A 72089-nucleotide genomic window follows, 5' to 3' on the forward strand; every position below is an offset into this window, starting at 1 on the left:
AGTGCACATCAAATTAATTCTTCTGATTCTCTTCCCTCACCATCTGGTCTGATGGTGATGATAAATCCAGCTGGAGTTTGTCAATGGTTCTTTTTTTCCATTTAATAACAACACAACTCAGTGGCAGCCACAAGTATAAACAGTGAGCAGCAGTGACTTCTCTCACTCGGTCCTCACTGCAACCACCAGGGGGCAGCACAACATCCCTTATGACTTACCTGTGTCTTCTATATGTAAGAGAGTAATATTAATGTATCTCTCTGAAACTGATTCATCATTTGAGAAAGTTGTTTTCTTTTTATTTTAAACGTTGGCATGATACAAACAGAATGATTAATCAACTAATCAAAAAAGGAATCAAAAGATTAAATAATGATATAATTTGCAATTGATAACACTAAGTTTTCTCATGTTCATCATCTAGTTGTAACTTTTCATTATCATGCAATTAAAGAATCTAGTAAAAACCGACTCACAGTGACCAGGAAACTAAACCCAACAATGTGCAGTGCTGTTCAACTCACTCAAAAGGCACATTTATGCAACATGTCCGCTGTGTCACATTGACATCATGGGTCCTCGAAAAACAGAATTGTGTGAAATACGTTGCTCCTGCACAAGAACTTGATCTGTTCACCAGTGTCAGGAAACTGATTTCAACCTCCTTTATTAATGTGTCATAGAGCAAAATCTCATAACACCAGTTAAGAAGATAATTGTACAACAGGTCTGCAGTCATTGTTGGACTAGTCATCTCGATACAGACACAAAGTAAATAAGAACTGCTAATACTAAAATACCTGCACACCAGACTCTGTGCCCTCCCTCTAACTACATTCCCTAAATGCAGGTTTTTGTATTAATTCAACATTGGAACTTCATTATCTCCTTACTTGATTTGTCAATATTTCAGTCTCAATACATTTTAGCTATTGTTTGTGTCAACTTTTGGACTATTCATGTTTATACACACAATGATGTTGATTGAGAATAGTTAATTCTATGTTAAAGTTATATAAAACTCTGTCACTTGCCTTCTGCAGAAGAGACACTTGAATTCCCCAGCATGGGATCGAAACTAGCACCATGGGACTCCCCCCTCCTCTGCAACAGTGGAGGAAATAAACTGAGTACATGTACTCAAGTACTATACTAAGGTACAATTTGTGGTACTACTTTGCTGCGGTTTATTCCAATTTCATGCTACTTTATACATCCACTCCACTGCATTTAATAGGGAGTCAATTTGTGCCACAGTTACTTTGCAGATTCATATTTTACATATAAAACATTGAATAAGATTATATGAGAAATTATTTCTTTCAATGTTTTTTTCTCCTCAGTGATGGTTGTTGGTTTTTAACTCTTCAAACACTTGATCAACAGCAAAATTTTTGCAAATCTGACGACGATCGATTATGTGTTTAACCTCCTCACTGTGCCCACACAATGCACTATATCAACATATACAGACTACTATATATTGCTAAAGATGAAATTAATCATTGATATTGCTTTATTGTATATATATATAAAATTAAAGAGGCCATTCTGATCAACAAGTGTGAAGAGTGAACATCAGTAACACAAAGGGGTATTGAGTTGACTCTTTCTATTCAGATGTCAACCTTGATTGAAACAACAGTAAATGAAATAGAGTGTGTTTGGTGCACAGTGAATGACCGTTAGTTTCCAGTGGGAGTTATAGGTGTGTGACCACAGACTGAACATAAGTGTGTTTCCTGCACTTTGACATTTGGCCCCACGCAGTAGCCTTCGCACGCTCCGCAGCGGACCAATCACGGCGCAGCTTGTCCCGAGCAGCGTCCCGTTGCCAGGCAGTTGTCCGGGAAGCTGAGTCCGTCCTGTCCCGCAGTGAAGGTGAGTTCTGACACATCCATCATTCAATCCTTATTCAAGACTCCATCATGACACATCCACTCGCTGTGGGCGACATCTTTAATCTGTGTTATGTTGCATGTTCGATTCCAGCGTGTTGTGACACTGCAGAGAAATAACAGCTGCGATAGAGGAGTTTATTTACGTGCAGGGTTTGGGGGGGGGTGTCTTAAAAGTGAAGTGAAGTGAAGTTAAGTTGAACAAGAAGCGTGTCACATGTGGATCCAGATGTTAGAGGCCAGCAGTGGGCTGCAGTTACGGTAATCCACCCCCTGGCGACCGCGCGGACACGCCCATTACCGCGTGTCTGTCCAATCCCGTCGCAGAACTCCGCCGACCTCATTGGCATAGCACCAATCAGCGGGCGCACGCAGACGAGCTGCTGGGTGTCATTGTCCCGCAGCGTTCTAATGTGAACTTTCCAGGTTTATCTGTCAGTCGCAGCGCAGAGGAGAAGATCGTCAAGTGTGTCGAGCGGAGGAGATAACGACAGGCGAACAAGAAGCCGCTGACTGAGCTCTGAGCTGGAGTTTATGTACAAAATGACATTTGAGGAGCTAAACGGAGATTATTCTCAAGAAAGGTAAATATATGGATTATGATTCATCTGATCGTCGACGCGTGTACTTGTTCTTGTGCAGCGAACGCGACATAGACTCGTGCATGATAGAGGTGATGACGTGTTTTCTGGTGTAAAAACCCACTCGCAGCTGAATGTGCACGTGTTAGCTTAAAGTTTGACCAGGCTAGCCCCCCTGTGATACCCGGGTTAGCTAACACGCAGCGCTGCTGCCGAAGCGAACAAAAAGTGTCAGAAAACAACATGGCAGCTTCTTCCAGGAATATTTCCACTTTCACTCAGCTGTCAACGCGAGTTTAACCCAAAACGCTAAATGTCAGGTGGTTGTTTTCACGTGGTGAAGCTCGGACACATCTGGCAGCTGTGGCCGAACTGACAGAACCGACGCCGGGTGGTTATTAGCTAAGAGTCCGGCTAACGTCATTAGCCCCGGTAAACGGACGCCGGGAAGTTATTTTGGCAGTTCACGGTGTTAACCTTTGTCCGTGTCTGTGTCGCAGGATGGATTCAGTAGCGAAGGCTTTGGAAGAAGTCCTCAGCTCTGCTCTGCCACAGGGCTGCATCACAGTCGGTGTGTACGAGGCTGCCAAGTCTCTCAACGTGTAAGTACTTCAAGCTAACTTCACAGTTACTAATGACACATGCACTGTAAAATATACTTGTAACTATGGGCATGTTCAGAGGTTTCTATAAACAGAATAATACTGTCTGTTTTATTTACTCATGCACGATATGTTTAGTTAAGTGTAGGCTTGTAGTTAATAAGTTACAATCGTTGAGTATTTGCACAGCCTCCAGAAAAACACACTTTCACCTATGCACAATATGTTTGGTTTAAGTAAACACATCTCACTACTCACTGACCATTCTCTTGCCCTGTATGTGTGCTTTGACGCGACTGGATCCATAAAGTATCGTATCTATTTTTCCTTCCCTCCTCAGAGACCCTGACAATGTGGTTTTGTGCATCCTGGCCACCGATGACGAGGACGTGAAAGATGTGGCGCTGCAGATCCACTTCACCCTCATCCAGGCTTTCTGCTGCGAGAATGACATCAACATCCTCAGAGTCAACAACACCGGGCGCCTGGCAGAGATCCTGGGTGGAGGAGCTGGTGGGAAACAGGCCGGAGGGGAACCCATGGACCTCCACTGTGTCCTGGTCACTGTAAGTGTCTTTTTCATTGCGATATAGTTTGAGTAGCTTCAGGACATGTTGTGATTTTGAACATAATGACGAGGTTTGTGCAAGTGAGTGAAACTCTTAATTAAAGGGTGGACTAGTCAGTACTTGTGTATTTCGTAAACATGAGCATGACTCCTCCCTCTTATGACTCCTGAGGACTTCAGTAGGAGGAATTACCTTGTTTGTGCACACAGAGAGGGACTATTGGGAAATCAGTGCAGTGCAAACCATACAAATACATTAAAATACATTTATTATTATTTTCAGAGCCCACACTCGACGTCGTGGAAGGACCCCGCTTTGAGCAAGGTGAACCGCTTCTGCAGAGAGAGCCGCTGCATGGACCAGTGGGTACCAATCATCAACCTGCCTGAGCGATGAACCATCGGCTGCACAAACCTGTGAAAGGACATGTACTTCACCAGCACAGGGGAAAATGGTGTGAACCCTGATGGACATCGTGCCACCCAGAGATCAAATTCCAAAGCACTGCTGATGGGAAAAGAAACATTTTGGAGGAAATCAAAGATCCTGCTGTCTACATGGGATGTATTTAAAAGAAGAAGAAAAAGAGGGCCGCTGGATGGATTTCCACTTTGGACAGGACTGTTTGAAGTTCCGTCTGTCAGCCTTTGAGGTGACGAGATAAATAAAAAAAGAAAGCCTGTGTGCTTTTTAATGTGAAGCTGGACACTGTGCAGAAGGAGTATACCATGTATTTGTTTGGTAAAGCCTCTGTTACCAGTCAGAGAAGTGAGGAGAAACTAGAACACGGAGCTGTTGAGTGGACCAAGGCCTCAGCCTCTCTCTGCAGAAACAAAGCACTTGTTGAAACACTGGACCTTTTTTGCAATTTCACTTATTTGATTTAAATTGTTAATGTTGATGTTGCTATTGTCATAATTTAAAAAGGGAAGGGCTACACATCCAGTGAAGACACTCTGTGTATTTGGTGTTTCTGATGCCAGCTGTTTTTTTGCCAAAAGTAAAATAGTTCTTTTGTTACAATTCTAAGTTATTTCTAATGATATTTAAGTGTATTTATGTTTCATTTTTTTACATAAACTATTTGCAAGAATCTGAATACAACATATACACATATGTATTGCTGTCAATAAAAAGTATTTTTGGAGCCAGACCTACTTGTGTTTTCTTGTTTTTTTCCAATTCTGGAAATTTTAGCAGAGCAGAGCTGCATTCTGACCTTCAGCAGTTGTAAAAGAGGAGTCACGTGCAGATCACAGGGGTCATGTTGGCCTCTGTGGCCTCGGTGCCATCTCTGAGCTGAAGAGAACAATAATCCTCACCCCGCATGAGCTTCTGCCTCGGTCAGCAGGAACAGGTTCATTCATCCACACAGGTTCCCTTTTCACCAATTCTCAGTGATTTGCTGGAGAGTTTAGTGTGCATTTTCACCAGCTGACTTCCTGGGGGGAAAAAAGCATGTGACAATTGGACGCATGCTGCAGAGTTAAATACGGAATGTGAAATTTGATTAACTAAATTTCACATATTGTAATACAAAGAAAATTCATATTAGAAGAGTTTAGTTTGTTAAATTCAGTGTGTGAGGTTACATGAGCTGTTTCTATGCTAGTTGTTGCTAACGCCCTCTGCACTCTGTTCCCAGTCCACATGACTGGAACAACTTTTAAATAATGAAGGCATTGGCATGCAATGCAATCTTGTGCAAGACGGTTAGCCCCCCCCCCTCCTCCTCTTCCAACTGTGTCTCACACACAGGTGATCTCTGCGGAGTGGAATGTCAGTGATGTCACCGGGTAGATGCAAGGCACGAAATCCCCTCGGAAAGTGCAGCGTCATGGTCACGGGTAGAGAGGAGGCAAAGGCTGACCTCGGGTTGTGCAACCCAGATCAGATTCTCATGTGAGACAGACCATGTGACTATATTTCATATTGCTCAATCTAATGATCCATTCATTCAAAGATAAAAACTTTTTTGCAGTTATTTATTTATTTCTAACTTGCCCTTATTGTCCTTTGGTTTCTGGGAAATCATCTGGAAAGTTTTCCCAGTACATGTTTTTTTCATCCGGTGCTGAACCAGAAGCTCAAAAACTGTTTTCTTGAAAATCAAGACAAGCAGGTATTAAAATGGTTGGATGGATGAGACTGAAAGTGCCATTACACCTACTTTTACTTCTGTCAACATGTTTGCTTTCACATAACACACAGGCAGAACTAATTCATGTGTGTAAATCCAGAGCTTAAAGGACATACAGTAAATAAATAAACACCAATACATAATGGCATGATTGAAACACATTCAAACCCTCATTCATTACCCGAGTCTGCTAAGGTTTCACTGTGCACTGTGTGAAAGGTTGTCAAACTTGTGACTGTTATGTATGACTCCATAGTGTTGTAATGTGGCATTGTTGTGATCGGAGGGAAAAGGTTATTTTAAGATTGGCGCCGGGCTGATGTAAGCGTTGTGAAGCCACTTTGACCTTCCAGCAAAGAGTCTGAGGTCTGTGTGACACCATCAACGTGCCGGCTGGTTGTAGTGTAGGTCAAAGGTGGTGAGCAGTGTTTAGGGAGAAGAATTCCATGATCTGATAAGTCACAATGCACTTTATATTGTCATATACAGTTCAAACTGGGAACACGTTGCTTAACATTTAAGAGAGAAAAATAATGTATGCAGCTTCGTATCATACTGTCATTGTGCCTCAGATTAAGAGCATACAGAGCTCAGTGCATTGTGGGAGGGAGAAGGTAAATATCAGGTTAAGATAACACTGTTGAAGAATTATGAAAAATCAAGCATGAAATACATTCTCACACGCAGCTCACACCGACACAGTCCAACACAATGGTGCTGCAATAAATCCCTCATGAGGATTACAGATATACAGTCTATTTTAAGGTGGAATTTCCTGTTAGGTTTGCAGATAATAGCTGAAAGAGGACAAAGGCATTCAGGTCCTTAACTGAAGTAATAGTACTTACTTCAAAATACTTGGTATATGCCCAAGTATTACCTTCCTTGTGCAGCAATCAGTGTTGGAGGAAGTACTTAAAAGTAAAAGTACAAATTAATATACAAAATGTACTCAAGTAAAAGTACCACATTAACTTTACTATTTTAGCAAAAGTAAGTACTTGCTTTTAAATATACATAAAGTATTAAAAGTGAAAGTAATTGCTGAGAGGAGCCTATGAGTTTAGTACAGTAAATGTACTCTGTCCAGTGTCAAAGTAGGATTTCAAAGGCTCTCTGATTTTACAACTTTATTATTCTTACTAGTGCAAGAAGTGGTGACTTCATATTAAGTTCAGAAATGCATTTGCATATCTCTATCCTGAATATGTCTCATCAGCAGGACAGACATAGAATCTTAAAATCTGTCGTGGAGTAAAAAGTGTAATATTTCTAACTTAAACCGGTTTGAACAGAAGTGTAAAGAAGCATCAATCAGAATGTGCCTGATAAGCAAGTTGCATAAATGTGTAACTGTCCCATCGTCTTATGTCTGTAAGATATAAATAAAATGTGACACTGCATTGGCTGCAAATGTGACTACAGCGTGAAAATAGGAAGATATATTTCTGTAAGCTGCTGGGTCTACTGGAGCAACAGAGGTGCCACTGCTGCCCAGCTCCATCCGCCCAAACCCACAACCCACAATCCTCACCCGCTGGTCCTCCCTCCCCTTCCTCTCCCCCACATCAGCACATTCCTACGCACTGACACTGTAACTGCCAGGACAGATTGTCATGGTGAGGCACATGGTCAGCGACCTGGGCTGGTTGGACTGCCAGCCACTGGACATATGCCCCCCCCCTGTGATTCTCACATTGCTGCACAATGACAAACTGGGATTAACTGCAGAGGCTGTCCCCTGGGGAGTGGGGGCTCCAGGGGCATTCATGCCTACAGGGAATGTCCAGACTGTCTGCATCATATTCACACAGAACAAGAATACCTCCGGGGGTGTAAGCAATTCTTTCAAATGAAGTTGACAGAAAGTTAGCGCACCTGGTTTTATCTGCAGGGACATGTGATCCTTCCTCAATAAGAGCTCCAGCTGTGACACAAGCACAAGAGAAAAGTCAAGTCTATTTGTATTTTGGTAAATGTGAACAATAAATAATGGCCATTATTCGTCTATTTTAAGTGTCAGAAGTGTCTCATCTCATTGTGTATTTCTGCAGTTATTACAATAGGTGATAATTAGTGTTATTCCTGTGTGAATTCCCACTGTGATCAGCAGCAGCTGCACAGAAACAAGGTCAGAGTGAGAGGAGCGGCCACACACAGAGAGGGAAAACAGACTCTCAGGCTGAGCAGACGTTTTACCAAAATAGTTAGTCTTCTCTCGAAGAGCGGAGATCAGGTTTTGGTGCTTTCTATATTTAGCTCTCTTGTGTTCTCTCTAACTGTGAGAGGCCTAACCTCCCTCCTCTCCCGGGCGTGATAAAAATAAACTACTAATGAGAGGAAATGGTACCAGATACACTGTGAGCAGATCTCTCTGGCCCAGCTCCCTCTGAACACACGAATGTGTCAATGTCAGGACTGGTTGAAGGTGGTATCGAGACAAAAGTCAACACAAGTACAAATCTTCTGACTGTGCAGCACAACACATCTTTATTGAGAGATTAGTACAGTACTGTACTTTAGGAATGCTTCACTTTAACAATCTTAGATGAGTATTCATACAAAGGTTGATGTATTAATAAAGACATTTATGAAAATGCAGATTTAATCAGGTTTCAATAGTTCGATAAGGCCGTTACAGGGTGAGACATGACACAGCAGTGGTGATTTTTTTTTAGGTGTACAAGCTTTATTGCAATAAAAAGAACCGACTGTTAGAGATGAGATCACAAAAAACGCAATTGGATTATAACACTAGATTTTACTGATGTGAAGACCTGAGGGTGGAGAAGGCAACAATACCAAACCTGCTGAAAAGTGTAGACAGAAAGAGATGGCACAACACATCACTTTTAACTCCCAGGTTAAACACATCTTTTTAATTTCAAAGAAAATATTCCCATTAAGATTGTCCTTCATGACACAAGGCAAATGTAAGTAAGGCTTTAGAGTGTAAGGACATTGGAATTCAGAATATCCAGAATATTCCACTTTAGGACATGTCAGGCTGAAGATTTAAGACCCACAGCAACACAAATGTTACGGTTCAAAACAAAAAGAGAAATAAAACTTTGAGACAGTGGTTTAATCAATAAAAGACACGACCACGGACGGCAATACTTGCACCAAGAACACAACAATGTGCACATTCGATAAGTCACTTGTTTTAATGAGGAATTACGTGTAACACATCAGCTTTCTAAAAATATCGTACCACAGACAGTTATCAGAGGGAACTGATAAAATATTCAGACACACAATAAAATTTTATCAAATGCAGAATCATTGGTTTGGCTTGGCCCCAAGATCTTCATTACACAGAGAGACATGAAATTAAATGTAAGCACCACATTAATATGATGAAGCATTTTCACTAAAGCTTCATTCACTCTGTATGTTGTGTAGCAAAAGCATCACAGCACTCGGGTCATTTTATCCTGATGGCTTGAATCTGAATCTATTAGAGTATTAGAGTCATGTGAAAGAAAAAAGTTTCAGAGATTTCCAGAATAAAGTCATAATTAAGAAGAAACTCAAAATTTTAAGAGAAAAAAGATGTAAAATTATGAGAATAAAGAAAAACCTTTTTCAGGCATAACCAGAAAAGAAAACCTTCCCTCAAGTCTGTGTGGTTCCTTCTTCGAAATACACTTATATTGCATTATTTGTGAAACCTATATATAAGTATAACTTATAACAAGATACTCCACATCTCCCTCAAACATGAAACGCTGCCTAAAAACTTATTCTAGAAAAATTACAACTTAATTCTAGTAAAAGTCAGATTCTTCAACATGACGCTTATACACTTTCAGAGAACATAGGGATTAAAGATAATAAGGGACCCGGTGCTTGATTGGATCAGCTGAAGACAACACTGTATCATGGTGACCATATTGCAAATAACAGACAGGAAGCTGGTGAAATAAGTGATGGGTGGCAGAATACTTTGATTTACTGTAGTTTGAATTTACTGCCCTAATCAAAGATACATAATGGTAACATTTGAGTAGAAGACCAATGTAAACCTTGTATTCAAATCTGTAACATACTGTTGGGAGAAATGATTATCCATCTTGGAATAAACTTCTCAAGGACGGGAGGGAAACATTGACTGTATGAAATCAGAAAGGCAACAACAGCTACATGCTAGTACAGATGAGACTGTGTGTGCGACAGATGATGGACAAAATCCACCACTGAGGAAAGTCAGAGCTGTTCACGTATTCAGAAAACAGCATCTGCAGTCGATGATTATGTACCTGATGCCATCACAACTCATGCAGCCAAAGACTCATCGGTGGTCAGAGCTCGAGCTGTGCCGTGGTCAATCGTTTCAGTGAATAATACCAATATGTGGCCAACAGTGCAGCCACAGAACACCTCATTATTTAAGACCTTTGAGAAAATCCCTCACACCTCCCAACACAAAGACATACAGCAACATTAATGAGCAAAAATAAACACATAAGAGGCTAAGTGGCATCCACTACAATATAGTGCAGGGTTTTTTGTCCTTGAAGGGATTGTCTGAGGCAAGGATGCCCATGAGGAGAGGGTCGTTCCTCGCATGGTCGCTGCAGTAGTTCATGAGGTCTGCAGAGGCCTTGGAAACCTACAGAAACAACACAGAGGAGCACAAGAGGGTGGGTGCCAGGTTGTGATCTCGTGCCTCCAGTTTTAATGCACAAATCCTCCAATCCAGAGGTTAATAGAACTGGTGTGTGTAACTTTTTAAGAATTAGACAATTATAAACAGGGTTTTCAAAGTTTCAGACATTGGCACTTCCCATGAATGTAAGAGCAGCCATCACTGGATAACTATGACACTAAAGAAAACTTAAAAATGTGATGATCCTCAGGCAGGTTCTGGAGATGTAAGGAGCTTCTTTGATTTATGAGCAGGTTTCTTGATATCTATATTTAGTAGATGTGAGTTGTAATGTTATCACTAAAAATCCTGCACCACACTGAATCTAGAAATGAGTGTATGCTCTGATTTGTTAGGATTCCAAAAATGAGAGTGAATTATCATACGACTGATCTAAAGTATGTTCAGAAAAGGAAAAAACAGTCAGACGTAATCTGTCTCACTCTTATAACAAAATCATTTTTCTCAGAGACACAAAGCTCTGAGTGCAAAAGCAAATATGATTGAATTTTTTCAATTGAACAGGTTAAATCCTAAATGGCAAATGGGAGGGAATTTATATCAAGCTTTTCTATTCTTATAAAACCACTCAAAGCACTTAACAGTACAAGTCACACACACATTCATACTCTGCTTCTATAGGCAGCACTTTTTCTATCCTAAAACGTTCACACACTGTCCAGTAGTTCTGCCCAAAGACACTACGGCATGAGGACATGCAGAGCCATCAATCCAACCACCAACTATCCAGTTGGTGGACGGCCCGCTCTACCTTCTGAGCACAGTTTTTAAGTTCCCAGCAAACGGATACATTTATAATATATAGATAGGGATGTAATAAAAATATTGGGTGAAATGGAAACAGGAGTGAATTTCTGGTTCTGGTGGAAGAGGCTCATCAGAGAAAAGATACTATAAAGTGTTTTTTGTACCAAAATAACAATAAAGATTATTGATAGTTGTTGCACTGTACCTTTATCCTCTCAATGCTTGCCTCTATTCTCAGCTGCTGCACCATCCGCCGGGCATTGGCGATGTTATTGGCACTGTGAGGCTTTGAAGACATCCTGGGTTAAAGAACACTGAAAGAAAAACAACAGAAAGAAGTGTGAACGACACGGAAGAGAATGAGATGTCAATATTCAGCACAATCTGCACATCGAGCAAAAATGGAATCAGACGTACATAAATGAAAAATTATAAAATTTTTGTTTTCTGGAGCACAGATAGAAAATGGTTGTGAAGCTGCTGAAATCAGGCGTTTAATATGTTTTTAACAGTAAAGAACTGGAATGGCACTCAATAGGGTGCATACCTCTGCCAAGGCCCAACAGTCCCCTGAAATGTAATCAAGCTGCAAAAAATTTCACACACTCAGAAATATCAGTTCCCCAAATATGTCTGATTTTTCTATTTACTATACTTTTTATCTATGAATTATTCCAAGGAAAAATAGCCTTGTGACATTTAAGATGTGAAAAAACTGGATCCGCCTTCTGATCCAGATCTGCGTCAATATTTACTAGGTTCCTCCCTGACTTAAACCACATCCTTCCACCAAGTTTCGTGGTAATCTGTTCAGTTGTTTTGGTGTAATCTTTCTTACAAAAAAACGAAACAACTAAAAACACACAGGGAGGAAACAGCAAGTTATTCAAACAGGGAAAGCACCTCAACACTGTCCCTGCAGCAGGAGAGACGTTTGTTTCAGATTACAGGAGGAGCTTGACTAGATGGCAGAGTAGTTTTGTGCAAGAACCATCTTGAATCAGATGAAAACCAGCTGGTTGAATAAACAGAGAACACAGGCCATGACGGAAGAGTGTGAATGATTAAACTACAGTTACATGAGGTGGATGCGTTATAAACAATAGAGATGTTGGTTTAACAAGAGTCAACAACAAACCCTCACTACTTCCTCTTCTGCAGCATTGTTGTTACCAGTAGTGACGTCAGCTCCAGGGAAACACAAAGCTGAGGGATCATGCAATTTCTTTTTTTTTAACTGTTAAAAAAAGGGGACACAATTATAAACCGCCTGGAGCAGTGCATTATCCATGACAATGACTGACAACCTGTGTATGTTGCTGGTGTCTGATCCAACGCAACAGAGGGTTGTGATTCAACTTCCTGCTAATCATTTACAGAGTGCAGGGAACAAGCCCTGACACATCCTCCTGTACATGTGTAGATCCGACTCCAGCCATTCTCCCTCATGCTCTTGCTTCCCTTTATTGGCATTTGTCGGTTTCTCATACAAAACACATATTTCCTTTTCTGCAATAAACCACACACACGTTTTTTTGTAATACAACTTTTCTCAGCAGGGAACAGGAAACGTCAGGCTTCAGTTTCTCAGAAGTTTATTGTGAAATCAATGACAAAAGCTGCTGCAGGAGCTGGGGTTGAATTTATAAATGAAAATCAGTGGTTTTCTGTTGCATGCCGTGTTTTTATTTTGCACATTGTTCAAATTGTTCCATATATGGTTGCTCCAAATACATCTTTCAGGTTGGTGCACATAATTCAGTCACGGTGCCTAACATGCATGAACTTAGAACAGCCCTAAGCCATTTTTAAAAAGGTTGGATATATGTTTATTTTGTTCCACCCTGTCTGCACCCCCTTCACCCTGCAGGATGTCATCCCTCAAGACAGCGTCTGATGCTGCAGCTGGATCGTCCGGCTCTTCTTTTGTCTCAGGAACAAACAGTAATGGAGACAAACACACGGAAACGGGAAGGATAAGGAAAATCTCAATTTTCAGACCACTGCCTGGGAGTGGCTGATTGGAGAGAATGTCTCAAGATCTAAAAGATAAGTAATTGCTGTAAAGGAAACAGCCAGAGATGACTCAAAGAGCTAAACTGTTATTGATAATGTGCAAGTGAAACATGAAAGGGCATGAATTACAATGCAAAGTAAACTATCATCTCATGCAAACATTCTCCCAGCTTAGTCATAAAGTTGAGGCCCCACAGGTGAAAGAAATAAAGTCCTTTCATCTGAACGTGATGAGTGATTGTATTCATTCCTATAGTCTGGACTCTGGAAGGGTCTTTTCAAAGAAAGAAAGAAAGTAGGAGAGCCTGCTTAGAAGCAGCTGTTGTTTAAATGCTGCAGAGTCATTGTCAATTAGAAATGAGATCACATATAGGTGTGAATCTGTGAATCTGATTCTTGAGATGTTTTTTGCAACCATAAAAATGTCCATTCTGGAAGTAAAAGTAGTCCACAGGAGCCGGGACTCAAAAGATATATTTATGACGTTATTACCTAGCGTATTTATTTCAGTGATAAGGAGAGGCATGTGCAACAGTAATGAACTTAATGACTTTCGTGGCTGACTGTCTTGTTTTTCTTTTGTTTGCGAAAGTCATTAGCTGCTACCAGGTAAAAACGTAGGGCTCCTGGCATTACCAGCTGAGCTAGATGATGAAGTTTATAATTTGTGTGACATGCAAACACAGCACAAAAGCTGCTGATCCAGTGCAACAGTGAATTAAAAGATAATATGAGAAATGCACGGCAGGGCTGCAGCAGAGAGGAACCTCAAGCATGACTTTGAATACACTGGATGCCCTGTTGTGTTAAAGTGGAAGGTTATAAAGCACTACACTACATCCTGCAAAGTTAGGGTCACATGATGGGGGAGTCGAGCTAGCGCCCTCACTACTGAGCTTGAATGCGGACTGTGATGAAGCATAAAACTATGTTGTTATTATAACATTTTAAAATGGGCATATTTCCGGAGAGATTGATAATCAAAAAGGAAGTTTGTTGTATTTTTATTGTTGGGACTTTGAGCGTTTTTTTCTTCTTCACTATCTGATATATCTGCAGATTAACGATTTTGCTCAGCGACAGATTCACTCACTAAAGCCGTTTTCAGACAACTCTGGAATTTGTCTTTCCTATATGGAGAACGCAGCAGGAGATTGAGCGGGTCTGATGCTTTCGCAACAACAGGAACATTTCCAGAACATTCAGGCGAGGGGTGGCGAGGGAGGATGAGCATTCAGTAAGAAAGAAATGACGTATAAATTCCACTGCATCGACAGCACATGGACACCAGCCTTAATCACCAAAATGAAAGTCTCAACCGGTCTCAAATCTCATTGTCATTAGAAGTTGACATCTTCATCTGCGTCTACTTTCTACGTGTATGCCGCCTCTTTTCCATTCTTCATCCTTCATCTTTTAGTTTTAAAAATGTCATTAATACGCCGACACGCTCACTGTGAATTTTCCGGACTTTTTCCGACTGTATTCTCATATGGGCTCACTCAATATTTTACAAGGATATTTACTAGGATATTTTACTGAAGAAACTGACCTGTACATTTGTGTTCTCATGTACAGGCCCTCCAGAAACTTTTCAGGAAAATGTCCAGACTTCAGTAGATGTCTGAAAACAGTTTAATAAGATTTCCTTTTTTCGGTGAATTACACACAAGTCATTGTACAGAGGATTTTGAAGAATAGTTCTATTATGTATTTATACAGATTGACAAACTAGCAAAGGAAATGAGAAATAGCTTTCTGATAGCTGTGTCCGTCTGATTTGAGCATGAGATGCAAGTGGGAAAAACTCTCCACCACAGCTGTAATTTAAGATGGAGTAAAGCCAGAATGGATAGTTTACTACTCTGTGGCGCCAAAATATCAGTTGAACCAGCATGTGAAGTGGGAGAAACGGGTAGGTCTTAAATCACGCTGGCTCTCACAAGTGATTTTTACAGGCAAACTATCCCAACTGAGTCACCTCAGTCAAACTGTGAAGCCCCTGTGAAGTGATGCCAGCAACTACCAGCACCACCGGTCTGACTGAAACTCTATGGGGAGGGGCACCAGAGTGTGTGTGTGTGTGTGTGTGTGTGTGTGTGTGTGTGTGTGTGTGTGTGTGTGTGTGTGTGTGTGGCATTAAACACCACCATGTACATTTAGGAGCCGTGCAAAAAAATAGTTACCTCCAAGGATCAGAAAAAAGACCACCCCATCACAATACACACACATATACAGCAGCCAGGAGGACCACCTACTGCACAGAGCACCGAGGCCCCACTGCTCTGCTGTACCTTACACACACAAACCCCCCCGCACATATGCCATTCATTAGCAGTGTGTTCAAAGTGCCAAGAACAGGGAGCCATTATGAGGCAGTGCCATTAACACCAACACTCAGAGATGAAAAACACACGCTATGTGTGTGTGTGTACTTCTATCGTTGTGAGGACTAGTTTGAGTTAAAGAGATGCCTAGTTTAGGGTTAGTATGAGGGTTAGGGTTAACATTTAGTTGTGATGGTTAAGGTTAGAGTAAGGGGCCAGATAAAGCATTATGTTGATATGTCGAGTCTCCTCACAAAGATAAAAGTACAAGTGTGTGTGTATCCACTGCTGCTGTACTGCAGTTCCAACCCCAAAAAACCTTTTAAAATTTGCTGCTGACGAATTAATGACATCCATTAAAAAGCAACAAGAAGAGTCAGTCCTGTCAACTGTACAGTATGTGTGGTCCCTCCACTGAGCATCTGAGGCCTTTCAGACTGCGGCAGCTTTTGTAATAAAGTAGCCTCACTGGAAATAAACTGCTTTAGGGCTTAAACATCGCCTGCTGCACTTAAGACGTGACTGACACAAGGTGATGAGAGGCAGGCTATAGGATCATACTCTATCCACATTCAAACCCTTCCATTTAGTTCACCCCAAGATGACAGATTAGTTATTTTCTCCAAGACCATGCAACCTTGTAAGGACTATAAATCCCAGCAAGTTCGCACCCTTAGTACAATTTTAGGGGAAAAACAATAATGGACACAGATAATTTTTTCTGTAGCCTCATTGATGTCAATAACTAGGAGTTATGCAGGAACACGGGTTAGACATATAAAAGGAAAAGCCGACAACAACACTATTTAAATTTGTACAAGAATAAAACAAACAGCCACATCAATGAAGTGCAATTAACAAGTAGGAATGAAGAGGTGCATGCAGACAGGCTGCATATTTCCCACTCCTCAGCAAGGTAATGAACTTCTGTGTCTCGTGTGGAAAACTACCTGCACCATGTGCAGCATGAAATCAGACAGTGGAGTAATTATCATTTACTGACTTTAGAACTATAGGAGTATGTTTAGTTGCATTGTAAACAATCTGGATGAAACACCTGGAGTCTTTGCTGTTGTATTCACGGTTGATGTAGTCCGTGAGTTGACATTGACTCAAGGCTGCTCGTTATGCATATTCTGCAGATATAAACAATCATGCATGAAAACTTCAGGTTCTTATCAGCTAAAAGTTGACATTCTATCGCCTGTAACACTTCTGGTGATCATGTTAGAAAGGCCCTGATATATCTACTGGCTGGCGTCTGTCTGACTTTATACACCAGCTGACAAATGCAGAATAGTGAGTTGTGGAAAGGCGATATTTGGTGTCTAGACAGACGTATGTTGCTTTGAACAAAGGAGAGTTCAAAGACGTGGGCCCCAGCCACAAGCTAGTATATTAGTTGTTCTCCCTTGTGTACCCACACCCACACACACACACACAAATCTGTCATGTCTCATGTACTCCCCTCCCCCTGCACACACACACACAAACACACACAGACACTCTCTCTACAAGCAGGAGTTTCCCAGTCCGCAGGCGAAGCTAAAAGTAGCCGTCTCATACTATCTTGCTCCCAGTCAGCACTTTCCCAGCTGAATGAAAAAACCGTCTCTGGCTACACCTAAAACACGACCCGCACTTCAGTTGCTCCACACGACTTCCCAGTCCCGTCATCTGCTTACTTATAAACACCGGCTCATTCTCACTTGGTCACTCAGCTTATCAAACTCGATAATACTCATCAGTCATCAGTTCTGCTGCTGAGTAAAGTGGGATAGTGTTTATGAGCCACAGGGAGACGCTCTGGCTGGTTGGGTTTTTAGGTCTGTGAGAGAGAAAGGGTGAGGCAGGGAGGAGATGGTGGGGTGTGTGCTCGCACTGGTTCATACTGTGAGAACCATCACAACTTTCCCACCAGAAAAAAAAGAAAGGAGCTGCTGTTAGGCCCCGGTTTCTTTGGCAGCTGATGTCATAGAGTTTATACAGCAGATATCATGATGATTTTATTCATCAAGATTAACAGAAAACCACACAGACTGGAGGACAAAGCCTGCTCCCACAATCTCTGGGAAATATCACTAACTCACACGTATGCATTTCTGGCTACAACTAAAATACTGCTCCTTCACTTTGAATAGGGTGATGTCTTGTGTTGCTTAACTGCATTTTGGTTCCACTGCATCGTGTTGCTTGTGGAACTGTAGAAACTGAGAAGAGTTTAGTTTTTCATGAAACAGTTCTAAACAAAAACTCAAATGCAGGCGCTCTAGGCCCTTTCAGATAAGATGTGACAGCGGTACCGCTGCACTCTGAAACCCATTCTTCCAATGGTGTGCAGTGCCCTGTGGTTTTTCGCTGCACTCAACTAAGTATAAGCATAGCCGGTCCAGCATTTAGGCAGGTCAGGTTAGGGTTGACCATTTATGGGTCTTCTCAGTTTGGACACAAATTTTTGGACCAGCAAAGAATTGAGTCCAAACCAAGGGCAGCAACGGGCTAGGTGCTGAACCCAGCGTCAAGCTGCAACCAAGGCCCTTTACTTTGAAAGAGGAGGCAGAGCCAGCTGGTTAACCTAGTGTGTTTGTATATATTATTTCCTGTTTATTTCTCTTTAACATTTATAGCTAGCATGACGCGTTAGCACAAAAGCTGGCAATATTGTGTGTCCCGAGCATGAAACTGTGATTGTTGTTGTAAGAGGGACTTAAAGGGCAACATGCCTCAGACACAGCCCGATTAATCATAATATAATAATAATAATAATAATAATTAATACTATCATTAAAAAATAATAAACTAATATAACAGATAATAATAAGTCCACAACCACAAAAAAACAATTAGCTGCAGCCCTTGTTTACTGTAAGAGTAGTAATGGAGTACAGGATCAGGTTTATGAGCTGCATGCATAGTTCAGCCCACAGTGACTAACCTGCAGCAGACTGAGGCAGAAAACTGTGAGTGGAACTATGACGAGACAGAGCTGCAGCACCACCCCAGAGCTTACTGGTATGGCCATGAAGATAAGTGAAGCTGAAACCACCCCACCCAGCCCATTGGCTACACATTACAGTACAGAGTGAATACTGGGAAATTCAGTCCTCCCGATGCTGGTCTGCTCCATTGCGATTGGCTGAGGGTTATCCATTATTCCTGTGTAAGCAGATGTTTCCAGGAAAAGCTAAAGGACCGTACAAAGGTCAATGGAAAATAGCTCAGGTTAAACATGTGGCACTTTAAGTAACAATGTCATTTCTGTATCACCATTAAGAAAAAGTTCAACTTAAACAGTTAGTTCACAGAATTTGACAAGCTGCACACTCCTGAAGTTCTGTGGTTGGATAGGATACAAAAACAATCCAGAGTACTGTAACACAGTATTCACAGTGTCTAGACAGAAGACTACACTGAACTCATTCCTGCAGGATTTCTAAATCCCAAATTCATGTGCAATTACTTGAGGCTCATTCCTGTCCAAACAAACTATGAATGATTGCTTGTTTCAGACTCAGACTAGAGGGCTGACGAGTTTTGCTGCAGGAATTACAAGCCGACCCAGTTTATAATGAACTCAGTTAAAAAATACAAACAAACAGGGAAAAGTTGCATGTCAGGATAGATAAGGTGAGACATCCATTAGATAGTAAGCTATTCAGTGTCCTTAAACATGGTGATATTAAGAACAGGATTGCATGAACATGACTGACTGCACATTCAGTGGCTGTACAGGACTGAAGAGGAGCAACATGTGTGTCAGGGACTCAGACGATCGGACAACATGACAGATAACAGTGATAACACAGTGAACTGGTAGTAACACTCTTGGTTTGCAAGGATTAAACAAGAGGCAAATCGCATGGTAAAATAAGACAATTTCCACCCTGGCAACCCCTAATTATACTCCACTACTCACACAATAAACACCACACACTCTCCTGCATGACTAATGTTGCATGCAGAGTTGATGGTGAAACAGATAGTCAATGCAATTCGTAAAAAAAAATATTGATCCAATCATGAGTTTCAATAATGAATGACCACACATACTCGGTCCCTTGCTTTTACTGAGAAATTATAAGCATTTCACAGGAAGGTTTCTGATCTGCTGATTAGGCCATTTTACACGAGCAGGGTCAGCCATGTTGTTTACTTATTGTTGAGATTGCAAATGATCAGTTGTGTAATCCTAAATGTGGGTGGAGCGTGGTTTAAATGTTAGGGGGGATGTAGCGTAAGTGCAGTGCAGCCTAGTGAAGGTCTAATGGACACCTGGTGCAGGTGTGTGTGTGGCCGGGGTTATGCAGAACACTGAACACATTATGCTTTAAAAGATTACATCATGGAGTGCACCCACTTTAATATGTTAAAGTAAATCCTTTACTAATTTCTCTTCTTTCCAATACTTTGATAGATAATAAAAATGGGTGTCACTGCAGTCCCATAAACATGCATGACTTTTTAAAATCAAGATCCATGAATTATTCTATGAGAAATCAATGAAAATGTTTAAAAATACACAAAAAAAATCTATTATAATAAAAATTCAAATATCACGAGAGACTTCTGTTCCGGATCCGCACTAACATTTTAATGGGTTCTTCCTTGGGTCATGCCCCATCCCACAACTAAATTTCGAATCAGTTTTTTTCTCAGTTATCGTGCTAACAAACAAACAAACATGGATTAAACATTACGTCCTTTGTGTATATTGTTACAATAAGTACAGAGACAATCTTGGGCTGGGACTCTACTACGTTTCTTGTCTACTATGCAGTTTACAATGCTATATAGGTAGGGATGACATAGATAAAATGATTAAATGCAAAGTGCCTGCATCATCGGTGGCTGGTTCATTCTTATGTCATACAAGATACAGCAAGAGAGAGAAGAAAAGGTGACAGGCAGAGTGTACAGACAGACGCACAGACAGTGACTGAAAATGCCAGCAAAGGGCGACAACAATGACCGGAAGATTTTTCTTCTTTTCTTTGATGCAACTGTCTACTGAATTCCTCACATTCCTTCCACAGGAGAGGCTGGAGATTATGAGCCAATTATGTTAAAGACTTTGTTGATGTTCAACAAGTATTCAGACGTAACTGGCTGCTTTCATGGCTTTGAACACAAGAGCCCAAACGTCTGTGAGTAACTTCAAATAGACGCAGAGGGCAGCCAGCGCCTCAGTGATATCATTAGCAGTCAGAGTATGGGCTAAAAATAGCCAACAGGTCTGTGTTGTTGTTGGCAACAGTGGGTCCAGTTTCACCTAAAAACTACCAGCAGAAATAGCTACGATTACAATGCCAACTGTATTTCAGACGAGCAAGGTTTCTGCAGTTTCCACTGTGAGCTTCTGGTTCCCCAGTAATGGGCCATTATCAAGCCCAGAGCAGCCCAAAACAAACACAGGCCTATGGCAGATAATGCCCTTCAGACGTCACTGCAGACGCACAGAGGGTGACATGCAGGAGACACGGGCGACCTAGGCAGAGAGGCTGCCAGGCAGCGTCTCTCTGCTCTGCCCTCGGAAAACAAATGGCATTGTTGTGCTAAAGCTGCACAAAAGAAAGCTTAGTGCAAGCTGAGTGGAGTTTGCTGGAAATGGATGTAGGGAAGGAATGAATGGTGGGGCAGAGAGCTGTAGAAAAAGATGTGTGCCTGTGACTGAGACTGAGGGAGAGATAAGAGTTTGTGTGTGTGTGTGAGGGAGAGAGAGAGTTCAGCTGGAGAAAGCAAGCTGTGCAGCTGTGTGTATGTTGCATTTGGTCGCATGCCAAAAATCTGCAGCCGGCGACAGGAACCCAATAAAACTTAAAGCTATTGTGAGCACTTTGCCTTTGCATCACTCGCTCTAGCCTGTGAATGCTACTATTCATGACGAAGGCAGGAGATACCACACAATGGGTCTCCATCTCTGGCCCAACACTGCCCTGCCTATAAGGAACAATAAACAAACGCAGTCAGTCTTTCCAACCTCTCCGCCACTGAGCTGGACTCCCTGCATGTTAGCACTGCAGCGAAGGTGGAATAGAGAAGGCCAAAGGCCTGTGGAGGAGCTAGTTGGGCTATTTCACAGCCCCCCTTCCTCTTCCTCCTCCTCCCTGCTGGAGCAGAGATGTGTTAAACACCAGCGAGCATGGATGGAATAACTGATAATGGCTTGGACGTCACACAGCTCATTAGACAAAGACATGAAGGTCATAAAGATGAGTTTGTTTTCCAGGCAAAGCGGAAATAGTATTAGTCAGAGGGTGACATAAATGAGGATGGGGTGTGTGTGTGCATGTGTGAGACAAAGATTAGGTTTGTTTGTTCATGTGCATGTGTTTATCACAGGGTGCAAAGTCTTTTTTAGAGGATATTTTCATGTGACTTTTATGACATTAATATATTCATGCAATATTGTCTGAAACTAATAACATCAATTAAATAAAAGATAACAGTGTCTTGTCTGTAAATGCACAAAATATATATTTAATGTTACTCTTCCAAATGTATATACATTGTGTAAAAATACAGGACCAACCAGCAACGCTAAAGTGAAGAAAAAAAGATGATATTAATAACAATGAACTCAGCTCTGAAATGGACAGCAGCGCCCAACCCAGTCAGACAGGACAAAGGGATTAGTGATGGAAAAATGCAGGCTGCATGATTTCCTCTGTCAGGAGCGAGAGAGTGAGAGAGTTGGAGAGACAGAGACAGAAAGAGACATAAAGAGACCCAGGGGAACAAAGAAAGCAAAACAGAAAACAAAAACAGCTTTCTACACCACCAAAAAAGGTTTTACAAAATTTCACTTTTCATTCCACATAGTTCCCAAGTGAATTCACCAAAAACACCCATTTGGGATGTCCACAGGAATTTCCCAAACATTTGCAGGGTGAATTAGGAAAATCCGCCACACTACTGTCAAGACAGAAAGGAAAAGAGACACAAATTATTTTATATATTATATATCATATACTACATAATTATAAAATATAGCAATAATTATTATATGTTGTTTTATCGCCCAGACCTAAACCAGATTAATTGCTATAAAACCATAGATGCATAACTGAAATTTGGAAGAAAGAGAACCATCAAGGACCTGCAGTTACATTTCAGAGTGCTCCTTCCTCCTGTTGCACGACACATTAGTCAGTATTTTGCCACTGCATCATTAGATCAGTGGAAATCTGAGAGGATGTGCTTGGTGTAGTGTGTCGCTCTCAGAGTGAAATTTATTTCTCTACAACCCGCTGACCCTTGACCTTGCAGGTCAGAGGCGAACAGGTCGATTAGGACAGGGTGAATATCGTTTACTTCTTTCATTTCGGTATTTAACATAAATAACAGGGGAAAACAGAGAGATGCAGATAATGGGGGATCACAGAAAAGAGATGAAACCCTTAACACCTTTAATTTAAGAAAGAGTTGGGGCTCATATAGTTTGAGGGTATAAACTATACCTAAGATAAACCACTGGTCAATTGAAAACAACAAAACACACCAGTATCTGAGACAGTCAGTAACTGATGGGTAGGACTGTACAGCCTCTCAAAAGTCAAATCTTACACAAAGCACATAGTGAGAAGAAGTTTTTCCGTGCCTGAACCTTCTTTTCGCCTACAGGATGTATGAGATAACTTTAAGTGTGATGAATGATGGGACACATGGTCTAATGGTGTCTTTATCTGCAGCACTGTCTGCCTATAGTTCAGCACCAACACAATCCACATTATCAGAGAGCAAGAAGAGACACTTCTGAACAAACAAGGACAGGAATGACAGGCATGTGGATAGTGGACAGATTACTGCATGTGACTATACTCAAGACAAGTTGCATGGGAACACACACACACTTGTAAAATACAGGAACAAGTTGAAGGGAAGTATCTCTATGAAAAAACAAATAGTGCTGATGCTAAATTCTTCAAGTCATCATAAAAAAGTTCAAGTCACGATGCACAATCACAATGATATTTTCCAGATGCAAATAGTAGCTGTGATATAAGGTCAGATGATTAATTATATGTGGCAACATGAGATCATTCATCAGCTGATTTCTTTTTTGTCACTTTTTGATCTTTTATTTAAATTAAGTAGAGTGTAGATCTACTAAAAACACTGAAATGCTTTCTCGGTTCAACTTAATAATACAAAATTAAATAAACATTTATTTAAATACAACTTTTTGGTTTCATTTGTTATTATTGAATTGTTGCATTTAATCACGTGTAAAAAAAAATCAACCATTAACATAACATCAACATTATACAGTATGTCAGCGATCAGACACCCTAGTCAATTAATATCTGCAACAGCCAATGAAAAAACCCTTTTGGTCGACTGCAAAACAGTAAACCCATAATTCAAGTCCGTACCTTTAAGGCCATGACTTCCCTCTGACAGTAATCTCTAGAAGTATTTATTGTGTATTTATTGTGCTTCTGTTTCCAAGGCTTCCAAGGTGACTGGTTTTATGATTTCTTTATGGCAGAGTTGAAGGCCACGGTCAGAGCAAAAAGCCAGGAGTATAAATATTTCTCAGTTTCTTTATGACTGATTAAAATAAGAGATGTGACCAAAAGAGGAAGGCAAATTAAATGAAGTACTCTTTAGTGATCAAAAAGTCAAGTCCACGGTTTTCCCATTGTGAAAACTTAACCCACCAATCAGAAAGCAACAAAAACAGAAGGGAAATGTTACTGAAAGTATTATTATTCATTCATTCCGTTATTTCATATTTAGTATATGCATACTGTCTGGGTGTGTGAACACACAACAAATCAAAAGTTTAATGCTTAAATTCAGTATAAAACCAAGTCGTAGCTCTGCCTCCTAAATACACACTTTCAAATTCCACACCTGCAGTTTGTAATACAGGCTCTCTTTTAGACATATGTATTACATGTTTGGAAACCTCCCTCTGAGTCACAGATGAGTTAACTAACTTTTTGTGTGTAAAATCAGTGGAATCCCTTTTAATCTTCATAAATCATGTAAATGCCCCCAAATGTGTCTGAAACAATGTTGAAACAGAGACAGGATTCCAAGAAAACAGAAGAAGGAGATAGAGGGATTCTTCATTGCCTTTATCGTCTTATTCAAAATATTTCTAGTTTTCTGGTGTATTTCTGAGAGGTTGCATATCAATAATAGGTACATTCAAGCAATTCTTAGGATCTGTCAATAAAGTAACAAAAGTCCTGGTTTGATGATGTTGTGAAGCAGCGTGGCATCATGGGAGTTGTCTTCATCATCATCATCATTGTCGATGAGAATTTACCTGACCTAACTCAGGCGCAAATCATGTTCATGGATGAGGAAGTTTAATTCATGTTACCCAGTAAAAAATTAAGAATAATGATCCATTGCGAGTGACCAACACAAATAGTGGAATGAAAAAAAAACAACAGATAGCTAACTGGCTAGCAAACTGTTTGTCCTTTATTATCCGTCGTTTGCTCTGGAAGTTACAGCAGAGACAGGTTGTAATTTAATGTCCCGCTACATTCAGTGTAACTACAAGACATTTAAGACAGTACGACCTTAGACAGACTCATTGACTAACACAAAGCCAGACTGACTTACAAACTCCCCCTGCATATACACACAGACACACACACACATTCACAAAGGGGTCTGAGTTACTATTAATCACAGGCCACATGAAAAGCTACCCCTCCCTCCAATCACTGCGACTCCGTTCATCTAACAGTTTCAAAGACATGTCGGGCGGAGGAAGAGGCTCACGCTGTGGGTCACACTGCGGCCACTTCCTCTGCAGCCCACCCCAAATCCCCTTCAAAAGTGATGTCTGTCTCCTCCTCCTCCTCCTCCCTCCGTCTCCCTTCACTTCCTCTCTCTTCACGCTGTATCAATGTCTCAGTGCAAGTGGGTCACTAGGTCCACCTCACTTAATCACGCAATCCTGCTTCTGTCCATCGTTTCAAACAAGTCGATACACAGAAAGCTGCTCAGGCAAAGGGGGTCTTTCTGAACTGTGCCTCAAGGTAAGAGAGTAGAAATTCTAAAACAAATTGCTGCTGTTGTAAACAAGTCGTTCTTCAACATACAGGAATTTTGGTACACAGTGATACAATCTTTTCCCCCCAAAATCAGTTGGTATGAAATGTCTGGAACTGCCGATTCTGCTACAGATTGCTCCCGGTCAGAAGAAAAAATATTGCACATACCAAGATAACTGTTTAGTTTTCAAATTAGAAGCTCGGGGAGAGGGAACACAGCCTGTTTGTTACAGTTCGAAGAGGTAATTGCACAAGTAGCCACTGTACAAGAACCATTCCAGGACAAAATGTGAGTCCTTGTTCCACCGTGCACAAGAAAACAGTGAGTAAATCATAGTTGAACAAAACCTCGGAGGGCTGTGAAAGTAAATAGAATTCACAGGGTATGAATGAGGCACCTGATTTCAGCAAAAGAGGAGACATGGAGATGTTGGACGAGGAGACAGGCAGTTAGTGTGCGTCTCTCGGACACCTGCTTGTTTTCAACGTCGGCCAAAAAGAACTTTGGGGCCCGCGAACTTGAGGGCAACAAAATGAGGAGCACACCCGTCTCTCAAACACAGCACAGAGACATGTGGATGCACCGCCTTATGCTACAGGTGTCCAGTCCCAACTGGGCCTCAGTGGAGACGCACACACACACTGGTCTTTGTTTGAGATGCCAGCAAAGATCCCCAAAGACTCATAAAGGGCTCTAAAGAAATTAAAGAATCCATCAAAGTGACACTGTTGCTTGCCCCCCCCCCCACTCACACACAGCTGAATTTACATGTTCATTCCACTCTGAGTGTAATCAATGATACATTTATCCTTCAAGTTGAAAATACTACTGCTGCATCCTTCACTTCACAACAGCATCACAACTGCCAACGTGTAAAACACAATACGCCTTGCAGGCAGTCGTGTCCTGCTCTTCCTGATACCTAGCTGTCTGGCAGGAAGCTGCTTTATGCTGGCTGGACTTCTTTCTCCCCCTCTGACAGGATATGACCATATTTGGGCGACAGTCTTATGAAATGCTCTGTATGTCAAAGGAAATAATCATGCTGTAAGAGAGGAAAGTTTTTGACCGGGCAAAAGGTGTGTCTTCCTGTGAGTGGGAGCTCTTTAAACCACTGGTGCCAGCCCAACCAGGAACGGCTGGATTTACACAAACTACTTTACCTCTATAGGAAATGCAATCACATGTGCAATCATTCCATTTCATAGAAGACAGTAAATGAGTTTCATTTATCCTTCACTAGGTTGGATTCATTCTATCAATGTGTTCATATTGTCTCTGCCAATCATCATCATCTACAGTTTGGCAAAGCTTGAATCATATTACAGGCAAAATTGTATCTAGCTTTCTATAGTAGATTTTTAAGGCAAATAAATGATTTCATTTTTTAAAAGATTTTTTTTGCTCCTAATGTCCAGAGCTAACCCAACCTCTCCCCCAGTGTCAGCTGGAATTGGCTCCATTCCCCCAATAAGCCTTAAAGTGTTAAAGCTAAACGAATTTCTGTACTTAGATTTTACATAGTTATATCTTAATTCCTAATCTTTATAAAGCACAAATATAAAAAATAAAGCATCTATTACTACTACTGTTTTTATTATTTATATTATTATTATTAGCATAATTTGGGGTTGTGTAACTAAAGGTAGGTTACCAACAAATGGCAGATCTGTTTCTAAATGACACCTCACTTATATTGATTACCATCAAGTCCCTCCAGTTAATAATCCAGACAGTAACGTGATCTACAGGGGTGCACAAACACACACACACACTCTGACGAGACACATAACAGAAAACGGTCTCACGTTACAGGTGCAACAGACTGTGTCTAACACGCTCTTCTCTCCCTGCAGGTAAAGGCCTCAGTCACACTCACACATGTTCTGTCTCGCTTCAGTTGACAAGTTTAATAAAAGCTTTCATGGTGTTTGGACCACCTGGCAGAGCCAATGTGACAGACGGTGTACGTGTGTGAGTGAGAGTGGAAATGAGAAAGAGCCTTGAATTGTCATCACGGGGGTTAAAGGGCTGCACAGGAAAGTTTGCATCATTTGGGATTCACTCAGATTGAAAACTTTCGCTGATGTTACAGAGCTGCCTCAGAGCACCTTTGACACACTTCTGTCTGTTACAGAGGAGCCATTGAACATTTAGCAACTAGAGGGAAGCAGAAAGCAGTCAGAGAGCACCACCATGTGGCAGAAAGAAGGAGTTTACTATGACTTCCCTAAATCTTACAGTAATGAACTTACATTAGTATATTAGACTTACATTTGTAGGCTGTTTTGCTTTAGTCTTCTTAATCCTTTTAAAACTGTACTTTTCTGCTCAACACCATGAGATTTTATCACCAGAGCAGCAATGTTTACTCTTGTTTACCCTCACATTAAGTTTAACAGAGCATCAGAGAAGCAAGTAAGGAATGTATTGTCCCGTTGATCATTCTTTTTCATACAGGTGTTTTTAGTTTTTTTGACAAATTGGCAGTATTTCCCTTTTTTAGGATTTGGAAAACACTGTAAGTCAATGGTAAGAAAATCTTTATTTCAAATTCTAGTTTACAGCATGTGTCAGCTCCTCATTTCCCTTGAGTCAAGAGTCAAGCTGAACAGCAGGTGGACGACAGGGAGACGTCCCTGCATGTGACAGTTTGAAGATAACAATGGGCCCAAAATAGATTTTCTATGTAACCACTGATCTATAAATAACCTTTTCTCTCTGAACCTTTTCACATTATTCATATTATTCTCCTGCCTGTCCTGAGCACTGATGCACAGAAACATGTGAAGCTCGACTGAAGCATATTTTCAGTTTTAATAATACACATTAAGGTCAATTATTTAATAGTTTTTGCAATAAAATTCACATACATAATTGAAAATTAGCCTTATATTCTAAAACAGGGCTGCAAATGAGAATTATTTTCATTATATCAAAAGTTTTTCATCAGGCAATTAATTATTTCATCTACACAATGTTGAACAGTACTTGAAACAATATCACAGTGGTCAAGGTAATGTGTTCAACATGGCGGTTATGTCTGAACAATTAAGACATAAGCTTTTTATTGATGGCAGAGAAAAAAATATTTTTTTTGGATTAGAGATTCTGGACTTGTTTTCAAGCTGATGTTTGTTTGTGAATTATATGTGCTATCCTATTTTGTAATGTGATAAAATATAAACATGTATCATTAAAAAAATGTAAATCATTAAAATCAAATGTCTTTTCATGTCTAGGAGAAGTAACTGAGAATCCAAATCATCATTTCAGGTCAATAAGTGACTATACCCTTATTAAGTTATCCTGTTTGTCTTCTGCTTTACTTGTTTGATCAGCCTGATTCCAATCTTATGCATGTCCAGTCTTATTATGTGCCAAAAACAGTCCCTTTACTTTTCCCTACGAAGTTCTGCAAGAGTACTGATGAACAGTGAACTTCTAGGCTCATTCACCAACCTTGACGATGTGAGGGACAGTTTTAAATCTAACCTTGGAGCAGTGTCTGTGAGGACTATAACCTTGGATTTAGTTTACACTCTAAACACACCTATCTTATCTGCTTCCTCCTCTCGATCCAATGGCAGTGGAATATGAACAGCCCTGCACTGACAGCAAATGGAGGCCTCCTCAACAACCAGGACAAAGAAACTCTCTTTTTTGTGTTTACAAAACATCCTGCAGAATAGTATCACTTACCTAATTATTTTGAGATTAAAATGTCAAAGGACCTTTAAGATGAGCTGTGTGGTTGTAACAAGGAAGTTGTGGTAAAATGAGGCATTCCACTCTTTCTCCTCCCACGTGGGTTTTGGAAACTCATTGTTTGGGAGGAGACGCTAGTTCTGCCTGGCATCAACCGTCTCTTCCGCTCAGTCTGATAAACACGACTATAGAATACACTTTGTGTCAGGTCTAGTTTGCCTGTGACATGTCTGACCTAGAAATTACAGGAAGACATTCAGTGCAAAGCCAGCGGAGACAAACTAGATTGTGACCATGCATTAGACTCGGCACAAATCTTAGGCCCTTAATTAGATGCATTATCTTTCTTACCTATTTGAGGCAGTTGCTATGACAATGCTTCCTGTTTGGCTTGGCCAATGTTGATGTTGAGCTGATAAGTACATGAGCAGTAGCAGAACCTTCTTCCTAAAGCCAGCAGTGAAACATCCACTTTCTCTTCCAACTTCTCATTCCTCCCATTTTTCTAATTAATACACAAATCATTGCAGATGAAAACTAAATCGATGTGTTGGAGAATGATTTCGCTTTACAGTAGATATGTTAGTGAGCCGGTCTATTTTCACCCAATAAAAAAGGATCCAGTAATGTTTGGTATTTCATGAAAGCAAGTAATTCTGCTGCCAAACCAACACATGGGTGTGACTGTATATCCGCAATGTCCCACCACACACACACACACACACACACACACACACACACACACACACACACACACACACACACACACACACACACACACACACACACACACCACAAAAACTAACTAGGGCCACCCCTTCAGGGCTACATCTTCACATACCTCTGAATTGTCATTTGTGAAAAGGAAGAAAAATGAAAGTTGTGTTGTTACAATATGTGTTGTTAGATGAAATTTAAAAAAGAAAAAACATTGTTTTCTATTGTAAAAGCAAACAGTCTTACTTTTTAGGTACATAACCAGGGCTGGGATTGAATCTCCTTCACTGACCAACATCAGGAACATTAGAATATTGTCAAGTGTTATGTAGATGTAGCTAATATGCATTATTATTATTAATATGTATAAAAGAGTCTGAGAATGTCTGTAAATTGTCTCAAGAAAAAAATATAATGTTAGTCTGTGGATGAATAGAATAACTAGAACATTGAGAACTCTGGATAATAGATAAAAGATCTTAATATTCGATAGGCATTATTTCCTGTTTTAACAAAATCTAGTCAACAGGACTTTTACTATAGGTGTAGGATGGATGTCATGTGACTGAAATGACGACTTCATTGGGATGATGTCACAGATAGGGGTAGGGCAAGTGCCAATCAGAAGCTCCCCTTGGAATTGCATGACAAGGTCAATGACATCAGATCCTGACAAGATTAATGTTAAGGATACAAATCTGTCATAAATAAGACAATGTTCATAATTGTTATCAAAAATGTGTTGTTGTTTTTTTTTTTGCTGTCCCACTTGATAAAATATGATTTAAAAGAAGCAACAACAAAAACAGAACTTAATTAATATTAGAACTAACAAATATTTTATTTGAATATTATTATTGAATACATTTGTTATCTTAAATCTAATTGTGACATTTTGATGGTTATACTCTATCAAAGCCCAATGTGACAAACCACTCTTCAAAAACACAATTTTATAAATGTGCTTTTACAGGGCTTGTGGTCTGAACTTATTTAAAATTTTTTGTAAAATGGCACTCTTTTAACCCTTCCTATATTTGATTATTTTAATTATTTAAATTACTTTCTTTATCTATTTAAATTTGCGTCTTTTCATGAATAATGAATGGCTCTTATTATTTTGTCTTGTAAAGCGGTATTTGTTTTGATAAGTTCTTTATGAATAAAACTTAAAATGATTATTATATTACGAAAAATAGCTGTAACATATATAAATTAACCTAATTTATCAATATTTCAACTGATGTATTAAGGAACTTATTGTTTCAAACCAATCTAATTAGATTCAAACAGCAGCCATCTCTCTCTCTCTCTCTCTCTGCAGGATTCAGACAACAATTATCATGTTGTTATTGTCAACATCATCATCAACTGTTGCTACTATCATTAATAAAATCTTTTTATTTATAGATATCACTCTTCATCAACTACTGTGTCAGAGCTGAAACATGATGGTTACACAACTGTTCCTGCTCTCTCCACTCTCTCTATTAGAAGTATCACAGACAGAACGTTAAGGTGATAAATGTAAGAGGGAGCATACTCTTAGAAGAGCTGGAAACATGTACTTGAGAACATGTACCTTTAGCAACATATACTTAAAGCTCAGTGTGTGTATGTGCAACATAAAGAAAATGTGTGAATCACTCAGCCCAGTGAGGAAGCAGTAACATCACTGAGAAGACGCTACGGCCAATACGCACAGGCACGAACACACGCCAACTCCTACTTCAACAAACTGTGTACACTGAGAGACCTGCGAGTAAATCTACAGACAACACTATGAAGAAACAGCTCCAAGCTGATAGGAGGCTCAGACAGTGGCCACCATCACGTCGTCCTCCTGCGACAAACTGGATGTCTGTCTAAAAATAAAAAAACTTGCCGTCAAAGCTGCCGATCGAGTCGGCCTGCATTCTGTGTGTGAGGAGAAGCTTCCCAAAGCAGCCTGTTATCAGATAAAGATACTGTCCAGTATCCAAAGATACTGTCCAGCACTGTCCAGCATTAGATTTACTCGCAGGGTCTCAGTGTACACAGTTTGTTGAAGTAGGAGTTGGCGTGTGTTCGTGCCTGTGCGTATTGGCCGTAGCGTCTTCTCAGTGATGTTACTGCTTCCTCACTGGGCTGAGTGATTCACACATTTTCTTTATGTTGCACATACACAGCTGCCTGGGCAACTTCCCCACATGATCTCAACAGTTTGTCCATTGTTCCTAAAGTTAAACTCATATAGCTGAGACAGAGGAAGATTCAAATCAGTCCTCAAGCTGCACAGGGACCTCCCCAAACCTTTTCTTTTTATCTTATGCTTGCAATAAGCAAGACATTGTTTCAGCTCGACCACCTAACTCCCTCCTCCTGGTACTAATCAATTTACATGCATTACACATCACATTAAATCTGGCCAGCAATCTGGGTTAACTTACTCACACAACTCCAAATGCAGGCCATGCAATCCAGACTGGGAGGGAGAGTTTAAAAACAACTGTCACATTCTCACTCAAATCTTTGTGTCTCTGTGATCTGTCAGTCTAAAAGAAATAGTGAGGAAATTAAAAATTCTTGATTGGTGATTGTTCAAATGAATTTCACCAGTGAGCTTAATGACCAGACCTGACAGTATTTTACAACTGTTCACAGTTGTCATCACCTTCATTTTTGGTCAAACAATAACATAAAGCTGCATCCTCCAGCTTTCAAAAGCGATACCAGTGTATGTAGGTCATGAAACACACATTTTTGTCTGTCAGCACCAATAGGTACTTTCATAACACAAGACAGACACAGATTTTATTGCACGTGTTCCTGTCTTCATGTTTGTCTCTTCATCTCCTCCTACGTTATGAGTAGAGATGTTTCGGTACCAATATCAACATCGACAATGCCCCTGATACTGCCAAAATGCTGGTTCCGGCTTCAGCAAGTATATAAATCGATGCTCCAATCAGATACCATGTCTTTAAAGTACAATAGTTTCACCCAGATAAAACTGTGTGCTGTACTGCCACTGGTAAGTACTAGTTTTAGAGCAATGACCAAGATGTGACATCCTGTAGTGTAGCGTTAGTCAGAGCTAAATAAATGTAAGCAATTTGCTTGCTGGGGATCAGGGGATACACAAAGTATCAGAATCAGTATCTGGAAGGTAAAATTCTATGGGAACATCTCCAGGTGTGAGGCACTCGATTGTCTGGTCCCATATTTCAATAATTATTTGGGATCAATAAAGTGTATCAATCTATCTATATATCACACCAACCCACCAGCTTGGAGGCAGGAAGTGTGCTGGGGTGCGATCCACTCAGAGTGATGGGCGTTGAGAGGAGGCTTTGATGGCAGTGAATAGGGTACTAATGAGTTGGCCTGATCAATGGCCGGTCTGTATTCTGTCCTCCCTAATGGCCGGGGGGGAGGACATCAACAGGGCTGTGGATGCTCCATGTAAACATCTCAGGCACTTCCCCGTGTGGGCCCTCCACTTCAACCATCTCACTGGGCTCCATGATCTAATTGGGACGACACCAGCAAATGTTCCCAAGCTCATCTATGTCATAATGAACTCATGTGAAGGCGGTGGCCGATCTAGAGATCTAGAAAAGTGCTCTCCAAAATAAGTCATTATGTGGCAAACACAGTGGATGGGGATTGTGGGTAATAACGAGGGCAGAAGGCCTTGAAAGCAACACTCACCTGTTGAATAGCGTGTGTGTGTGTGTGTGTGTGTGTGTGTGTGTGTGTGTGTGTGTGTGTGTATTATCAGCGACTGAGACCAACTGTTGCTCCAGGTTACTGCTCGCTGTTGTTGTGACAGTGTACCGACACATGGAGGTCTTACCTGGCCGGGTAACGTGCACTCAGGTGTCGCCGGGTCTCCTTCCACTGAAGCCAACACTCTCTCCGTCCACAGACAGGGAGGAGAGCCCCTTCTCTCTTTCTTTCTCTCCCTCTGCTCTGCTCCGTCGCTCCCGGCGCAATGCCACAACTCCAGCCGTGTGTTGACACCACAGACCGGGGAGAACTGGCTCTACATGGACGCTGCTGTCGACGTCAGAGCTGCCGGAGTCGCGCCGCGTTCACTTTCCGCTGGTGGTCTGAAGTCAATGTTTAACTATGGTTGACTCCTTTTATTCTTCCGCTCTGCTCCTCTGCTCCTCTTCTCTCCTCCTCCACTTGAACGCTCCGTGACGGGAACAGCAGAGTCTGGTCGGGAGGAGAGAGGCGGAACCAGCCGATGTTCTCCAGCGTCAAGCGTCAAACTGCTGACAACACAACTTCAATACTTTTCACAATAATGCACTGTTTTTAAAATGTCTTTATGTTTGTGAAGCCCAGGTTTATACGAGTATAAAAATAAGAAAGGTGTAAATAAATTAAAACGCGATCAGATTTCGAGTCAGTGAAAGTTCTAGACAGATCATGGAGACTTCATCCTGCTTTATTTGTTAAATGTTCATGTATTTAAGATTAGTTATGTGCTTCTCTAAAAGTTGAGAACATTTGAACAGTCTTTGAGAAGACTATTTTTTATTAAAAAGTTATAAACTGTTAGGTTCATGTCTGAAGGAAAGACATTTGCAGGATTATCATTTCCCTCTGAAATATAGAAGAAATAAACGGTCTCCATCCTAATAAATACTAGTAACAATAGATTAAAATTGCTTTACATATGTTATATATACATACTTTTTGATATACTTATAAATGCAAATGTTAGGTCGTCATCAAAATATTATTTTCAGAATATACACACAAAAAATCTAAATACAAGAAACACGACTTCCTGTTGCATAGAAGTCTGTCTAACTTAACTGAGCTAAGAAAGGTTGTTGTTCTGCGATCAGCCTGACAGAGGCGCAGTCTCCCTGCAACTGTACAGCATCCCTCAAAGCTCAGTTCACAAAAAACTAAATAAAACTTGTCAAGGTTCAACTGTTTACATTCTTTATACAATCATCAGTGTAGGATGAGTTAGAGTAAATCAGTTACTGAATATTACACATTACACTAAAATGTGTCTTTCAGTTTCTGGTGAATAAGACTGAAGATAAGAATGTGTATATAAACACTACACAAAAAACACAAAATGATTTTAAGTAAAATGTCTTTTATTTAAATGAGCATAGAAAGCAAAATAAAAACTAACCAAGGCTACAGTCGACTTCAAAACATTGATAGAGCTTGATGCATACATTAGTGCAGTTGAAAACAAGCACTTTATAAAAAATATATATCTACATTGTAACATAATGACCGTACAGTATGCATGTCCCTAAGTAGCTATGTGGTCTGTACCTTTCCCCCAATGATAAAAAACACTCCACCAATTGAAAGACTAAGATTGATAGCAGTACACCGCATGATCTACTTTCTATGGAAGAGTATGAATATGTGATAGGCTATAAATGCTTCGATACAACAGGCAATAAGGTAGAAAATCAAAGTGAGTGGCTGTATGGTATCCTCAGACTTTAAGCTGTCCGTCTTGGTCAGACGCTTGGGTCTTGACATACCACTCAAGCTTAACCACACCATCTGAAAACAGGAGGAGCGCAGCTGCTGTGAAATGCAGTTTCTGACTCTTTACCCTCAAATCTCTTCATAAAACAGCTTCTCAGTACCTGTCAAAAGCATTGTGCAACATCAACAAATACAATATAGTTAACATAAAGTATGAAATGTAAGAATGAAAAGGGCTGATAGGAGTGTTGAGAACATTCATCCTTCGGAGATACATTAGGAAGTAGGGGAACAGGGTGCTGCCTAATAGACATACACCTGAGGGTTTGGTGTAGGGAGGGGGGGGGCGGGTGATGTGGGACCACTGGGTACATGCAAGGTGGATCTGCTGTTTCAGTGCCAGGCAATGTAAAGAGAAAAGCCCCTTTGATTAAATATACACATATAAAGGGAGGGGATCAGTGGAGCAGCAGGTAAAAGAGGGACGTCTCTATAACAGTAGGAAGTTTATTCCTTGGCCAATTTGCCAGTCATCCTGTAGATCTCAGTGGGACCTTCGACATGGGTGACGGTAGTGGTCAGCTGGATGTCTTCTCCACTGTTTGCTCCAGCATCTCCTGCACATCGTCAACATCATAAATAATATTATGTATTTTATTACATATAACTTTTAATCAACTTTACTTTTGGATTCCTGCTGTTTCCATCTACGGACGGCCATGTTCAGATCTGATATTAAGATCCGTCCTGATATGTCTCCTGTGACTTGTGATCAGATCTTACTTCTGTCATTTGTGTTATATTATAACACCAAATTATATTGTTCTTCACCTAATTTGAGTTTATAGACATGTTTGATGACAATGTTTGTGTGTGTCGATGCAAGTGAGAGATAGAGGAGAGAAAGTAGGGACTGAATGAGTGAATGTTTGCAGCTATGAGGAAAGATTTTGCCAATTTAAGAAAAATATTAATATTTGGTAATCCGTGTTGTTGCTGCTGCTGTAGCGGGTTAGAGGACTTCAGCTGAGTCGACAGCCCTTCCTATGTGGCCCAGGGCACATTTGTGTTCACACAGCGAAAAGAATGTGGCCACATGAGTCTGAGACCACCTCTGATGTGGTCTGAGTGATTAGATCTCAGGATGCAGTGAAGACGCATTTGTGTGGATTTCATAAACTTAACTTACAGCCTGTTTGAAACAGAAGTGAAACTCAAGAGCTGATGAAGTAAATCAACACAGAGAGACTGAAACTTGGAGGAAGGCACTCCTCCCTGTGAGATTGCTTAACATACGTCCAGGAAAGCCTCTGGAACTTCAACTTATGTTTTTCTCCCCCTTGTCACTGACGTCAGGAGATGGATGGTTTTCATTACTCCCCTGCTCTCAGCCCCACCCACTCTCCTGCCTCTTCCCCTCCTTTCTGTCTGGACGTAAGCCTGGTGTCCATTAGAATCACCCTCTCAGGCCAAAGAGACCCTTCTTTCCCATGGAAATCCTTCTCAATTCACCCCCCCCTCCTACCAAAAACAAACTTTAGATGAAGAGGCAGCTTTAAAGCAGAGGACAGATGACGTCAGAATAAGGGGCGAGAGCAACGAGTAGATTACTGAAATTCAACCAATCTCACGACTTAAGTCAACACAATGACAAGATAATATTCACTTTTTTGTCAAGCTTCTAAATGTTAACAGTAACGATAGCCGTTTCCCCTCATTAGGAAAAAGTAATGTTTCACCCAGGCCTATTATAAAACAGAAATGGCAGGTCAAAGAAATATATAGTTACCAGTGATGCACTGACCATTTGATTGCTCGTCTCCATAGTGTTTGTGTGACGGTGCGTAGAGGAACATGATTGCGAAAACGTACAGGTTCCACATGCCGTAGATACCAGTGAAGAAGGCGCTGTTCACCTGCACAGTGTGCTCTCCCCAGTGCCAGTGACCCTCATTCACCTGGATAAGAAACAAATTAACTCTTTTAAAAACCATTATGTCCTATCTAACTGGTACTAAATGATGAGGTCAACACTTCAAATTGCATCACTTTATCAACAAGACTCACCTGACTGATGATGAAGAAGATGACCGTCATGGCAGCACAGAACAGAGTGACCAACATGAGGAACTTGAACCTGAAAATCAGACCCTAAAGAACGATAAAGGAGAGTTAAAAGACCTAATACATATAGCAGAGCAACGTCCTTCTATTTTCATTATCTTTAATTATGTTTGAGCAATGATTTAAAAATATAGGGGTCAAACACGAGGAACAGATGAATACACACCTCGTAGTGCAGGCGTCTGGCCTTGGACATGGCGGGCAGGGACGACCTCTTGCCGCTGATATTGCGGAAGACTTGAAAAACCATGAAGCAGAGGAAGAGGAAGTAGAGGCAGGCACAGATTCCTGCCACGATTATAAATGCCATCTGAGAAAACGGCAGTTAAGTAAACACACACTAAAATGAATCTGCCAACAGTGTTGCAACATACTGTCCTCTTTTAGAATATATGTATATTTACATACATTGCAAGTGTGTGGTCTTTCAGTTTGAGAGCAGGGCTTAGTGCACCAGAGTGTGATATTCCAGACAGTATACATTGTAAACCCAGGGCTGATAAATAGAGAGTACAACAGATATAAAAGGTTTCACAGAAACTAGCTTTATAGTTGTTTTTATAAAGTTTAATCAATAACATGAATAATATAAATCTGTGTCTCATTTATAATACCATGGCACTCTTGACTGCAGGAGGAGGCAGAGCAGAAACTTTGATGTTTTGATGACCCTGGTTATAAGCACTGTACCAAATGTCTTTGTCAAAGCAGAGTCAGAAATACAAGGATGATTTGATAATTTCAGAGAGAAAAAAGGAGGAAGAGGAGCAAAGACTGGGAAAAGAGGTAGTTTTGGCAGTTGTTTGTGTGCTGATGACTCTAGTTTCGCTCAGCGCGGCAAGCAAGGCAAACAGATACACAAACAGATCATCCCAAGACCCTGGGCAATACTTTCACATATGGCATTACTGAATTATTTCTCATCTATCAGTCTGCAGATCAGTTTGCAGTTTGTGCCGCAGTGAAGCCAGAGCATTAAGGCTTGACGACAAAAAAACAATAAAAGCTTTGTTTTTGGTGTTTGAACAACAGGAACCATAAACTTGCGTACTGGCTGCTAAATTGGCCATTTACACTCTCACAGGGTTTTTAAATCAGCCTCTTACACATCTGATTAATTCACATTTGATGAAAGCTTTTTTTGTTAATGTTGTCAAATATTTTTTTTAAAAAGGATACAGCCAGCTCGGTTCCTACATCAGACGCCCAGATGCTGTAGAAAGGGTTGGTCAGCTGGACACCTCTGACAAAACAAAACAGCATATTTATGTTTGAGATTGACATTTGTTGCAAAAAACAATTATAAATGACAAGGTCTCATTTTAGGAGTCTTTGTTAAAATATACTGCATATATAAAAAAAGTCAGTTGTACGAGGAGAAAAATCTTGGTCTCACCTCTCACACATGTCAAAGATGAAAAGGCAGATGGAGCCAAAGACGATGGGTCCGACCTGCTTCCAGTAAACTGAGAAACGGTTCCTCTCTGTTTGGTCCTAAGAGAAAAAGACAAAACTGTCCTAAATATTAAAATATACAAGGAAATATAACCTACTGCAAAATATAAAAATGTACTGTATATCAGTAAAGCTATAAATTGTATACTTAAATGCAGATAGTCCTATAGCTAATACCAACCAATTTTTTATTGGCTAACTGATAAATCCGTCACAGTGTCATATTTGCGTGTTTAAGTTTCCTGCAAGTGGTTCTCTCCTTTGTTTTTCTCAAATGATCTTTTTCCATCCACTCAAATCAATTTCAAAGAACTAAAAAAGGGGGAGGGAAATAATTTTTACGGTACAGTCTTGGTTACATCTGAAAAATGCTCGATCTACCTTATTTCAGTCCCATTTACAAGTCCCGCAATAGTTAAAACTCGAATACCTTAAGCACTAATTGGCTGCAAGGGAGATTGCAGGTGGAAAGCAAGCGTGCAGGTCAGTCAGAAAAACATCAAGCATTTAAAAATATTTGAAAGGTGCCAGGTACTGTACCATCAGGTGCTCCCCACAGAAGATGATCCAGAAGGAGAGCAACATGGAGTAGAAGATACCCTGTCTAATGTCTCCAAAGAGCAGCATCCATGTCCAGTTGAAGCCAATAGAAAACCACTCCACTGGGATGTTAATGAACGTCATTGAGATGCCCATCGCCAAGATTACCCTAAAAGGATCGAAAACAGTCTCAGAGCTATAATCTTTTAACAGCATAACCAACAACTGAAGAAAGGATATACAATTTTCTGATGCATCTGTGGCACCATAAATTTCCACCCTCTGCAGGTATTTAAATATACATGTTTACATACATAATTATCCATGTTTATTGGACGAGACTAAACAAGTTACAACCACAGTGGAAAGTTTTTTTGTAACAAAAGAAATAGAGTGTTGGCAGATGAAAATTAGCCCCCATAGACTATCTAAAAACGAACAACACGCCTCCACTTCCTGACACTATCCAGAAATTAAGCTATAATATCACAGATCGAACACCGCAATCTAGCGCAGTAAGAGCCAGAGTCACACTGATGTACATCAGTAATTCACCAAGTGGCAATGAAGACACTATGGCTTCCATTTTGGGGAGCAGTTATGTCACCAATCTTTAAATACAGTCAATGTTAGGACCACTTTAACTGACAACGTTACACAAGAATTTCTACTAAAGCTTTTGCACAGACACAATCAATGTTTTACAGCAAGCTTACGTCAACATTGGCTGGAAAAGGCTCATTAGATCTCGGGACGTTATTGATTAAATTATGCATTCAGGTACAAGCACGGCGTGTCCCCACTGACTAAACCAACTCTGCACAATTCACTACCTTCCTAAGTAGCGTCATTATTACACAAACCCTCCCTCAACCTTGAAATCCAGACATTTGAAGAGAAATAAGGGGTGAATGAATTAAGAACAATCAGCCTGCAGAGAGACAGAATAAAGCTAATCTTCAAAGAGTCTGCAGCAGGTTCCTGCATGCCACCAGAAGATGAAGGGATGATCATAAATAGTCAGATGAGAGGGCAAAACAGGGCTGCTGTGTGTGTGTGTGTGTGTGTGTGTGTGTTCGTGCGAGAGAGAGAAAAGAAAACAAGAGAGAAAAATGCTGCAGGTAAAGGTGACCTTTTAATCATGAGGGTACAAAATGGTTTAGGCAAAGGCTGCGGGTGAACAGAGTGAAACCACATTTCAGTGGAATGTGGGGAATGTTTCCTGATCTCTACCAACACAGACAGAACTGAGACTGGGATCTCTCTGTGTCAATGTACGTTCGTGAAAATAAAAGACAAAAGGCTCCATATGAAAATCTCCTAAATTAATGTGGTAAATGGAATTTTTTCAATGGACATTTGGCATGTGTCATCAGGAAATGCACGGGGGGAGGGACTAATAACATTGATTCAGTCTGAATTCCAGTTGAGTGAGACACTTCCTGGGCCCAGGTGTTGTGTATTCTAACTCACAGGCACACAAAACTAAACAGAGCCATAATTAATGTCATTAATCCCACGTGTGCTTCTTCTGCAATGACAAATCACATTGGCTCTGCTTTTGCTGAACACAGAACATTGCTCACTTTCACAATATTCAGAAAAGTGTCTCGTGTTAGAGAATGAGGATGAAGGATTAAAGCAACACAATGGAAGAACTGCTCTCTGCTACACATGGGAGGCGTAATTTACTGTTGTAAATACAAGTTGCGGTTTAAGCCTTTATATGCAGAGGTACATATGGAAAAGAAACTGGGGATTTTAGAAGCCAAAGTGGACTAACAAGGTAGAGTAATGTTAAAGGATGTGGCAGAAATATGATGCATGATTTTATTTGTCGTGATATAGAAGATAAAAACTAACAAAATGAATACAAAGCATCAGTATATAGGCTACAATACATACACTATATTTGTCCCACAAGCATTTCATAATGGGAATAAAATCTTTCACACAAGAAAAAAAACACTACCTTACCTACCAATCATCTGCAGCACCAGGACATTTAAATGTCCATACATTTTTTCCATCCTCACCACTTGTACTAACTCTCCCTATGAAATATATCATCATGATTTTATATATATATCATTTTCCCACTCACATCCGTCCTAAGAGTTTATCACCCTGACACCTCTGTGGACATGCATGACAGGAGATTTTGGTAAAGCTTTTACAACATGAAAAAATCATCCGCTGTCCACAAATAGGGTACCAGTCACACTAAGAGCCTAGAGCTGGTCATTGGGGAATAAGAGCCTAGAGCTGAAAAAGATAGAGTGAAGCAGAGCGACACTGGCTGGCTGTGCATGTGGTATGTGTATGGGGTGTCTTGCTAGCTGGAGTGTAAAGAACTGAATGTGTTTGTGCAGCATGTGTCAGTTGAGTGCTAGCTTGCAGATTTTGTAACGTGTTTCACGCTTCGCCAGGCACTTCCTGTGGCGCAGAATGCTGCTTCTTACTGATCTGTCTTCCCAGCACGGCAGGGGGTTAGACAAATACTGGGCTCTGAGCATCGCTTCAACTTTCCACCACATAGCATTCAAGCTATCTGCATTAGGCAGTACTACCTGTATTTCATGCTTTAAACGTCATTAAATGTCAACATTTTTGTTTGGGAATTATCACAAATACCTGATGTTGACAATCTGATTCTAAATATGAATACAGTGATAAAGAATGTCTTTTTCCCTGAAAGGAATCTGGCAGGCAGTGGCTCTTTTTCTGCTAATTTTCCAACAAAACATGAACCAAGTGTCCCATTGTATATTTTCGACAAATATTTATCTGTGCACCACTGATAGTCTTAAATAACATTCCTCCAAAGAGGCTTGATGAACACCAACCTCTGATCTCATTGACCTTAGAGTTATCTTGACCTACTTGCACATTTCATCCATTGTTAATATATTCCTTCACCCAGCAGATGCACTGAAGCAGATACCAAGGCTTAAAATAAAATGATTTCTCTCTGCTGGTTGTGCTTCATCAAAATAACATAATTTGACTTCAATTACCACTGAACTCAAAAAGGAAAATTAAAGTTTACTTTGGTCATTTCTGGTCCATAAAATGAAGTATGGTGCCCAAAATGTCATCATTTAAGAATAAGAAATATGGTTATTTCAATGCAGATGTGTAGACAAAACACCAGTGAGATGCTAATGATGAGGAAACAGCCTTACTTCTCCAGCAGCACAGGAGGTCTGCTCATGAGGGTGATGCGTCTCCAGTACCAGATCATGATTATGAGGATGCTGGGTGTGAGGACCGTCTTCATGGCAAACCAAACTTTTGTGAAGCCTCCATTCTGGTGGATGCTCTTGAGGGGGGGGGGGGGCAAACAAGGTAAGTGTTAGGTAATCTTGTTTTTAAACGCCAACACCACATAGGTCAAGGGCTTAATTTGTCACAGCTGAATCTGATCCTGAATAGTGTGGATTAACAATATAGAGGCAAAATGAAAACTTACAACAAGACGAATGTCTTTGATTTCTCCGATCCCCACGTTGACCTTCTTTCGCTCGTTGACAGGCAGGCGGATGTTGAGAAGATAGTACTTATGGGCCACACTACCCACCTCCATGAAGGGCAGCAGGTCACACTCATAGTAGCGTCCCTCATTCTCAAAGTTCTGGAAAATACACAGCAAAACATCTGGTTCAGCAACACAGCGTATGCTTCAAATGCCTTTAATAATTTGAAAACCACAGCTCCCATGATTTAATAAAATGTGCTGAAGCTGCAAAAAATGTAATCAAAATAATTTTCATTGCTACAGCAGCAGGCATCTCCACCCAGAGGAAACCGTCAGACAATATTAAGGAATATTAATAGTGACTAAACATATCCCAACGTAATAGAATAATCGTGTTAGTTTACCTAAACATAAAGGTGAAAAAGTCATTTCCTCACCTTGATAGTGCTAAAGTTGCAGCTAAGTTTCCTCTGTTCAAATGAGTGAGCCATCTCTGTCCACTCACTGACTGTGTCGTCTCTGTAGGCCACACCCACGTCGATGGTGACCAAAGCCCCATCCTCTGGAAACAAGAGTTAATAGGTCGATTTACTTTCAGATCAATTCTACAATTGGTCGATAGATAGTTTGTTTAAGGAGTTTAACGTATGTCAATAAATATATTCATAATTCATTCAAAGTGCATACTGTGTTGTTTAAGATATAAGATGGAAAAATGCTTTGAATAACATTCCGATCCGTGTGTATTTTGATGTGTTACACATATAGGCCCAACCCTGCTGCTTGTTATTATCCCTGTGACAGGATAAAAGGAAGTCCTGACGACAGGTAGCCATGGCCTTTTCACTCTGAGACCAGCTAAGATAAATGCTAGCACTCACATGGAGACATTCAGTGCAAATGTGTCCAGTTCATTTTCAGGTAACGTGCAAATGTTTCACATGTTAATGTCCTCCAGAGAGGAACAATGTAAAGCAGATGAGGATGACATTTATTTGGTTTAAATAAGTCATAGTTGCATGGCTGCTGCTCAAAGTTTCGTCTGTTTTTAGGTTCATTCAGAAATCTGGATTTTCAGTGGTACTGACATTGGCTAGTTTTTTCTCAAACAAACGTGTTTATACAAGGTCAAATTATTGGAGAGTTAATATGTGGTACAGACCCCTGGAATGAGTCAGATTAATAGGCTTATTCCCTGCATGTTCACATAGTCTGTGATTCAGTCTGCTCTCCATGGTGGCCCAAATCTAGGTTACTTCCTACTTGACATAGACTTCAACAACACCTTGCACTGGCCTCCAACAAAAACATCCAAAGCAAAGCTATTAAAACTGCATCTTTAGATCACATTACAAAGCCAAGTGTTCTCTCCTACAGCCCTCCAGAGAGCCTCTTGTATGAAACAAGCTGGAATGAAGAGAAAGAAACCCAGTGGCCTGTGCTGTAAGAAAGAAAAAAAAAAAAGAGAGGAGAGGCAGGGGGAGAGGGAGCCAGATGAAAACTGGCAGCCGAGTGTCTCTGTAATGCTGTTCCCTCTGCCATTGGTTGAGCCAGACGCCCTCGAATGTCAGCTTACTTCATGCAAACATTCCACTTCAGTCCAGCGGCCATCGCCACAGAAACTAAGCCTCCTCAACAGCTGTGTTATTGCTGGACTTCAGCCAATGGGTGCTTGGTGCCGACGTGGAGTGGAGCGGGTGGTGGAGTGGTTAATAAAGGCAAAGCTCTTTTGTATGAACATTGCAACACAGATAAGGTAGCCAAGGAAGAGACAGCCTTGTATTTTTCATACAGCTGCAGAACAGATCCCACCTTCCTCTGGCACTGAGGTGTCCTGGCCAGTATGGAGACAGATACCCTGATAACATTTTATTATTGTGAAAGACCTGGCTGCAATGTTTCTGAGGTCTGAGTTTGATTTGGATTTTGCTGAATCTGAATACTGCATCTCAGGTTAAGAAATCAAAAAACTTTTAATATTCATTCTAAGTACTAGAATATAAATGGAAATTACCAGACAAAATAGGAAAATTATGGGAATGATTTGTACATTGCACTGAACAAGAGGATATTTTTGGGGTCTTTAAAAGCTTTAAATTAGGATACTAATTCTTGTGATTTTCATTTTGCATTTGCTTTTAAATGATCAGAAGCCAGACCAAAAAAATGCTAATCATTTTACCTGCCATGTGTTCCCTGATGCAGACACTAAGTTGTGCACTTTATCTTTTACTTTAATATTTGATATGCTTAAAATCCAACTTAAGTATCCTATTGCCCTGTCTTCTTCTAGCCTTGTTGTGGAGTTTAAGCGAGACTCCCACTTGCACAGCAGTGGTGTCTACTACTTGCTGTTTATAGTGGTCCTTCTACAGCTTGTTCTCACAGCACCTCTTGTAGCTCACACAGATCAAAATGAGTTTGCTGCACCTGGCAGAAGGTTGAATAGCTGACTGTCTGTCAGCCAGGCAGACAATAAACTACAGTCCCTGAACATATTTTTACTGAGGCCAAGAATGTGAACAAGCCAACGATGCTGACACGACTGTTTGTCAGTGCGGACATGACTATAAAGCTCTGAAGCTCAAGTTGACATCATACCTATCTATACATTATAAGCTTTAGATCGAAGACTCAAGACTTCTCTCCCAGGCTTTCCTGGTGATCCAGTCACTTATTAGGCATTCTCATCATCCTCTCTAATCCTCTCATTCAGGACTCTGCCAGGATACTAAACCCTTTTCTACAAGATACCAGTTATCTCCTTCCTCATCCACCCTTTCCTCTCACTCAGGCAGTTCAACACCCTGAGATGCTGTAGGTTGGTCTATACACTGTTCAACAACATGGCAAATATGACTATTTAAACATTGGACACCGGGAGGGGAGTGACAAGCTGAAATGACACCACACAGGAGAGAAAATTATGTAAATTCTGGTGTACACAAGCACACGCAAGGATGGGAATGGCAGGTATAAACTAGGCTTAATAGGACAGTGCATTGCTTAGAGTCAGCCAGCTATAAAACAGGTCCAGATTACCTCTCTCCTCCCCCATTATACCTGTATAAAGGGTCTCTGACAAGCCCATCTACAACCCCCCCCAAGGGTTTATGGGGCTACAGAGAACAAACAGCAGGACATCCATCATTGTTTGCTGCCTTTATGTGCCACAGAAATCCAATCTTGTGACAAATACACATTCCTGGGAAGTGTTTGCTACAATAAACTGAAATTCAGTCACAAGACAGCATCCTACCAGGACACTGTGTAGGGAAGGTAATATAACAAACATGCTAAAGTTGTAATGTGCACTTGAATTTATGATGTGAGAGATTAGAGGTGACAATGGCTGTGAATATTTCAGAGACAAGCTTGGTCTCATTAAGCCACTGCAAATATTTGCCCTCAGATGCTGGACCTACGAAATAATCGAGCAACACATTATTGACACAACTGGAAAAAAATCTCAGCACTGAAAAAACATATCAGTGCGTTTGTATGTATAGGGAATTCTAAAATACATGCTCAAAACTTCATTTAACCAGGTAATCTTTCTTTGTAGATTATCACAAACTATTTCGGTGCTAAAACACCAAACCCCCCTCTAAGTCTAAGTAAATACATGTGCACATTAGCATAGCCTTTCTTCTCTCTCCTACATCTCCACAACCACGTCCCGGAGGAGAAACATGAGCCATGTTGTGTTACTCATATGTAAGCATTGGTTCTCACCTATTTGGTTGTGCAGCTTGAAAGCAATGTCAAACTGCAGGATGACCAGCATGAACTGGAACCAGGGGCTCATCTCCTTGTGAGGCAGAGGAATGTGGACAGCAAATACAATGTTGTTAGCTTCAATCTTTTTGGCCATGGCCTCATCAAAGCTCCGGATCTTAGCACACTGGTCAGGACCCCAAGGCATGAACCATTTTGATTCCTGGCGGTGCTTGACTGTGTCAATGCACTTGCTGGCTAAGTAGTGGGCCGCTGTGGTGGGGCTGGGAGCTGTTGAGACAAATACAAAGAAGGAGACAAGTTAGGCTGGGTGTCATGTTGAAATACTGCAGCAAAGTGTTTTGAGGTCCTGCCAAGCTAAAGTTCCCCTCAAACTAATCAATCACGCAAAAAGTTGGAATAAAAATCACTAGAGCACTGTGGATTAAACTGTGCATGGACAATATAAATATCTTAGCAACCATTAGGAACAGTCAACAGGTTGGGTTCCAGCCAAATCCAGTCCAAACACTTTGGAAATTACTTTTAACACTGTTTAGAAAATGCATGCTAGCCAGACTCTCTCTCACTGAAGTGATGAGGAGGGAAATTCCTGAAAGAGCTCAGGCACCAATTACACTGTTACTCATTGAGATTCATGAGCTTGACAAGACTGGTGTTTGTAGTCTCTACCCACAGGATCTCATGAGTGCTTGGGAAAAGATCTATCATTATCATGAGAACACAAAAAACTTTGGTTGCCCATTGTTACAGCTGGAGGCCAGACGTGAACAACATCATAGAGATGTGATGTGAGAGTCGAGGTGCAGCCTCAAAGCAAAAAGAAGAACAAGTTTTGTTTTTTTTTTACTTTTCCCCCCCTTCATTTCTGATATCGATTACATCAGACATTGACAACTTGAGATCAAGTCTTTAACAGTAAAACCACTGAATAAAACTTACACCGCCTCCAGTGTTCAGGACACATGAGGTTTTTTTGCATTGTGTGGTGAAACACAATCACTGCAGTCAGTTGGAGATGCCAAGTTCAGCTGATAATTAAAACATTTTTTTCCACCTGCATTTCTTGCTGCATATTATTTTAATGGTGGCTAAAACATGCCTGGATATTAAATCAATGTTTTATGTGCCGCATCCCACAAACCACATGTCCATTTTCAGACATAAATGGACTTCATATATGAAGGGCAAACTCCAGAAAATGCCCGAATGAGCTCGGACCCCAGCAGGAAGAGACTGATGGGGTCCGATGCCCGGATCAGATTGTCTGGACATTTTCTGGAGTTTGCCTTTCATATATGAAGCATGTTGCATACCTTCACAAAGGTCTAACAGTCCCCTTAAATACAATCAAGCCATACTAAATTGCACAGATTCATAGATATCAGTTCCCTAAATATGCCAGATTATTTCATCAAAAACTGTTATTATTCCCAGGGAAATAGGCAAAAACGCTCTATCTCACAATGTTAAAGAGAGTGACAACAAACATTTGATGATACAAGTTGCAGCCTTTCTTTGTATATGACAGAAAACTAAGTATGAAGTGAATACTATTCTGCTGGCTTGGGGACAGTTGATTGGACTAAACAAAAACCTTTAAGACATCACTTTTGACTCGTGCAAACCGTAGTGGTCACATTCAGTTTTTCAAATTTATAAGAATCAATCAAGTCCATTCAAACAAATCCATCCATTAGTCACCAGATTTATCCATCAAAAAGCCTCAAATTCCACTAAAAACTGCAAAACAGCCTGAAGCTAAAGGTGCAGTCAAAAATGTGTCTGAAAAAGAAAGAATGGGATAAATACCAATACCCTTTCTATGCAGGGTGCTAATGAGAAGAAGTGACTCATGAGCCTGAGCATGAAAGCCAAGAAATTTTCAGACTCAGCCCATGAAAAAAGATTGTGACATATCTAAGTAGACTCAAAGCTCTAATCACTGTCAAAGCTGCCTCTAGCAAGCCGTGGTGGTGAGGAGTAATACTTTCAGCTAGGAGATTTCCTAGTTTTCCAAAGGTATGCTGCCCATAATGGCAAGAAAACTGTAAAAGAAATCAACACTAAAAAGGTATCACACTAGTTTGAACCTGCACACAATAACCTGGTTACTTATCTGTCCATTATATCATATCTGTTCACTAGTAAAGAGTGGAACCCACCTATAGTTTACACAGTCATAAAACCTAACAAGCGTTGTCTCCATGAAACCTTCAAGTGTCAGTTGTGTAAAACTAAAATATACCATGACAAACAAGATACACCCAACTGAATTAAATCCAGTTATCTGGAACCTGTTGATGTTCAATAATCTAGTGACCCTGTGAGTCCAGCTGCAAACCGGCTCCTTCAGTATCCATTGCAGCGTGTCCAGAATAATGGCCGTCCCCTCAGCCCGCTGACCCCATGCCGTGTTCCCGGGTTTGTCGGGAAACAAGGGGAGAGAAACCTCTTTCTACTCAATTACCCCTGCCGCCCCCGGCCACCGAGCAAACACAAAGGAATCTGGCTTCATTAAAACCATCTCAGCGAGGAACGAACCGAACATGCTAATTTAACGCCAGCCATGGAGTGAGTTAGTGAGCAAGAGGGACTGCAGAGACACGAGGAGACGCTGATGTTCAGTGTCTGTGAATGGTTTCCAGATCCAGCCCATAATAAAGATGGCCATCTTTCGCATGGACTCAACTTCTCTCTGTGTGTGAGTGTGTGTGTGTGTGGGTGGATTTGAAGAAACTTGACAGCAACTTCAATAAAGTCCTCCAGGCAAAATGCAACTTTGACATCTGTGCATGTGTGTGAACGTAAGTTTGTGTGTGTGCGTGTACCACTGTCTGTCTCAATGCAACTGAAAAAACCAGGGGAAAGAGGGGGAAGAGGAGGGAACACAGAGGACATGAATGTGCTGCCTGCGAGGCTAAAGGGATTTGGGAAAACGGGAGACACGCAGGGGGGGAGAGGAAGGAGAGAAGGGAAGGTAGAGATGCTGCCTGGGGGCCCCACACAGCAGACAGACATTAAACATGGGAGGAGGAGGTGGAATGGGAAAGTTGGGGGATAGAAGTGGGAACAAGAAGTGCAAAAAACATGCAGAAAAGGGCAAGCATACATTTCATGCTTTGACTTCTTCAAACTGGCTGGTTGCTGCTTTTCCTTGTCTTATATGACAGTCAATAAAGTGTAAATCAGTAAATAACAGGCTTATATCAGGGGTTTGGACAAAACAACAACTTCAAGACATCACTGTGGACTCTGGGAAATTGTGATGGTCACTTTGAGGAAAAAGTCCCCAGATTAATCAACAATGAAAACAAGCAGATGTTTGAGTACATACGGAAACCATTAAAGATGGTTCCTGGACCAAAAGTGAAGAAGCAGGTGAGTGAGGCAGACAACGAAATGTTACTACACGTCAGAAAACCAGAACAAAACATCTGACGTTTCACAGTTCGGAGTGTGAAGGTATTTGTGTGCACCCCCCCAAAAGAAAGCACCTTGAATCCCACTACAGACGGTGGAAGCTGAAGACAGCAGAAGATGCTGCTGTTGATAAAGAACAGGGAGAATGTGTCCTGTGGTATTTCCAGCCGAGGGAAGCGGAGGCATGCGGACAGGCTGCGAACACCTTGATACAGAGCAGTGATTTAGCGGAGGTGCTCCGGTTTCAGAGCACCGACATTGTTCCCGAGAAAAAGCTCAAAACACGGTTAAAAGTTAGCGCTTACCGCCTTTTGTTTCTGGAGGGGAAGAAAACCCTGTTTTATCTCCGCTGGTTTAAAAACAACAAGTTCAAACTTTCGACGTCTAAACTCAAAGAGCCACGAAAGACGCGCTAACTGACGCGTTAGCTAAAAGAAGTGCTCCTAGAAAGTCAAGGGGAGAGAACTCACCAATTAAACCGCCGACCATGAAGGCAAACGCCTGGAACAGCAGCAGAATAACTCCCACTATCACCAACTTTTTGGTGCTCATGTTCTCGATAATGGCCCCCGCCATGGCGCAGCAGAGGCTGGCGGTGAAACACCGTCTATCACACAGCGATAATGTGTTGGAGAAGGGGGGCGAGAGCGCCGCATCAACGGAGGAGCAGGAAGGCAAACTGGGCCCCTTCACCGCTCTGCTCCTGCCTTTCAACTTCCAGGGAGGAGGAGGAGGAGGAGGAGAAAATAAAAAGCAGGGATCACATGACCGAGCAGAGCGGAGCTTTATCCCCCAGAACAGGCGACAGGCTCGGGGGGGAGCAGCTCCGTGGAGCCTGGTAATGCAGGTTGAATTCCTCTGTCCAACCTTCACAGGGCTATTTAAAGGAAGATGTCCGGGTCCCATCTCATGCTTTAGTTGTGCAATACCTGTCAACACATTGTCCCTCAACAGCCACTCTGGGAATAGATGTTTAATGTGTGTGTGTGTGTTTTAATGTGTGTGTGTGTGTGTGTCACCTGCACAACAAAATGTTTGTTAGAACAAAAAGTCATCTTTGATTTGTCTTGTGATTAAAAAAAAACAACAGCATGGGTCTGGGCAATAAAACAATAGCAATAATTATCCCAATATCATTTTCATTAGAAGTGTGTGTGTGTGTGTGTGTGTGTAGTTTATTTATAGTTTCATGTTGTATGAATGTGGCTGATGAATGTATTTGTATCTCATCTCATCTTAACTTATCTTGTCTTATCTATTCTTGTCTCATTCTATCTGATCTTATTTCATTGTATCTTGTCTTATTGCATCTTAACTTATCTTATCTTTTCTTGTCTTATTCTATCTGATCTTATTTTATTGTATCTTTTCTTATTGTATCTTAACTTATCTTATCTTGTCTTATTCTATCTGATCTTATTTTATTGTATCTTGTCTTATTGCATCTTAACTTATCTTATCTTTTCTTGTCTTATTCTATCTGATCTTATTTCATTGTATCTTGTCTTATTCTATCTGATCTTATTTTATTGTATCTTGTCTTATGGCATCTTAACTTATCTTATCTTATCTTTTCTTATTCTATCTGCTCTTATTTTATTGTATCTTGGCTTGTTGTTTCTTATCTTATATTATTTAATCTGGTCTTATTATATCCAATCTTTTTTATTGTATCTTGTCTTATTGTATCATATCTTATATTATCTTGTCTTATTCTATCTGATGTTATCTTATTTTATCTTGTTTAATTGTATCTTATCTTGTCTTGACTTGTGTTTTGTATTGTGTAAGCACAGTGAGGAGGTATAGCACATACTTTATCTACCTCAGCAAAACTAATAATGTGTCATTTATCATGATAATTGTCGACATGAACATTTTATCTTGATTCAGTTTAAGCCATATCGTAGCCCTCATAAAAATTGTGCCTCACAATAACTCACTTAAGTCACACATAAATCTGAACAAGTTCTTGATCAGATATCGGATCCTCATCTTATGTTTCTTAATTCTTGTACAAGAGAGCCTGATGCCATAATTTGTTTAGTATCATCGGCTTATCTTTATTCTATCTTAAAAAACTATAGGTCCAATCAAGAACACAATGAGTTGTCTCACTCCAATAACTGTCTTGTTAAAACTTAAATGTTAAAAATAATGTATTGTAGAGATGTAATTTACTTCGCTGAAGATCTTGGTCTATAATCTGTTCCCTCTCAGGGACATTTTAAGTGGTTTTCATTACATTAGGACTTCTGGCGGATACTCATTAAGTCAATCATCACAACTCTGTGGCACACATCATTCGAGATCATTCAGGTCAAACTATTAAGTTTGTTATTGTGGCTGCTGATTTCCTTCTGCACAGCAAAAATGAAAAGGTTTGGTAAACACAAAATTGTAATGAAGCTTACTGCAGTAGATGTTTGAATTTTGAGGCTCTAACTCTATCTCCTAGGTTTCATCACAATCATTTATCATTTACCTTTCATCATTATAAAAACATAATATTTTAATTTCTAGATACTATTTTATTGTCACTGCTCACCAGGGTCCAGGAGATATAAACAGTATATTGTGAATGTAGATGTGACATTTTTCACTCACCAATGAACAATGTTTTCCTACTGAAATGTTCAATGTATATGGTCAATAAATAACATTGATGTAATATGATTGGCCAATCAAAGCCCTTTCTAGCATTGACTTACACATTCACACAGCACCTTTTCTATCCCTCACTCACACACTGCCAGCATAACCGTCAGGGGCAATTTAGGATTCAGTGTCTTTGTGTAGGGATTGAACCACCGACCCTCTTGTGGACAACCCACTTCACCTTCCAGAAAAAAATGTCGCCACATCCTGAAGGACAGCACACCTGTGAGCTGAGCTTTCATGTCTTCTTAGACAGATGCTTTGAGCTGCCACGTGTCCCTGTGCCTCCTCCTGAGAGACAGAGGAGAGAACCTCAGCCAGAACTGGCTCATGTAGGTTTGTATCAAATTTGTGGGAAATAGTGCATATTTAGGATTCATTTGATTCATTTATTCAACAGGCTTGAAAATGTTAAAATAAGAGAAAATAGCCTTGAAATCCTGGGAGTTTTATTTAAAAGCCGTCCACATGAGCATTTCAGAGAAATTTAATAAAGAGTATAGACACAACCAACACGTGTGCATACCACTGAACGCCTTTTAAAATTCACAGAATATGAATAAAAAATGCACCATGCAACTTCTGATTGGTGGACACAAGCAATGCTAGAACACAACACACGTAGTAAACTGAGCTCATTATGAAAAACAAAGGGAATGTTGAGACAGAGTATGATGGTGTCCTCTGAACACAAGTGAAAGAGAGCAGAGAGAAACAGATCATACCTCCAGCTGTCTAAAATGGCTTCCTTTCCTATTTTCCTATTCATATTCCTACTCAGAGGTGATTTTCTAAATATGTAACAAGCTAATGACAAGCTGTTGGATGCAACCAACCACTTCACCATCAGATACAGGTGATGTTACAAGAGGAAGTCATTTGAATTCTGATGGTGGTGCATTCCAGGTCTTGAAGTCTTGTGCGCTGCACCAAGACCAAGGCGTAGAGGCAGCCATTCAACCGGATGACGGTCATAATAACATTGGTTTTGGCACTTAGGGATTTAGAGGTAAGATGAAAACGGCAGCAAGAGGAAGTGCTGGACAGGTAAGACGTCAGAGGGGGAGTTCTGGAGTTTTGCGCTCAGAAACGACCACGGATTCTTTCCAGTGGATCTGTCTCCCACATCTTGGTATCCCAAGCCTGGAACCAGCCAGTGAACGTCTGAGGTTCTGCTCCTTGTTTGATGGTGGTGATGGGAAGTCCTTTGCGACCAGATGGGTCTGACTCTAGGTACTCTTTTGCTACATTCAGAGGTAGACATAGAGGCAGAGGTAAGACACAGGCAGGAGACAAAGTGAGAACATGGACAAATCATTTAACACTGAAAATTAGAACATTTTAATCTGCATTAATTGATTTTTGCTCACTTTTGCCTCATTGTCAATATAAACAATATTTGTTATTTAAACTTTAAAGGTCCAGTGTGTAAGATTTAGGTGAAAGGGATCTATTGGCAGATATTTAATGAAGAATAATCCTCATGATGTTTTCACTAGTTCGTTTCATCTAAATTGTATGAATTGTAGTTTTCTTTACCCCAGAAAAGGCCCTTTATATTTAAATACTTTACATTTTACATTGAGGGGACCCTCTCTACCCTCTCACAATTTATTGTGAAGTGAATTAGTGTGATGCTTTGGGTGCCTTTTTAAGGTGCCAAGTGCCTTTAAACTCTTTAACTTTACATAAACCCAAAATCTATGAATCTATAATGTCATATAATAGCATGACAGTATAATCTGATTGTTTCTTGCATTAGAGTTTTAGTGCAACAAACCTATTTTGGGAGCTCCATTCCTCTCCTCTGCGTTAGCATCATTTCCGACCCAAAGGAAGATCTACAAGGAGGAGAGACACACTCACAGTCACTCAGCAAGTCTGGCAGAAAAGTTTTATGAGCAGGTCATAACAGAACTCATCTCACCTGGTCCCAGGTATCCAGGATCATGACATCATCAGTGGCCAGATCCGACTGAGTGAAGTCTCCTGGTACTTCATCAACCTGAGACGCAGCAGAAGACAAAAATCAGTGTGTTTAAGTTTGTAGAACTTCAATTTCAGCATTATTTGATATTATTGTGTTGATCTTGTAATAAAATGTCCTCCTCTGTTATTGTACATGCAACAACTCTTATCTTTTCACTCAGAGACTTACAGCAAGTCTCCCACTTTTGTTGGTGCAGCCGAACAGACGTGGGAGTTTGACCATCCTCTGCAGACTCCTTGACGTCTGGTATTCCTTTCGACCACCAAGAGCTGACCAGAAATCAGCTGCGAGGCAAAAAATACAACATCCATCCGTCACAAGTAGTTTTTTCTCGCCTATCTGGGCTTGGTTTGTTTGAACAGGAAATGAATCACGTCCGTTTTACTCCAATCAACCACAAGATGCATCATCGTTTTACGTCAAGCAGCTCTTTTATCTATGGCCAATGAGAAAAATAAAATCTGCATGGCAAAATACATAATGCAGCAATCAGAAACAGAGGTGGTCATTTTATCTTTTAAACTTTCATCATGAAAACAGGACTGAATTGTTTTTAACTAAGTTGTATTCAAATTTAACCAATAACTTAGTGTGACTAAGTACCACTGCTAAGAAGGTTATGTTTTCATCTGCTTTTGTTTTTCTGTTATTTGGCAGGATTAAGCAACCTTGTGAAATCATGTACTATAATATCTTGGTGTGGATCCAGATCAGGAGGCGGATCCAGGATTCATCTTTCTTAACATTGTGAAATAGGGGGTTTTCCAACATTTTCTGTGATTTCTCAGAGAAAGATTCATGGATCTTAAAGACAGAATCATACATGTGAATTTAAATGTGGTTTCAAAAGGGGACTGTTGGGCCTTGGTGCACTTGGTTCTAGTTTCCATATAACTTCAAGTGTAAATCGTTGGTTAGCTAACTAATCAATAATTGTCAAAATCAGACAATTGTTAATACACGTTATCGTCTAAAATAGTAGCGATAGTCCACTGGTTTCTTTCCATGAGGGGATAAGTGTTGATTGTCAAGCTAATATTAACTGAGTCTTTTCTCTTGTTATGTTACGTATAGCATAGCGGTCCTCTGGGACACCCACCTGGCTCCTTGCCCTCTGACACTTGGCTGGCACTGCCACCCAAGAAACTCACTACATGTTTGGCAGCTGCCGCCTCCTCGTCACTGGCTCCCATGCCCCGCCAAACCATCATGGTGCTGGGGGATTTCAGCACAAACACGTCGTTGGTGTTCAGATTGGAGGCACAGGCCACGACCTGAGTAAACAGCATGCAGGCAAATGAGAGGTGAGAATGATACATCTCTACAGCATGTCAGTTTCACAGGGGTGTGTGCATACAGCTCACCTCCACAGCACGAGTCGCACGGGAGGAGCTCTGCCGGATGTGGAAGAGACGAGTGCTGCTGGTCTGCGACTGTCCACCTTTGCGTGACGTCCCTCCGCTGTGGATGATCATGGGTTTGCCCTGGAACAGGCTCATCAGGTGGGGAGGCTCCTGACCCTGAGTCACTCTCACCTGTGGTTGAAGCCATGAAAAAACATCTCTATGATCACTATTCTAGTTTAGCCTGCATCTATGTAGAAAAAGGAATAATATTATATAAATATCAATGAAACATTTGTATATATGTAAATATATATGACAGTTAATGTCCAGTGTTAGCCCAGTTTTCAGTATTCAGCGTATCAAGTAATATCAAATGTTTGCTTAACCTATTTTGCAAGTTTTAGCTCTATAAATGATATGTACTCTAAATATATTCAAATCATATTGATAATGAACTGTGTACAGTTTAGTATTATACATCTACATTACTTTTTGTCAGTGTAATGTCTTTACCAGCTGTATATATACAGCATCATACAATATTCAACACGAAACAATGACTGCTTGAAATGGAAGAAAAGGTACATTTAAGTTTCACAGTTTTATGGATTGCAAATGAATACCTGTTCAGATTTTCAGTAAATGTGCAGAAACACAAAGCTAAGAAAAAAATGCTGAAAATAGACTGATGAAAATAGTTTGATGTTTTCATTATTGCTGAGTGTTTGACTTCGGGACATGTTTCCCTCTGTTTTGATGCCAAGATCATTAAGAAAGAGGATAAACTCCTTCTTAAGTAAAGGATTTAGTTTTTCTTTTTTTTTATTTAACTGGGAGATGAACTGTAGCACCGTTTCTTCCAATTCTACTGTGGCCACAAACATGGTGAAGCAATTTTGTGATATGTGGAGGTGCCATAGATTGAGTCGAGTGGAGACGCACAAAAAATAAAGTAACACTGCCCTCTGCTGGTTGTCCCAGGCTGTTTGTTTGTCTTAGCAGAAGAATACATTTACTTATGACATATTTATCTCCCTGATCTCTATAGTCATTCACAATGAACACTATAATAATTAGTCTTTATTTATCCATAGTGCTGCAACATGAGGCAGAAATGTCACTCTTTTGCCTCAGGGAGCCATGAAAGCCTAAGCAAACCACTTTGACCAGTTACAGTTAAATGAATTAAGTGATAAAAGGGTAAACAGTGTGTGTTGTCATGAAAGTTTGAAGTTAATTTTGACACCATACGCTGCAACTTCTTACTTAACTGCCACAATCCTCTTCTCATTTTCAGAGAACTCAGGCAACATTGTCTACATGTTTCATTTCTATTTCTATTTGATTCTAAAAAGAAAAGCTTTCAAAAGTCTTAGTCAGATTACTGTGGGGTTGCACAGTTGTTTTTTTACACGTGATAAAAAGGAGAACAGTGCCTGTGCATCCTGCACTAACCTGAACTGGGGATCCTCCCATTGAGTCATCGAGCTTCACTGTGAGGAATGCTGATGCTGCCAGTTCATCCTGGCTGCACTTCAGCCCCTGCCTGTGACACACACACACACACACACACACACACACACACACACACACACACACTGCATGACTTTCACAGAATTTTACCGGAATGTAATGTGTGTGGTTAGACTGGGTGTGGTGTGGTAACATGTGAACGCACTCTTCCACAGCATTGTAATTAATGTTAGCATATTAGTATTAGACAGTGATACGATACACACGTTTGTGTGGATATTTCTTTGAACTCACCAGGTGTATATGATGTGTTGCTCCCGGCCTCCGAGTCTGTAGCTGTAGAGGATGAGGTAACAGTCTCCGCCAAAGAAGTGACCGTGGGATGATGGATCCACAGGCGCTATTTCACCATTGTCAACTCGCCAGATCTGAAAGCCAGACCACAGTTTACACATCTCACCAATCACACTGTTTTACACTGTTTTCTTTATTATAAACCATCACCATACCTGGACCTTGCCCTTGCCATCATCCACCATGCCGTGCTGAGCTGCCATGGTTTTGTTTGAGTGCAGGGTGGAGGCATCGAAGGGCACCTGCTCCACTTTTGCTATGCGGCCGATGGTGTAGGCCTTAGTGGGGCCTGTGGTCTCGTCCTTGTCCTTCCAGTCACCGAAGAACTGCTTGAACAGAGTTGTCTCTGCTCCTGCGGGAAGTACCTGGATCTGTGAGGGGATGACGGATTTAAACTCGATAAACTCTCCCTGTGTGTTTAATTTGTTGCTTTTTGTCTTGACATTAAAATGATATATGTGATTTTTTCTCTCAGTGTAACATTGATGTAACAGCGGTTAACAACCTGTCCATGTCAGCTTTACCTGTGTCTTATTGGAGTATCCCTTGTCTCTGATGAACTGCTGACCTGCAGACATGGCTGCTTTACGCTCCGACATGTTGGCCTTGGGACCTGGTTGGAGACAAAAACAAGGAGGACATGATGAAGAGCCCATAAATCCCTATACATCATATTAAAGCTTTAAGGTGTTTTTTTAAATCAGGGCAGGTCTGTATTATCAACTGGGCTAATCCCATCGCAGAGGTTTCACTTAGACTGTATTCAGACTTCATATAATCATCCGTCCTGATTGGTCTGATTCCAAGTGGGCAGCTCTAAGTTAAAGTCTGAACACAAACACACACACACCTCCAGGAGGCTCAGACATTGATAAAACTAAATAACTGTAGATTTGGTCACTCTCGCTGTAGCAGTTTAAGCATTTGAGTGACTCAGGGGCAGAACAGCTGTTTTTCCTGTGTTTAGCTTGGAGGCCCAACTAATTGCAAACACACATTTTCCACCTAACTTCTCTGGAAAAAAATCTGTGAGGAGGAAACTAAAAGGCTATTGTAAGGCTGCTGGCACCTTTCCATACAAAGATGTTCTTGTCCACCCCGTTGTCCAGGATGTAGCACTCCTCTGGAGACAGCATGGCCTGTTTGAAGGGACTGGACGGAGCCACTGGTGAAACCTTCATTGAACCAGATGCATCAGAGATCTAGAAAGCAGAGTAATAGAGTTAGCTACCAGATTGTCAATGAACATTTTTTTGGGATGTGGTGGAATGGACTAGAGAGTGGATACCCAAACCGAGCCGGGTTCATTTTGTATAGTCTCAGCTGGGTTTGGACAAAATGTTTGTTTAGGGTGAGGACGGTCTAATGTTTGCTTGGCTATCGGTGTGCCTGTAATCAGGGAAAACTTTGGGATCATTTTTGGTTTGGACAAAAGAAACAGAATGCCTGTTGGGTTTAGGTCAGATTCCATTCATTTGCTGTCAGGCTCGGACAGCGACAGAAAGTGTGGCCCCAGCCCAACTCAGATTTTTGAAAATGACACTCAGTAATTTATAAACAATGGATAGTTTACACTTCATGGGAACTAGATTCAGTTTGTGTTATTGAAGTTCTGGTTTTCAAATTCAAAAAAGCAGAAACACAAGAATATAACAAAATCTTGTATGTGCAGTCAGTGTAATTCATCACTTGTGTCACTCACCATGTAGAGGGCGCCCTTCTTCCTGTTGGAGGTGTCCACCTTCTCATCATCAGTAGTGCTGGGGGCAATGGTGGGTTTAGGACCCAGAACCTTAACAACAACAACCAGAGAAACTAATTATTGTGTTCTCTTTTTGTCATAAACATCACTTGTGCCTCAAGTTATGATTGTGTGTTAAAGCAGCGAGCAGCCTTGATGGAGACTGTAATCTACAGCTTTTCTCAGATTAAACACGATCTGGTGGATCTAAAACAGACTCTGTGAACCATCTTCCCCTCTTCTCTCTCTCATCGGGCCTCTCTGCAGTTTACCTTCCTCTCTCATTGTAAAGGAAGTGTTCACAAAGCCGCTTGGCACAGAATTGGCAAACAAACAGCACATTACAAAGGACAGCACTGAGTCCCCCCTCGTTCCCACGCCGACTAACTCACTGGCCGTGAAATGCATCAAGGGCACTTATGGCTTCTGCTCTGGAGAGATCACCTTCAGGATCAGAAAAAAGAGGACTGTCTGATTGTGCATCACCTCTATGACATCTGCCGGCTCCTCCCCCTCGTCCACCATGTGCAGTTTGGCTCTGCCGTTTCTCTCATTGTCTCTGATGTCGATGGCGACCTCAGAGGCCTTGAGCCGCTCGTAACGGTTGCACTCACTGCCACACCACTGGTAGACGTTCTGCGGGAGAGGAAGAGACAGGAAGCTGAGATCAAAGTGCATCAATTTTTAGTCCTAGATGATTTGATGACAACTCTGGTTACTATGGTGACATGGTAGCAGGAAGCAGGGGGGGGGGGCAGCAAACACACAGCTCTTTTGTCAGAAATACAATTGTTTAAAACTGCACCTGGTATATCCATTTCCAATTTTGTTTGTTTTAATAAAGAATAAACTCATTACTCATTCTCCCTCCTTCATATGAGCAGGTATGATCAGGTGTCAAATCCATCATGCAAGTTGAATTAAGAAAAAACCGGACACTAAAACTACTGTGTGAGTGGTTCATTACAGAATGTGAATACACATCATTTTTATTCCTGAGAAAAATAATGACTATATGTAAAATAATAATGACCATACATATTATTCAAAGTGGTTTATGTTATGAATAAAGTCACTCTGTTCAAAAGAACAAAGTATTACTGTGAAGATATGCTGTATTACAATATAGTGTCTGACCTATGAGTGAGTGTATAAGTGAACGGAATATGGAATAGTCACCCATCAACCCTGTGCTATAAACATTCAACACACACACACACACACACACACACACACACACACACACACACACACACACGCACACTCATATGTATATTTATTTGTTCCTATTTTGTCTTCATAGTGAGTATTCTTATTTTGCTGCTGCATATTCATTCTGTATTTGTATATGTATATTCTATTCTCTACATGTATCTTATTCTTATTATTACTATGTTAGAACTATTATTATTACACACACATAGCTTTCGCAGCTATCCTTGTCGGGACTTTATATTGACTTCCATTCATTGTGGACAGCCTAACCAAAACCTTATCCCTAAGATCAGAAATTATGTTTTGCCTCACTAGGACCAGGCTTTGGTCCCCATGAGCTCTCCTGGTCCTGACAAGGTCAGTGCCTATGCTGGAAAAACTTTTAAAGAGGGAACAAAAAAGAATAGACACACACACACACACAAAAAGAAAAACAGCGCTCACCTTCCCCAGGTCAATTATGAAGCAGTCTCCCTTGTTGAAGCTGGTCCAGGTCATGTCCACCTCTGTGGCTCTGATGGCTCTCCGACCCTTGATGTGCAGCAGGCGCTTCACACTCATGTCATTGGTCACCACATGCTGAAAACCTGAGGCCGCGCCCCCTTTCTGTGACAAAAAAACCCCCAATAATTCAGGTGAAGTAAACTTTCCTGAATTTCCAGGTTCATTTGAAATGTGTACATGAGAAGAAAAAAGTCACTAATTGTACATAATGTACACAGATTTATGAGTTTATAGCCATGATATTCGGGTCCAACACACACAGTCACACCTGCCACATTGAGAAGTTTGAAGCAAGATGTATGGAGCAGATGACTTCATGAGACACATGTAGGATCAAGATGAAATGAGTTGGGACACAACACCGTTAAGCCACAAACGACAATAGGTTGTAAAACCCACTGCCGAATGATTAGATTAACGTTGTAAATCATCTGGCACATCACAGCTACCCAAACCAATAAACCTTATCAAGTGGAAGAAATGAAAAGAACATGATGCCTGCTTCTGGCCAGAAGGAGGATCATGTACCTTGGAGGCTGGATTGTCTCGTGACGTGCCATCCTTAATGAAGCCATTAAACAAAGACATAAAATCAAACAGTGCAAAAGAGCGACAGACTGAAGCGAACATTAACCCATCTCAGTTCATGTGTAGAAAAAACCAAAGGGGAATGACGACTTTCTTAAACCGTCCAAGGAAAGGTTGACCTTTACCCACAAAGGCTCGGAGTCTGGTTAGCATGTGGAATAGTGGCTATTCAGACCTCAAAATGGAAACCACATTCAAGCTGTTCATCTCTGTGCCTTTGTGAGAGACGCAGTAAAACTTTCCATGGCAACAATGCAGGCACTGTTTATTCTAATGGAAGAGCTGTTTCCTAACAGTGGAGTTACCAAAACTATGAGCAGATAATGAGGTTTGTTAGTTCTGTTGCTCGCTTGTTCTTCTTATGAAGATCATTGTGTGTGTGTGTGTGTGTGTGTGTGTTTCTGTACTTATTTATTTGTGAGGACTTTTCTTAGGGTTAGGGTTAGAATTAGGGTTAGACATTTAGTTTGGATGGTTAAGGTTAGCGTAATGGGCTAGGGAATACATTATGTCAATGAGTGTCCTCGCTAAGATACAAGTACAAACGTTTGTGTGCATCTGTGTATGTGTGTGTGTGTGTGCGTGTGTGCTGACTGGACTGTGGAGAAACAGTGTTTCCAACCTTTGCAAAAGTAGTAAACAACTCTTGGGGCTAATTACATCGAGCTAAAGCCAGGAGGGGGGTTGGATGGTCTTTCTGGAAAATGGGAACCAGATGGCTGGTAAACGTGGCTCAGCCTGTGTCTTTCCACATATTTTCTTTTGAACAGGCTGGTTGATTCAGTTATAGTCTAACTCAGTCAGTCAGACACACCCTGAATGGAAAAAGGGGAATGTTGTGTCTCCTCTGAACTTCAGACCCATAAGCTTAACAGCATTACAAAGTTCACAGGATGCTGACAATCATTAAACCCTGACAATATTGTGGTCTATTTTTAAGTCAAAGAGAGTTCTGACACATTTCTATGTTTAAGTAATTACAACTCTCACTGTTGTCATAATCACTAACTTTGTATTTCTTTACAGTAAATGCTTATACTGTATCTGTGCAGTCCTTAATGTAGATCAGTGACTCTCAACCCTTTTTGTTTGTAAACCCTTTGTACAAATTAAAATATAATTAAAATGCTGACTTTTTAAACACTTTAATTTGTATATCTTTTTAATGACGAAGAGATATAAGAGTGTTCAGTATTTCAGGTTGAACAGGACTAAGAGTCTACAGCCTGTAGCCACTGGCTCTCTGTGGCATTAATTAAGCACAACAGTGCTTTAATTAACGCCAGTATGCTAACACGCTGGCAAAGACAATGCCTTTATGTCATTGTTTTTTAGCAGGTATAATACCATGTTTAGCTGAGATTAGCGTGGATAGTGCTGTCTGTGCATAAAGATATCCTCAGATACTAACGTCAGTTAATTTGCCCTAAATACAAAGCAGTTACAACTGGTGAGAATATCATTATTTTTTAAGTATTTTGTCAGAAACAAAATAAGGCTATAAGACGAACTGGTGCCGGTGATCTAACATGACGATGGTGCTAGATAAAAAGTAATAATTACTGAAGTTAGAATAATCTATCCTCAGGAGAACATGAATGTGAGTATTACATTTGAATCCATTCATTAGTTGAAACATTTATCAAAAAAATAAAGAAAAATATAATGGTGGTGCTAAAGGACAAGTCAGGAGGATACACCATTAGGATTCATCCTCTGGGCATCATGAATCCCTCTATAAAATGTAGGGCTTATTCATCGAAACATGAGATGGTGCTGTACGAGATAGATAGGTAGGTAGGATAGGTGGGAGATAGATAGATAGATAGGTAGATAGATAGATAGGTATGTAGATAGATAGATAGATAGATAGATAGATAGATAGATAGATAGATAGATAGATAGATAGATAGATAGATATATAGATAGATATATAGATAGATAGATAGATAGATAGATAGATAGATAGATAGATAGGTAGATAGATAGATAACTCACCTGATACTTGATGCCTGATTTGAAGTACCCCAGAAAGGTGTTGGATTCGCAGTCCTGCACCTCCCTGTACTGCACCGGCGCCCCACCCAGGAAGTCATCCAGCTGCATGGCAAAGATGGCGGCCGATCCGCTCTCATCCTGAGAACACTCATTCCCTGCAGAAACAAGACATCTGCACTCAAGTAACGCTGTTGCTGAATCCTTTTTACAGTTACAGTTATCAGACATGAGCAGAGCAAACTGCAGCACTTTGTAATTTCTGCAGTGGCCTTAAAGGACCTCTGAGTCAGGACTGGAGTCTTGGAGAATCTGGAGAATCACATTAACCACATCTGCAGAGCTGCTTTGTACCCTGCTATTACCGTCAGAGGGCACACAACACAGATAGTTTCCACAATAATTTACATGACTAACATCCACCTCAGACACAAAGATTAATTATGCTCTCATTTATTTTTCGTCTAACAACTTTCAGATGGTTGCAGTGGCAGCAGATCTAAAGGGCCTGTTTGTGTGTGCGTGTGCTCGTTTGTGTGCTGCCACAGGAGGAGACCTGGCAGGGAACAGTACAGACATGGTTGGACCAGTGCCTGTTTCTTGTGGCCTACAGGGTGATTCCATATGAGTCATAGCGTTTTCTTTAGGCCTTGGTTTTTGTTATGTAACCAAAAATCTATGGTGCCTGACAAAAATATTTTGCCTTCAATCCAAAGGAGTGTGTCACTGTGCATTCTGTTCAGGCTTGAACTGAGGGAACTCTCTGGAGAGAGGAATTTCACAAAGCGGTACGAGTTTTAGAGAAGGAAATTTCTGCGACTCAAAGCAGCATAAGAGGTTTCCGCACTTAGATCAGAGGCCTCATCTGATCTACCTTCAGTTCAGAGTCACAGGAAGTGACCAAAGGTCCAAACATATTCATTTCCTGCCCAAATAAAGTGTCCAGAAAATTTCAGATTGAGCCCATGTGTGAATACAGCAGGACAATGTCTGTAAAACTCACAGAAAGTGAGTGGGCATGCTCATGAGATTTCACATAAAGTTTAAACTTCAAACTGAAGGCATACAAATATCTCAGGGTAAAAATGAGGTGCCAATGCCAAAGCCAACTTGCAAAGACTATGAAAGTCAAGAGCTTTTGGTGATAAGAGCCAACGCTCAGTGTTCTACGAAAACAAAAAACTGCGGCGTAGAATTTATACCCTCCAGCATTTCTACCCAAACCTCTTGTAAGAGTGTGCCACACATTTTCACGTTGTCTGCCCCACACACTGTCCTGCTGCATTCTTCATGTGTGAAAGGCAAACCTTGAAAAATCTCCAGACCCAATTTTCTTGACATTTTCAGGTGATCATGTCTGTAAATGGATTTTGTCTCATACCATATCCACATTTGTGTGTTTGTATGGGGTCTAACTAGCAATGCAAGGATATTAAAACTTGTATATTCTATGTGCATGCACAGTATGTGTATCAGCTTTGGAGGAAGAAACTGTTTCACTTTAAGTTCTTTAAGGCCAAGGTAACATGTTGATCATGCAGAATGTATGACCTGATTGCCTAAGGCATCGAGGGGGGAGGAGTGAGCCAAATGTATAAAGAGAAAGAACAGCTTCCCATCAGCAGCATATTACAAACTAACCTTTGTCTTGTGCACCATGCTCTGAGCATTAAAGTGTGACAATACCGTAAGAGATTTTTGTCTCGTTCCTCATTGTCAGAGTGGGATTGCAGAATTGCCACGACAGTTCATTAAGGAACCGATAACAACACTGTACTTTCACCAACTTGGTTTTTTATCACCATTTACATAATGTGAATTTGCTTTGGCAAGATCTCATAAAACAAAAATTAAACAAACACCATGTGAACATAAAACAAGTGGCATTTTGGGAGTTTTCTGCACTAAGATACTGTCCGCTAAGAGATATGCATAAATCTGTATTTTTTGAAGCTTTTTATGTACCATGGATAATGTGTCAGTGACTTGCACCCTTATCTGGGGAGTACGGCATTTTGCTCTCATGTACGCTGTAACGTGTATTATTGGAGTGACGAATAAAGCTGAATAATTTTGCTTCATCCTTGCCATCCTTACCTGCAACCTTTTTATCAAGTCAGATAAACAGGATTAGTTCAATAACACCAAGTGATGATATCTTAAATACTATGGGGGCTGATTAGAATGTGTTGAGGGCTCTGACGTGTTACAACATTGTCCATGTCTCACCCAGCCACATGTGTATGTTGTAGGAAGGTGCGGCAGTGGTGAAGAGCAGCAGGTAGGCATCCCCGCTGTAGAAGTTGCCGTACAGGGCCTTGGGAACCGGCTTCAGGTCCAGGTTCTCGATACGCCAAACCTGCAGCCCCGGCTGCTTCCCGGCGCCCACAAACTCTTTATGAGAAACCATGGTGACTCTGAGAGAAGAGAGGGAGAAGGAGGGTGAGAAATTCGGATAAAAAAGAGGAGGTCAGAGGGAGGCAGGAAAAGACAGGGAGTGGTTTTAATGTTTTTGCCTTGTAAATGTTGCTGCAAATAGAATCTTGTCAATACAAACCAAACCCAAGGGCACAGGGGCAGACAGATATGCAAACAACTATTTGAGGATGTGTTTTCATCAGTGTTTGTTTGTTAGTCAGCAGGATTACCCAAAAACTACTGGATGGATTACCACAAAACTTGGTAAAAAAAACATTAAACTTTGGTGCTGATCCTGACCAGGGGCGGATCCTCCAGAGGAAAATTATGTGTATTACATGTGAAAAACTTCATAAAAGTCACATTTTTGTTTTTGTTTTTGAATGATCTGCATGTACCTGATGCAATATGGTAATAAAGGGGACAGCCCGGGCAGAGGTGTGCGCTCCCTTCTAACTGAAGTGAGATGTCTTTTTTTGATGTGTTTTCCTGAAAAGCAAATGCTTCAGTAGATTGAAGGTAACTGCTGCGTGAAACTCTTCTTGACAGGAGGAATGATTTAAGACATTCAGGGTATTGTCCGAACCAGACAAGCTAGTTCTTAAACCAACAATTAGTCTGCTGCTGTACATTGTTCACATGCTGATTTCTGGAGATGTGTAAGTTTTCACATGAACTGGAACGACTCTTTAGCATTTAATGTGAAGGAAGGTTTGCTTACAAAAATGACAAAAATCAAACTTTAGATTATGATGATAGTGTTTGTTCTGCCAAGGTTGCCAGATTATACAGATTACAGTTTGCCCCGATTACACAAGAGCCAGATTACAAATCGAGGCAGCAGCTGGATTATTGCGACGGAGTTGACGTCAGCTGTGATCACCACGACAATTTCAACTTCCTCACCACTGTAGCACACGAGAGCTTACACACCATATACTTACACCATGTGATCCACATGCTATAACCACAGGCTACACCTGCTTATTGTGCAGGGGTATACTATTTACACATATTCAAATATTACATCACAGCTACCACCTGACAGGACAGAGATACAACAAACACATCACCAGCACCTGTTCGAGAATGATTGTTTGTTCAGCTGTTTGCTAAATTGAAGCTCATGTTTCACTGCACAGAGAGAAAACACTCAGTGGACTTCCTGTAACGGGATGATCAATAAATGCTGCATCATGGATGAACCCTCAGAGAACGTTGAGTGTCTGGAGCCACATGCACTGTTAATAACGCTGATGCACAAGGGCGTTACTTTGGGTCGATTATTGTGGTCAAATACTAAGAATTCTGAAATGGTTATAACTCAGTAATGAATAATCTTTCTGTATATCTTAGAAACAATAACTATTTATACGTCATACTTGCCAGAATAAACCGACTAGTTAGTGGCTGTAGCTACAATAGAATAGGGGCGAAAAATACATACACACATAATTTGTTCATATTGCAGATTCAACTGAATCGAGAGGACCATATTAAAACAGTTAACATTCTTCTTTCAGTGTGATGGTATGATTATTGGGGTAAGGGGGGGCAGGCTGGTTCTGTTTTTTTTAAGGGGGGGGGGGGGTTACAACCCCTCCACCCCCCCTGTAAACTCCACCCTAACATAACAGTGAGGACAACACTTGCAGGTCTAGAGGGACCAGTGCACATTTGTCTGCTGGGAAGAGCAGCTCTAATGAAGAGACTTCATGTAATCTGCTGAGACTGATCTATGGTGTTTGAGTCAGATGTGCATCTGTGAATAACAAGAGGAGAGGAGAGGAGAGGAGAGGAGAGGAGAGGGGAGGAGAGAAGAGAAGAGAACAGAATCCAGGACTCATTCCTGCTGCTTTCACATGAAGTCACATTTACTCTTTGGACCACCTCATCTCTTTCTTTCTTTTTTTTGACTATTACATAACATCCAAACTACTAGAACTTCATTCTCAGTTCACAGTTTATCTCTATAATAAAACCTGAGCTTCCTGCAGTGTAGTTCTGATTCTCCTCCTTTCATTGGCTGTGCAGGAGCCCAGTGAACAAACAAACAAACAAATCTGGATGAACCGACACTGAGCGCACATCTGGAGTTCATATCACTTCAAACTTGAAGCGGCCACACGGACGTCACAGATCCAACAACGCGAGCTGTGCAGCCCAGATCCTGCACCGTCTGTTTTCTCAGTGTTTTAACGATAAGCGTTAAATCAATGGGCATGAAGAGAGAGGCGCGTGCATGTTGAATGGAAGAAGAAGAAGTGAACTCACAGTTTGCAAGATGAATCAGGAGGAGAAAGTGGAGCAGAGACGCTGGTGGAGGGTGTAGATGTAGGAGTGAACAGTGTGTGCTTAGAGCAGTTTTTTATTTTATGTGAAGAGGAGGAGGAGGGGGAGGAAGAGGAGGAGTGTTCATGTCTGTCCGAAGGGAAGGGAGGAGGGGCACTGATTGGTCGACAGGAGACGCAACTATAAAGATGCTTCGGTCAGCCTGTGTGCAGCCACACATCTTTTATTCTCACATGCATTTAATGGTTAAAAAAGTCTTCCTCTTCACTTGTGTGTGTGAACTTGGCCTTCTGTGTCTGCAGGGCAGACTGTGAGGTGTTCAGAGAGGGAGGGGCAATCTGAGTCTGGGTAAGGTTCCTCCCTCCATCTGATTTCCTGTACTGCAGGATCTACATGCAAACATGCAAGAAGCAGAAGTGTGTTTTGTTTATGTTGTATTTGGTTATGGTAGTACAAATTATTACCATATCATACCTTTCTCTCTCTCACTTACAGTGCTAACTAAAATGGCAATTTAGATTTAAAGAATTAATATTTTTGAAGCTTTGCTTGTGTAACTCATCAATGTCACAGTCAAGTTAATGTCATTGTCACAATCAGGTAGGTTGTGAAGTAACACCAGGTGTTTCTTCCATTAACAGGTTAAATAAACTGCATTTGGCTTCATAAAAAACAGATACTGAGCAAGAATCTTATATATTTAGAGGTCACACAGTCATCCAGGTAGATCTTCAATGAAAACAGTTCAGGGTTAAGACGAAAATTGATTTTCCTTCCCAGCAGAAACAAATATTTCATAGACCCTTTCCATCTTCAGAAACAACCTCTGCAGACAACAGACCGCACAAATATAACCAGAAATATATTGACTTTCACCAGGATCACCTCTTCACACACAGCAAACAATATCATTCACCACAGCTCTGCTCTCTGATACGTCTCTTTGCAGGATCTGATGCAAGGTTCATTATACACAGCAAATCCTAGTGCAAACTTCACAGTGGCCACACCCAGCTTCTACCTACTGCACTTGTTCTCCTCCTGCAGACAGTGGGTTGTTGTATGCATGGTATGAGTAACAAGGCTGTCTGTCCAAACATGTTAGACTCACTCAAAGAAGACAATGTGTTTGCATCCAGCAGAAAACCCACAAATAAGTCATTGCTTCACGGCACTGCAGGTTATTAAATGCATTCAGGTCAAATGTAGTTTGGAGCTCAGTGAATTTTCTAATGAAATGCAGCCAGTTTTATTTCACATCTTCAGATTAGACTCCTTTTGAAAGTAGGATGTCGTCTTGAGAATTCAGCCCATGAGAAACAGACAGCTACTCCTCTGTGAATAAGTGTTGAGATATCTACCAACTATATTATATTATTCCACAAACATCTGTCTGTCTGTCTGTGGAACACATATTTGGCTCACCATTCATCTAATCGACTTCACACTTGTGTATGGTTAAAGGCCCAAGGAAGTGAGTTAAGTGCACCAGTTGAGTCAGTCTATATAGTTTATATACACCACACAAATATTAATTTCATTTTATGAAAAAAATTTACTATAAAATCTTGACAGCAGATTAACCAGGTAGGATGAACACAAAGATTTCTAACTTCACTCCCCATCATAGACTGCACACACAACGTCCGGCACACAAACAATAAAAAGTAACAGTATATTGTAGAACTTGATAAGGACTCACTAATGACAAGGAATAATACTGAAGTATCTCTGAAGCGTAAACACAGGCCAAGCTAACATCCCTTTTCAAACAGAGTGATAACTTCTGTTTTAATCTGATGGACTGCATTTGTTGACACATCGCTGCTGATGATGCTGCAGTTAAATTGTTTGTACTTTTTACAGTTTAACAGGAAGTGTGCTAGGATGGCTCTCACAAGCTGTTTCATCACAACACTGTTGCAACACCATTGTAAAAACCTAACTAAAGATAATATTGACCTGTATGCAATCACAGTTTGTCCACACTGCAGGCAGAACAACCTGCGGGAGTTAGTAAACACCAGCGTGAGCGTCCTACTGTTTGTAATTCATTAGATATACAGACTGTGACTCCAGCAGCTGGTCATCAAGTGACCAAGCATCAGAGCACAAAAAATGCATGTGACAATTCCTGCTTGATCTCATGTTTGTGTTGATGTGTATGGTCGGCATAGTAACCCAAAATATTCACATCTCATTTGAGTGAATAAACAGATGTGTCTGTGGTAAAAGGAGGAAACAGCTGAGCCACTGTGTGTCTGGTTCTGTTTTTGATCATACACAACATAGTATTCTCACATCTTGTTAAAATGACTCTAACTTCGACTCTATACTTTCTCGCGTGTGTTTGCTACACCATCACTCTGAGCTCCGTTTTTTTCATGGTCAGTGGAACGACACTGGTGTCAATCTGTGGGGATCGGGTGAGTCTTATCATCAAACAGGATGTGACATGCAGGCCGAAGCGTTGACCACCGGGGCCCCATTGTGCCACGCACTGATAGCTGACTGAAGCACATCCTCAGCAACAATACAACCAACCCTGAATGGATTAGACTCCTCTCATCAGGGGGCTTACGCTGCGGGAGGTGACGCTCAGAGGGGAATGAAGCAGAAATATACCCTCACTTTTTTCAGTGAGAATCAGGATGTCGAGTAAAATGTAAATGAAACTGTTCAATTCAGGAAGTCACCCGGTCAGCCAGCCATGAGATTCTCCATCACATGACTCTCTCTAAAACAATAACGCATTGTTTTAGCACTTTTATTTTTAACAAATGATGTATGACATGTAAATCATTGAGGTTTGGAGGTTACTTTCTGAGAGCGACAGTCCCCCTCCCCCCCTGTTACCAGTCTTTGTGCTAAGTTTAGCTTGCATATCATAGATAGTATATAAAGATGGACGACATGACAGCTCTCTAAAAGTGAAGCCAAAGCTTCTCGCTCGCCCCGCTAGTGGCTGGCTGCAGTATACATCCTGCCCCCTCCATGTTAGTGGAAAGGACATGAGTCATACAAAAAGTCACTCTGATCTTGCTGCTTGTTCCAGAAAGTGTCCACAGTAAAGACACAATAACTGGTTTGGACATGGAGGGTCAACAAAGTCACACGTGACACTGAGTAGGAACTACGGGGGGGAGGGATGACCAAGTAAACAAACGTAAAGCTGCCATGAAAATGGTAGCTAGGATACCCTCTCCCACTCATGTTCAAAGGTTCAGTTTGATGAGAGAAAGGTCAGTGCCACTGGGCTGCGGCCTGGTGATTGTGTAGCACTGGAGGAGGAGATAACAA

At 40.8% G+C, this 72089-nt stretch overlaps 4 protein-coding genes across 7 annotated transcripts; 1 reads left to right on the forward strand and 3 right to left on the reverse strand.

The window, feature by feature from the left end:
- Positions 1–1902: 1902 nt before the first annotated feature.
- On the forward strand, positions 1903–4803 carry gadd45aa (growth arrest and DNA-damage-inducible, alpha, a). Its single transcript, XM_020099888.2, has 4 exons — positions 1903–2482; positions 2980–3081; positions 3422–3647; positions 3933–4803. Exons 1-4 carry the CDS (start codon positions 2433–2435, stop codon positions 4044–4046), a joined length of 492 nt encoding a protein of 163 aa, XP_019955447.1. The 5' UTR covers positions 1903–2432; the 3' UTR covers positions 4047–4803.
- Positions 4804–8252: 3449 nt separating this feature from the next.
- gng12a (guanine nucleotide binding protein (G protein), gamma 12a) lies at positions 8253–34226 on the reverse strand. Of its 2 annotated transcripts, none has more exons than XM_020098877.2 (3): positions 33836–34226; positions 11415–11523; positions 8253–10405 (listed from the first exon to the last, which is right to left on the reverse strand). In XM_020098877.2, exons 2-3 carry the CDS (start codon positions 11505–11507, stop codon positions 10280–10282), a joined length of 219 nt encoding a protein of 72 aa, XP_019954436.2. In that variant the 5' UTR covers positions 11508–11523; positions 33836–34226; the 3' UTR covers positions 8253–10279. The 2 variants fall into 2 exon arrangements, with proteins under 2 accessions (XP_019954436.2, XP_069367446.1); XM_069511345.1 differs by lacking the exon at positions 33836–34226 and adding an exon at positions 12113–12232.
- Positions 34227–35084: 858 nt separating this feature from the next.
- wls (Wnt ligand secretion mediator) lies at positions 35085–51121 on the reverse strand. 3 transcript variants are annotated; one of them, XM_020111164.2, is made up of 12 exons: positions 50686–51121; positions 46790–47062; positions 43492–43616; positions 43049–43210; positions 42762–42898; positions 39577–39745; positions 38978–39075; positions 38761–38824; positions 37748–37891; positions 37525–37608; positions 37262–37415; positions 35085–36074 (listed from the first exon to the last, which is right to left on the reverse strand). In XM_020111164.2, exons 1-12 carry the CDS (start codon positions 51119–51121, stop codon positions 35965–35967), a joined length of 1956 nt encoding a protein of 651 aa, XP_019966723.2. In that variant the 3' UTR covers positions 35085–35964. The 3 variants fall into 3 exon arrangements, with proteins under 3 accessions (XP_019966723.2, XP_019966716.1, XP_019966729.1); XM_020111157.2 differs by having other exon boundaries at positions 37247–37415; positions 50686–50955; XM_020111170.2 differs by having other exon boundaries at positions 35085–35532; positions 50686–50954.
- A 2184-nt stretch (positions 51122–53305) lies between these two features.
- Positions 53306–68850, reverse strand: scinlb (scinderin like b). The gene is made up of 17 exons (XM_020111134.2): positions 68772–68850; positions 66309–66496; positions 64083–64237; positions 61437–61598; positions 60264–60413; positions 59739–59828; positions 59106–59238; positions 58561–58649; positions 58192–58407; positions 57977–58110; positions 57665–57755; positions 56228–56398; positions 55963–56137; positions 55032–55147; positions 54801–54878; positions 54654–54714; positions 53306–54117 (listed from the first exon to the last, which is right to left on the reverse strand). Exons 2-17 carry the CDS (start codon positions 66487–66489, stop codon positions 53957–53959), a joined length of 2163 nt encoding a protein of 720 aa, XP_019966693.2. The 5' UTR covers positions 66490–66496; positions 68772–68850; the 3' UTR covers positions 53306–53956.
- Positions 68851–72089: the final 3239 nt, after the last annotated feature.

Source organism: Paralichthys olivaceus, chromosome 16 (assembly GCF_024713975.1).
Source record: "Paralichthys olivaceus isolate ysfri-2021 chromosome 16, ASM2471397v2, whole genome shotgun sequence".
In the NCBI taxonomy this organism is placed as follows: Eukaryota; Metazoa; Chordata; class Actinopteri; order Pleuronectiformes; family Paralichthyidae; genus Paralichthys; species Paralichthys olivaceus.

Excerpts from the sequence above, each read along its gene's own strand:
- gadd45aa (XM_020099888.2), top strand. The coding sequence starts at position 2,433 with ATGTACAAAATGACATTTGAGGAGCTAAACGGAGATTATTCTCAAGAA. Across the intron at positions 2,483-2,979 it reads GGAGATTATTCTCAAGAAAG|GATGGATTCAGTAGCGAAGG; the intron begins GTAAATATATGG and ends TCTGTGTCGCAG. Across the intron at positions 3,648-3,932 it reads TCCACTGTGTCCTGGTCACT|AGCCCACACTCGACGTCGTG; the intron begins GTAAGTGTCTTT and ends TATTATTTTCAG.
- gng12a (XM_020098877.2), bottom strand. The coding sequence starts at position 11,507 with ATGTCTTCAAAGCCTCACAGTGCCAATAACATCGCCAATGCCCGGCGG. Across the intron at positions 10,406-11,414 it reads CAAGCATTGAGAGGATAAAG|GTTTCCAAGGCCTCTGCAGA; the intron begins GTACAGTGCAAC and ends TTGTTTCTGTAG.
- wls (XM_020111164.2), bottom strand. The coding sequence starts at position 51,121 with ATGGGACCCGGACATCTTCCTTTAAATAGCCCTGTGAAGGTTGGACAG. Across the intron at positions 43,211-43,491 it reads GCAACTTTAGCACTATCAAG|AACTTTGAGAATGAGGGACG; the intron begins GTGAGGAAATGA and ends TGTATTTTCCAG. Across the intron at positions 42,899-43,048 it reads TCAAAGACATTCGTCTTGTT|AGCATCCACCAGAATGGAGG; the intron begins GTAAGTTTTCAT and ends CCCCCCCTCAAG.
- scinlb (XM_020111134.2), bottom strand. The coding sequence starts at position 66,489 with ATGGTTTCTCATAAAGAGTTTGTGGGCGCCGGGAAGCAGCCGGGGCTG. Across the intron at positions 58,650-59,105 it reads GAACATCTTTGTATGGAAAG|GTCCCAAGGCCAACATGTCG; the intron begins GTGCCAGCAGCC and ends GTCTCCAACCAG. Across the intron at positions 56,399-57,664 it reads TGGGAGGATCCCCAGTTCAG|GTGAGAGTGACTCAGGGTCA; the intron begins GTTAGTGCAGGA and ends CTTCAACCACAG.